Raw genomic sequence first — 72089 nt, forward strand, 5'->3', positions numbered from 1 at the left:
TTCGAAGATTATCATTGTTGTTAGCGTTTTTGGTAGTGGCATTAACAAGTGCTGTTAAATATCGGGCAACATGGGAGAGCATAGATTCGCGCCCATTACCAAAGTGGTACGATGAAGCTAAATTTGGCATTTTCATACACTGGGGTGTATATTCCGTCCCTTCCTTTGGCACGGAATGGTTTTGGTCAAACCTTAACTGTAATAATAACCCAATTAGCGTAAATTCTACCTGTAGGTAACATTTCAGCTGGTGCTTCCCAGTATGTACAATTTATGAAAAATAACTACCCTCCAGGTCATACGTACCAAGAGTTTGCGCACGATTTCAAAACGGAGTTTTTTCAACCCAAAGAATGGGCTAAGCTGTTCCAAAAATCAGGAGCGAGGTATAGTAAATTGGTCCATCCTAAAACATCAAATTCTGTTACAGATATGTTGTTCTCACAAGCAAACATCACGAAGGGTACACCATGTGGCCTTCCACCTATTCGTTTAGTTGGAACTCCAAAGATGTAGGACCCCACCGCGATCTTGTAGGCGAACTTGCCAACGCTATAAGAAATACCACAGATTTAAGATTTGGACTGTACCATTCGCTTTACGAATGGTTTAATCCGATGTTTCTAAGCGATAAAGCTAGCAACTTCGAGTCTGATGAATTTGTGCAGAAAAAAGTGCTGCCAGAGCTGCACGAAATTGTCAACAAGTATCGTCCGGAGATAGTTTGGTCTGATGGCGAATGGGAAGCAAATGACACCTACTGGAAATCCAAAGAATTTTTGGCATGGTTGTACAATGAAAGTCCAGTTAAGGACACGGTCGTGACGAATGATCGGTGGGGCAGTGGGCCGGTTATTTGTCAGCATGGGGGTTTTTACACTTGTGCTGACCGCTACAATCCTGGTTTGTTGGGTGATGTATTAAATTGACCAGCAATGCTAATCCAAATGATTGTAGGAGTTTTACAAGCACATAAATGGGAGAATGCCATGACCATCGATGCCCACTCGTGGGGTTATCGACGAAATGCAAACATAGGCGATTATCTCACTACACACCAGCTTATTGCTACGTTGACAAAGACGGTCAGTTGCGGAGGCAATTTACTCATGAATGTTGGGCCAACCAGTGAAGGTACGATATCACCAATTTTCCAAGAAAGACTTTTAGATATGGGTAAATGGTTAAACATTAACGGCGAAGCTATCTACAATACCCAACCGTGGATACACCAAAATGAGACCTTAACAAATGTATGGTACACGTCAAACACAAATAGCGTATACGCAATTGTACTCAACTGGCCCAAAGATAATTTGCTACGTTTGGAAAAAATTACCAAATTGTTCGAAAATGAACATGTATCAGCTTATATTTTAGGACAAAACGAAAACGTGGAGGTAAACAGGCCGCCAATGCGAAAGCTAAAAATAAAAACTATTTTCTTCAGATGAATCTTTTAAATAACGCGCTGCAAGTAACATTCCCGGATAAATCAACAGTCCAGAGCGAATGGGCGTGGGTTATTAAATTTAAAACCTCATCAAGCGCAAATAATCTGTTGTAAGTTAAGTATCTACTCATTTTATATTGAGTCAATGGTGTAGAGGTCTTCAGAGAATAAGTAATTGTTATTTATGTGTAATATAAACTTTGTTAAACATTGTTAACCACATTTTGAACTATAACAATATAAGCATTCATCGTTGAAAATGAAAAATTTCTTTGTGAAATCATTTGTTTTAATTGTATTTTTGACATTCGGTATAAGTTCATATATATCGTGTTTCAGTAATGTCTGGCATTCTTTTTTTGTTGTTGTTGTGATTGGAATTAATAAAACAATTGAGCACTATTAAGTAAATATTATTAAGTATGTTCCTTAACCTACGGATCACGTTCGTGTACAGTACAATTATCACTTGATGCGACACTGACGTTGTCTTTTCGCAGCTTGAACGAAACGCATAACTTTGTACCCATATACAAAAAAAAACTCGTGAAAGCATAAACATTTCCAATGTTAACAATTGTTCACCTTCAACGCACTCCCGAACAATTGCACCAACAACAAATATCTCACATTTCATATTACAATAATTCAAAATTGAGATCCACCGACAGTTGTTTAGTCGCCTCTTACGACCCGCAGTGTCCTCTGCGGTAGGGGTATTCTGTCCCGCCCCTACACGGGATCGATCGCATCACAATAAACATGCAAGAGCATGTAGGTACATAAGGAATTACTAATTGAACCAAAAGAAATTCATTAATATATATTGAAATTAGGGGCAGTGAACTCTTGACAGCGGGCTTAGCCGTCTCCAATGAGTCTACTAAAAAAACCTATCAATAACGCGAATAAAATAGGTAGGTCCCATATAAACTTTCGAAAGCTATAAAATGGTTTCTCTTTTATAGCGAAGTTGTGATACCAACGACCCAAGGGCGTTAGCACTGTAACAAATGTAATTGTTTTTTTCTATAAGTAACTTTTTGTACAAAGTGACCTAGAAAGAATTGCTTCCTTGGTGCAACGTGGAGTCAAATAAAAAAACCGCTTTTTTACTTTAGGACAGAGTTTTATTGTATTTGAATTTGTATCCGAGTGTTTTTTTCCCGTTTAGAATGTACTTGTTGCGTAATTTTTTTGTTTAGATTTCATCGCATTTGTAAATTGTTTATGCAGATTTGCTTATTTAATTGTAAAACGTGAAATTGCATATTAACAATAATATTAATAAATTATTATTATTATTATTAAAAATGTAGGGACATTATTGGTTATTTGCGATAAGATTTTATCGGGCGAAATTTAATTAACGCACGTGTTCTTACCGATGTTAGAAGAGATAAGGCGTTTCAAAGAATTCCACGTAAGTATGGAGGCGTGTTCCTTCGAAGCTGGGGTTATCAAGTCTGGTGATTGGCGGTGTTTTTAAAAATCCTGAAGGAGACAAGTGTGGTATTCCCTTAAATACTGGAATTGGATGCAACGTAAAAACGAGGCTGCTGCTAGTTGCGACGATAAAAAGAGCGTAAAATTATTTACACTATTTCTGGTAGTGCTCTTCTTCTTCCTGTTGGGACATTTCCACTACTCCACTTCCAGCTGCCTCTGTATACCACTGTCACTTTCAGTGTCCAATTTAAACAGTGGGGCTAAGTATTGGGGCTCCTCCTTTTTGTCTGTTTTTCAAGGGTCTCAGATTGTGGTATATACTCCTACTATATTTTGCCAGCCGTGTTATGGTCTTCAATCGGTTCCTTTTCTTAAAGTGGACATTTCCCCACACAGACCACGTTGCTGGTATCAAATCTTTCGTATTGCTAGAACTCATACAAAGCCACGTACAGGAAGTAGTTTTCCACCATATACAATTTGCGTAAACGATTCTATTTATCGACCGCTTGCATGTGGGGTATTATGTCCAAACAAGTCTTGTATGCTCTTCTTTCTTGCGAGGATTTTGTTCTTATTGTTTCAATCAATGAACTGGGTGTTTATTCAAATCCTTTTTGCGACAGATAAAGTCTTCATGTCAGATTATTCTATTAGTGCCCAAGATTTATTTCAGATGTTAATCAAAACTTGTGTAATAAATACATTGGGGTTTTTGGAAGTCGATCGAGGCCACCTCTGAAATTGAAAAAATTTAAGTCAATATTACGAGTGTTCTTCTAGCAGACGCCGGATGTGTATGAGGAGATTATAAAATCTAAGTTTCAATTTTGATTTGTTTCGAGCTAGCTGGACAGGTGCTTTTTGTGGGTGGTATAGTGACTACATGTCATTGCACACAGCAGTATCTGTTGCGACAAAAAATGCAAGTGTGGAACAGGTGTTGAACGACAGCCACTCAAAAATTCTCGAATCAAAATTTAAAATTTTGGCAGGATTAACAATTAAAATACGTACAGTACTGGAATGTATGGTTTGGTCCTGTTAAACGAAAATCGCTCATTGCATAATAATTCAATTATTGTAAATTACATCACCTCCTTAAAGTGAAAGAGCATTATATTTTGAAGCCACCACTGCTGTATATTTTTGCTGCAGGAAACTGCTTCATCACTTTCTGCAGTAAGATCCCAAGCCCATATGGCAACCAACCACTTATCCAAAGATAGTGAAGACATTACTTTCGTCGTACATACTTTACAGAAAGCAAAAGCAAAATAAAAAATAAATTTACACAAATGTACTACAAAATATATTAGAACTATAATATATAACGAAATGTGGAAACATAATACCCTGGTTACAATTTGGAAGATGACAATATTTACAAGTTTAATATTTTAATAGAAAAGGGAAAGGTTTTTATTGCACTACTACAAAACAACAAATCTTAGTATCTATATATCGATTGCATGATCAAGTATATAAAAAGCCTTCATTAGGAGATCATTTTTAGTGTTTCAGTATGTCAAAGCATAATGACAAATTTCACGTTCGGTCACTAACAAGTCTATACTTAAACAATTGTACTCGCCTCGCTACGATTGGAACGATATGTGCTTACATGAGAAATTCGTTAGTAATTGTCGAAATACAATACGGTTAACATAATTTACAAATAAACTATATAGAAATAAATATGTACAGAAAATATAATCTCGATGTATAAATTCAACAATAACACCACAGGTATTTAATAAATCACGTGAGACTAAAATTAAGCAAATCTATCACAAATATTTACGTCGAAATAAATAATAGGCACTCGTTTTAAAAGAAAACCTTTCGCATACACGACTTTCGCCTTTTCGGCTTTAGCACTTTACAATACCACTTAGCTAAAACGTATAGAATAAACCCTATCACGATAACTAATACGATATTTGTGACGTACAGAGAGCTTTCGGATTCTAAAATCGCCGCCGCCGCCGGCTGTTTGTTACGCCATCCGAACGCGTCGTCAAAATTCGAATCCAAATAGTTCGTATCTGCAATTAATCTATTGTTACATTGTAGTACAGTTCATGCCCGAGAAGTGGGCGTGATCCATTTTGAGTGTGTAGCAAACAAAATGCCTCAGGCTAACTTCAAAGACATGTAAAGTTCTAGCTAGTGGATTAGTAAATAATTACTACAAGTGGTCACCTTTCAACTCATTTTCGATATGGAGTATAGGAACGATCTCGTCACTTATTGCTAGCAGTTTCTGAGGTTGATATAAGTTGGTGGTGGCGGATACGTTCAAAGGCACTGGCTGGGACCAGATTAGATGCGGACATTGAGGCAGTTCGCGAGCTTGGTCACCGCCGAAGTGTTTTTCCAACACCTTCGAGTACCGATACAAACGATTGCCTTCCATGCGCTGAGGAACCTCTGTTCGAACTTGCATGGAACGGTCCAAAATTTCGTTCTGCTTAAAGATCGAGGGTAAATGCGAGGTGGACGTGTACTCCAAAATCGCATCGAGCATCCAATAGCAAGCCTTCTCCAAGTGATTCATGTCTAAACAGTTGGAGTCACCGTAAACGACAATTCGACCGCCTTTATCGTTCGATTTCGTCTGTAAAAATCCTAAAATCGGCACCAGAAATTTTTCGTTTGCACCACTCGTTATACCCATAACCTATAAGGAAAATTTATTATTTTCCACAGTTATACCAGAAACTGTAGATTTAAATTTTTGAGAAAACTTGTCTGTTTATTGAGTTAGTCCAAAATTTATATCAACTAACTTGATATGCTTGGTCCCTTAAATCGCGTCCGATCAACAAACCATTCTCTGGAAACTTGGCGATGTTCGTTCCCGAAGCGTAGTACATCTCGTGATCGCCCAACTTAAATTCGCCCTCGAACACCCGATCGCCGAATTCTATCCCCCAAGAGGCTAGAAGGTCGTTAAGCGCGGGAACGTTGGCGCCTCCGGTATCGGGCATCCACCACTGGCGCGTGTTCTCGTCGTAGAATTTCGCTTTCTTCATCACAGTCACGTTAAACCAGTCGGCGAAGATTATGACAGATAGACCGGCATCAACATCGCGCTTCAGCTTGGCCACCTCCTCTGGGAAAAACTCTTCTTCAGAGTCGACGATTAATAGGGTTCCATAGTGGGAGGCGTCGAAACAGGTGAAAGGGGTGCCTGGATTTGACTTATTTTTCAATAGGAAAATGTGAGGTAAGTATTACCTAAAACTTCAATGTAGTAACCTGCGTTTCGTAAGTTTTGGTACATATCCTTGAAGTTTGTGTGAATGTGGTCACCGTTCCAATCCAGAGGGTTCGTTTTTATTTTCAAATTGTCCCGTGGGAAATAGCCTGGTGGATAGCGGAGGTTATGGTATTGATCCCATAAAATTCGTTTGTGACGAGGTGGAGTTGGAATAATTTTCGCTCTAAAACAATTCCCTGATCACAATTCAAAAACACGCAACAGACCAAATATTGAAGCACAGAAATGGTGGAGATACTGTGAAGATATCGGAATAATGACAAAAGGATTTTCAAAAAAGATGAAGTTGCACGTGAAACACGCCCAAGATTTTATTCCAACTATGCGTCTCAGTGGTAGAGCGTTGGGTTACATGGGCGGAAGTTCGAAACTGAGCTGAGGCAAGAATGATTCCTCTTATGCGGGTCACTCTGTAACTGGGCACAAGCCTGTTGAGAACCCAGAACAAGAGAGGGACAATAAATAAATAACAAATTCCAATTTCGTTCCCTCCAGGTTGTAGCATCCTTTCTCTAGAAAGTATTTTGGCAATTACAGCATTTGAAATGAAGCCATAAAAGGTATATACAGTATGTCCGAGAGGAGGTTCACTATACAATCGATTTTACATTTTTCGAGAAAAAGTCCTGCTTGTTCCCAATGTTTAAGACTGCTTTACACAGCGATACAGTCGCCCGCAGACCGGTATCTCGGATACACCTGTAACATTGCGTCTTACGAAGCCGGTCACACACGCATACTTCTCATACTCTCAGTCCTCAACAGTAAAAAGATCTGCGTAAAGCATACCCACAAAGTTGTACTTTTGTTAATAATCAAGGCTGACCTGATTTTATATGTGAATATTTGGTGGTGCTATCCACCCCGTACTTTAAAGGAAAAATAAAAGGTGAATTTAGCTTTTGGAACAAAAAGGATTTCTTTTTCAAAAATGAAAAATCTCAGGAAATGTGCCTATATATACAGGGTGTTTTTTTGGGAGCTTTAGTTAAACGTTTCTGGGAAAGTAAAATACGTAGGTTTTTGAAAATTTGTACTTAGGAGTTACTCTGAAGCCGAATCTATGTAAAATATTTTCAAAATGTCCGCACTTCCGGAAACACCGGAAGTAGATAGTAATTCCGTTATTTTAAATGGCAACCCCTATTTTTTATTGCATTTTTGGATTCTACGTGAAATTTCAGTTCTTTTGATACCCATATGTCGATATCTGCCATTTATGATTTTTAAGTTATTTTGACTTTAAGAAAAAAAATGGCGGATGCAGATGGTACCTTGATAATTGATTACTTGAAAACGGTTATAGTCATGGCAACCCATTTTTATCAGTGCATAGAGAATGAATAGCGCTTTCTTTTAGTGTACTTAAAAAAAAGTTAAGTTGCGTACAACCGCACCTATGGAGATCCAAATTGAAGAAACTTCAAAGTCCATAAACTCAGTTTTTTTAAATGGAATGACCATGTTCTTAATATTGCATGAGATAGAGAATCGAAATTGGCATATTTTGATATTACATGTTCCTATAGCTATCTTTAACAGTTTCTGATTTATTCCCATTTCATTGGATTGATCTCGGAATTGATGCCATTTTTTTTCGCATTTTCTTTTTAGTAGTTGGCCATGATTTTATAACAATCGAATTTTAAACAAATCAAGGAATGGAGTCTTTAATACCATTGATTCTAGTTCTAGTCTAAATAATTCATTAATAAATAACTCATTTATTAAGGATATAGGACGGAAAATTTTTGAAAAATTTGTTAATCTTGCATTTGCAATTCAATTCATTTTCTTAAATATTCTCTTGTAGAGCTTTGTATCACTTGTGCTTCAACCGTTTGTAGTGCATTAGGGGTACAAAATTTCCAAAATTCATACAATTTCGTTCCAGTTTTAGAATGAATGTACGGAAAGCACGCGCCGCGATTCTGCCCATTTCACCATAAATAACAATTAAATTCCAAAATAGGTGAAACCACTGCGAGTCATTTTTCGATTTTTCAAAAACTTATGTTAACCTATAACAGTGGGTGATGGATTAGTGTCACTAGATTTGTTTAAAATTCAATTATTATAGAATCATGGCCGACTACTAAAAAGAAAATCCGAAAAAAATAGTGTCAATTCAATAAAATGGGAATAAGTCAGAAACTGTTAAAGATAGCTATAGGAACATGTATTGTCAAAATATGCCCATTTCGATTCTCTATCTCATGGAATAGTAAGAACATGGTCATTCCATTTAAAAAAACTGAGTTTTTAGTCTTTGAAGTTTCATAAATTTGGATATCCATAGGGGCGGTCGTATGCAACCGGTGTTTCCGGAAGTGCGGCCATTTTGAAAATATTTTACATAGATTCGGCCTTCAGAGTAACTCCTAAGTACACATTTTCAAAAACCTACTTATTTTACTTTCCCAGAACCTTTTAACTAAAGCTCCCAAAAAAACACCCTGTACAGTATGGTCTACAGTCTAAAGGGTGTAGAATTGGTATACGCTAAGGAATGAAGATGGTTATAAAATAAAAACCGAAATCGATAGCCTAAAACCGAAAAACAAAAACTTTATTAGTTACCTTACAACAGCCCATAAATAAGAAACTAATATTAATGGAGCTCTTCATCAATAGAAGTAGGCACTATCCCAATGTTAAAACATATATTCGTGGGGCAGATGATGATACAAGTATGAAATTTGGTATGAATGTTCCTATCAGGTTTCTGTTTTATATAAAAACGATGGTCACTTACAACATTTAATATGGACGCGTTTACTAAAACGGCGGCGCGTATTAACTATATTAATGGTACATATCTTTCAAATGATGATACTACTATAACTCTCGCCAGGAAAGATTGCCGGTCACAGCGCACCTTGTGTTGATCTGCAATCTGTTTTTCTTAAAATGCGAGCGACTTCCGGAATGTTGAACGAAAAGTCTTTTTGTTCAACATTGACATGATACTATCCCGGAAGTCGCTCACATCTTTAGAAAAACATAGATTGTAGACCAGGATCAAGTGTTCTGTGACTGGCAATCTTTGCTGGCGAGAGGTTTATGAAATTTAGTATGAATGCTTATGGTTATTGATTTATATGAAAACGCTGGCTATTAACAAATTCAAAATGGCTGCCGTTTTCAAAAATGGCGGCACCAGCTAATGCAAATATTAACTGTAGTATTATTAAAATAACTACTTACTGTCAAGGTATTGCAGTACACCGCATAACTTCAAGCAAAAAAATATCACTTTCTTCTAAGCTCCTGTATAGTAGGAACTGGCGGTTGCGTAATATCTAGGTTATCTCTCTTTAATACCCGTAAGTTGGACGTGACAGAAAATGGATGTCAATAAGATATGTCGAGGTGCATGACATGGGGCGTTTGTCATTCATAAACCTAACTACGATCAAATACCTTAATACCTATATTAATACAGGAAACTGACATTGAAAACCGGTCGTAAAGTCACTCTATCTGTACAAAGTGGCGCAATTCGGCCGTCATTTTGATTCCAAAATTACACGATAAGTTTCATATGTTGGAGTGATGTAATTTAGTAAAAAAAATGGCATTCACAGCCAAATATGTAAAATTCAAGGCAAAAATGCATCCTAATGAAATACTAAGTGTTTAGTATGTATCACTGGTTATTAAATCCAATATGGCGCCCATAAGATATAAGAATGTAGATGTGATTTACTCAAAACCACAAGTGATAAAGAATTTTATTTTAGCAGCACCATCAGAAAGTTACGAGATCCCCTAAACATCGGAAGAACTCACCCTGTATATTGTTTTACAATGCTATTGTAGCGGCACATAAATAAGAAATACACAATCTGCTGTTCCTGATCTTACACGACAGTATTACCAACTGCTATGTAGATTTTCGTATAAAACATCCAGAACACTGCATATAGTGCACATGCGAAAGAAACGTCAAAGTGTTTGAGGGCGTGATACAGGGTGCCACATATAATCTCTACCAATCACGTGCCGAGTTTGATACAATTTCTTGGACAAAACACTTGCATAATGTCACACGTAACAAACTTGCATGAGAGAAACAACACAAGAAAACGGAAGACATTTTTCATACACATCAGTAATAATATTAGAAATTAATGATGTAAGAAAATACATATTGTCATACAGTAATTTTGCAAAACTGTTTACATAGATTTCAAGGCCATCTACCAGTTTAAATTGTTCAATAAAATGGAAACTTGCAACCTGCCATCATATCAAGCTCATTAATCTATTGTAGCCCTGTGTACTTCAGCCTTGACTTCAGCTTTGCAATCGAGCCACAACATGCAATTTTTTCAACAGTTTTTTGTACAAGATAGACATAAAACTGATCTGCTTTGTCCATAAATCATACCTACCTAATGGGTAACGTAACAGTACTCTGTCTTGGTTCTTCCTCCCCACTGGCCGGTGGCGATTCTATTGTTAAAGTAATATGACCTTGCGCAAAACCGTCATAAGTGGCACCTTCTGTGCTTACAGAAAAACTGACCGCAAGCCATCCCGACCACGGCCACAGAAACTCAGAGTACGATATTGCGACATCCAGCAGCTGGCCCTGCTGTGGGCTGTACGGGTGCCATTGCGGTTTTCCCACCACATGCCCCGACACATCAAGTCCATTCAGAATGGTCACATTGACGATCACGGGTAACCCACCGTAGTATAATGGCTGTGTACAGTAAGGCCACATATACGGACACTCACTTAAGTCTATATAGCTCGGACTTAAACTGGCCTAGAAGTTGAAGTTCAAGATGTTAGAGGCACAAATCTTAGTTTCATACCTGAGGTTTGTAACTGCTTAGAATCTGATACGCTTTGATGAGATTAAGCTTGCCATGACCCTGCTCAAACATATTCACACCTGGAAGGCGCCGAGCTGAAGCCATTAATGCCTGTTTCATACTTGCCGGATTAATTACTTCACTTCTATGCAACACCCCGCTAGCCAAAAGAGTAACAGCTCCGGCAACTACAGGTGAAGCAACACTTGTGCCCGACAACGAGCGACAGCCGTTATTAATGTTAGAGCCACGAACTGCCGCTCCGTATGTGACAATATCTGGCTTCACTCTACCGTATCCTGAAATTTACATTTAAAACCCGATTACAACGACCGTGCGAGGTTCACCTTGAGGCAACTCCCAGGTGGTCATACCGCGCGATGAAAATTTTGCAATTTGATCTTCAAAATTAATCCCGCCAACACCGATCACGTCCATCTGGTCCGCCGGGTTATTTAACGTGCCATACAAAGGACCGTCATTTCCAATTGCAGACACCATTATCACCCGATTGGCGGTAAGCTCCCAAACTTTGTCTACAAAGGGATGGTCTTTAAAGTCGGGTCCACCTATACTCAAATTAAGTACGTTAATCTTCTTCAAAATCGCATAATTAAACGCGTCCAGAAACCAGGAGGTGTAGGAAACTTGATTATTTGTAAACACGCGAAAAATGTGCAGCTCCGAATCGGGGGCGAAACCCAAACAATCCTTACTGGACGCGATTATTCCGGCAACGAAAGTCCCGTGGCCCAAACCGTCATCCAATGTCTTTTCGTTGGTCCAATTCGTGCGCTCCTTTACCTTTCGAAAGTGTGGGTGATTCTTTGATAGGCCTGTATCGAACACGGCGACCTTAATCCCCTTTCCAGTGATCCCCATGTTCCACAATGCGTCCGCTTGCAACACAGAAGTAATCTGCCTCGGAATCGCTCTTAACAGTCGCCTACTGGTATGCCTACCAGTTGCTTGCCAAAACTGACTGTTCTGAATGCGACGAAGCCTCCACCCGGTGCAACCGGCGCCCACGCAATTCACAGGCTGAACTTGTTCGTGCGTATCAATCAGCTTTAAAGTGCGTAAAACCATTCGTTGCGCTGTTACACCTTTCACACTAGGATGCCGGCGCAGTGCCTCGACTCCGGCTGCAATGTCGACATCCCCCAGGGCAACCACATCAAAATCGCTGGGATAATCGCTCGCCGGATTTTCACGCGCTAAAATGCGCCAGTGGCTGACGCCCGATGAATTTAGGGCAGCGTTAACGTAGCTGGCTCGTGCATTATTCTTGTAATACCCATTAAACGTAACGATGTACTCATTCTCTACTATCTTCGATTGGTAATTCACCTCGACACTCTTCGACGACGTTAAGTTACAGCAGACGGGAGATTCCAAATTGTCCCTCGCATTGTCGCAAGCAATTAAGAGAATGTAACAACTTACAAAGAGAAATAAATAATTAAACATCGTTAATTTCGTACGGATTTTCGTTTTTTGCGATACATTTTGAGCTTTACTTGAGGCGGATAATAAGCGGCGTGCCGTAAGACGACTTTATGACATTTTTTATATAAAAAACTCACAAATTGGAGCAATTATTAAATAAAAGGAAGTTAATTAATTCCATTTTGACATTCTACTTGTCAAAACACTAAACTGAAGTTGGCAACACAATAAAACACTTTAGAATAGCCACAACCATTTCTGCACATTGACGTAACATGCAAAGGGGGCACGGGATTAAGTTATATACATGGGAGTGGAACAAGAAAAACAATAAATACTGATTTACTAAATATAACTTATTATAGATAGCATTTAAAATACTGTACATCATAATTAAATATACAGGGTCTCTCAGATCGAGTAAAATAAGCTGGGGCGGGTGATGTAATTATTGCTATTTTTTACAGCTGAGATCTAACATTTACGTTTAATAGTGTGGGTGCGAATCAGAATTAGTACTTTTAATGCAGTTGCCTGGTATACAATTTTAAACAATAGATGAAGTAGGTTCTGTACCATAAAATATGGGACGATTGTACCTGATGGGAACGTTTCAATTATGTTGCAGTAATTTACTACTTCGATTAAAAATAGTGTTAGTAGAAGACTTGCACTACGACAAAGAATTATGGCCGAATGACGGAGAATATCTCTTGAGATCTTGAGAAATGTAAGATCTGGGTTTGAATTATTGTATAGAAGTTAGTGGCCCTCATTTCCAGTAATACATTTTGAGCGATATTTTTAAACTTTAAAGTACGATTTCACGGTAACTAATCGGTAGACTTTAAGAAAATCCCTTCCAAATGATGAGTCGTTTGGTCCATCGTTATATTTTACATTTGTGGGTTGCTACAACCCCTAGGACGGGGGTCGATCGGTTTTTAGATTTTTGTAAAAATATTAATAGCATTCATGTCTTGTCTATATTAATATTAAGTATTAGGTAACTACTTTACCTATTATCAAGTCTAGTTGTGCTCGCTTTAATAAATGATGAGTAATCTTGGCGCCACATTCTATTAGGCGTCATTTGTCACTTTGTAACGCTACCCTAACAATGACATAAAAACTCTGGAAATTGTAAAACAGGGGTTAGGCTTCGAAGATTAAAAAGTATTTCCAATACCTTTTAAATACCCCTTAGGGCCTTTTAAATACCCCTTAGGGCTCTTCCATCGCTAGACGAGCCTATAAAGTTCTGAAAAGATAGCGCTAGAAAATGCCTCCTTGGAAAGATACTACAAAACTACGGCAATAACAAAGCTTTGAACAAGACCTTTCACTGGAAGCACTCCCTTCATTTTTTCTGTCGTCTTGGGGTTGTTCTTTAAAGCCTTCAGAGATTAAAAAGTATTTCCATCGCTAGAAAAGCCTATGAAGTTCTGGAAAGATATAGCTAGAAAATGCCTCCCTGGAAGCTGATACTACAAAACTATGGCAATAACAAAGCTTTGAACAAGACCTTTCACTGAAAGCACTTCCTTCATTTTTCTGTAGGTACGGCACTAGTAAAGTTTATCGCATCTTTTATGGGTAAGTACAGTTTGACTTAATTGCGGAAATTGCTTTTATGCAAAAATGATAAGATAAACTAAATATTTAATTCTGTTTTACTAATCTAAAAAAATACCATATAGCTATAGGTCTTTATACCACAAGTGGAGTAGAAGGATTAGTACACCATCGAGTGTAGTCGAGACTGCAGATGACGAGGTCGATTGAGCCATCTGTAACGCACAAGTGGTCTAGGTAGTCAGAATTGGGGGACTGGTGGAGATTTTTGGTACACGAATCCGATAAAATTAATTTGGTCCACTTATAATAATGATACCAAAAACGTATAAAAAGTTGATATCCTGTGGATGTACAATAAGCATCATATGTCCTCATATTCGATGGTGACCATATTGGGATCTCGGAACCATAAGAGATTCTATGCGGTTAAATAGAGGCAAAGTGTCGCAGTTTGAGGACCAATCTAATGACATCTTAGGAATTAAGTGATGACATTCCAAATACTTTCGAAACTGCGAAAGAAACAACAATTCTTTTTTTGTAACTTTTAATTAGAGAGATCTTTTAAAACAAATGTTACCTTCTCAGAAGTCAAATGCAACCGAGGATTTAGATTCTTCTAAAATCTCAGAGCTATCACTCATTGTTCTCCTCAAAATTGAAATTTATACTATAGGTACACCTACTACAAATTGTTCTAGGTTCACTGCAGGATTTTAGATCCTTCAAAAGCTTCCTACACCTTTCTAAACTTTCCTATACGCTCATTTAAAAGAGTTTCAAGCTCCAGTGCTTACATCAGCCCCATTTCGTTTCATTTTATTACCTATATCTTCTTTTTTTACAAGAGAGAACGTTTGTACCGATGGATGATATATCTAATCTACTGATACCTTACCTTAGTTATATTAAACAAAAAAAAAAGTTGTCATCATTTATTGATTACTACAATATACCTCATGACGTGATATTTGCCACTCGCAGAACGTATTTTTTGGGAAACTGTTCTATAAGAAATCTTAATTAGAACGATGGATATTAGAATGTAATGTGAAAGTATCTTACCATTGATGTTGGTTAGGCTTTACATAGATCGACCCGCTTAAAACCATGAACCCTAAAATCGACGGTGCAACTAAAACGGAAATAGATATAACATGTAAAAACGAGAGTAATGCATTCCCAAAAACGGAACGAAGGATTCTTTTGCAAAATATTCCTTAAAAATGTGCATTGAGGATTGAGGATATATTGTTAGCTTAATAACATGTGATTAAGTTACAGTTACAGTCATTATACCTACAAAAATGTGTACCCTCTAGGGGTAGGTATTGCTATGGACCTCAATTTGGAGGCGGAGGGACAAAAAATGTTTTGTTCATAAATTGTTCATTACCATTCTTGCGAAATAAAGAAATATAAAAATCGCCAAAAAGAGATTGTCGCAGATACTCGAGGTTCACCACTAGCTGTGCAGAATGTACGAGTACCAGCCCATCATCCTAAATAAAAGATGGATCCAGCACTAGGTGTAGATTTTTTGTATTTCGTGCCCTGTTAATTGTAACTGAACTACGTAAATAATAAATAACAAAATTAAAAAATGGAGCCCTTGGTAAAATTTTTGATTTGCAAAGTTACTCAGTTTCGGTGAATAATTTGAGTATTACCTACTGAATAAGCCCAAAGTAATATGAATTAAACTTTATTAGAGGTAAACTATGTGATACAGTTATTTGTTACAGTAACAGGATGGGGCAAATTTAAAAATTTTGATTTTTCAAATTGATTGTTTTTCTTTGTTGCTGTACGATGTATGCAGGTAACAAGTTTATTGGAAGAAATGGAGTTCTCTACATATTTCTCTTTAAGTAAGTAAGTATATAAAATTTATCCAATTTTTTTTGGAATTTCGAATAACAAAATTTATAAACAGGGCGTTCTCTAAATTTCTTCTTTTATACAAATCGTTATATTATATACCATTTCATAACTGAAATATATTTTGATTTTTTTTCTCAAATAATTTAACAAAAACCTTAAAAAGTTTTGATTATTATCTAAAACCACAGTTTACACTGCAATAGAATAGTCTGACGGCTGCCCAGATCCAGCTGGTCGTGACCATAGCGAAGATCGCAGTCCCAGTTTGAGCTTTTTAAGCGTATCGATATCGCACTCGGCCTCACTTAGCTCTGGTCTATCTGGTGTATGTGTTTCTGACTGTGACGCCGTGCGCTCTGTAAATGCTGTTTCGGCCACAGAGAGTGTGGGTAGTAGATGTCGCGAAGTTGCTCTACCTTGTGATAACCACCTGGAGTTAATCTTTATATAAAAATAATAAGTACGTGTGCGCCTTGCTTTATTTACCTAGATCTGCTACGCCGTGGCAGTGATTTTTGTTCCGACATTGGCGATATGTCTGAAGAAGTGCTGGATTGAGCACCATGATATATAAAATCTGCAAAAGAACTAATTGGTTACGCCCCAAAACAAACACTAGACAGCTACTATGCTTAAGTTTCATATCTAATTGGTTGGAAGACTCCGTTCTACTGGAAGTGATTTGATCGGGATCTGAATCAGATTCGTCACTATCTACATCTGTTTTCCGACTAGTTCTTCTCCTACCGTGGCCTTTAGCACTTTGAAATTTTTGCTAAAAACCTTTTGTATGAATTAAGTCGAATGAGAGGCGAGAGGCGAACTTACGATATTGTAATAGGGGGAATTTCGTTGAATTGACGATGCGGCTGGAGGAGGAGACGCACATCCTTCAGTAATTGCATGTTCATGATACATGAAACTATGTAGCATTGTGTTTTGTGGCAGTGTACTTGGTTCAGACAACTGAAAGGTTGCATACGGCGAAATATCTTCTGAGGTTTCTACGAAACGAAAAAGTTACTGGAACAAATTTGTTGTTATAAGGCGCAAACCTGGTATTTTTTCGCCGGCTTGTAGAGCTACTTTGTGTATTGTAGCATAATACCGTTCTCTTTGTGCTTCAGCGTTTTGTTGATTATCTAATTGTTCTTTCGCATCCTCTTCTTGATCTACAAAATTTCAATGAGCCAGATTCAGAACGTCGACTTACTCACTATTCCTTAAACAAGCAACCGCAGTCACCCCAGCTGCTAACAGCAGAATCATTATAATAACAACAGGTACCATAATTTTGAGATCGGCGTAGAAAGGCGTTGAATTACCCTCTCGTTTCATCAGATCAGGAGGTGGCGCATCTAAATGGTACAATTAAATTTTGCATTCACAAACGTAGGCCATTTACCTCCGTCTTTTGCTAAGGTGGTGAAGGCAAATTCTTCAGTTGCAAAGCCGGCGATATTGTGCGCTTCTACTTTTACGATGTACTGAGTTGAAGACGTCAAACCGGTGATTGAGGTTCGTCTTTGTGGCTTCAACGCATTCGAAACTGAAAATGGGAACTCTACGACACCAAGTGACCAAGACAAGTTCATACCTAACGTCCACTGGGAATCGCTGGCTTTTCTATATTGTAAAATAAAATACAGCAAAGGACAGCCGTTGTCAGGCCAAACGTGCAGTCGTAGTATCACAGCGGTAGTGTTTGGAAAAACAAATGTGTTCGCAGATGGGACTCCAGGTGGGTGTCCCTGTGTTCGCGCTTGTAGAGGGTGACTCGGCGGTGAACTACCAATTTTGTTGATTGCCGTTAGGTGTAGATGGTACGATGTGCCGCACAGTAATCCCTAAAGATTAAACTGAGCACTTTGACCTAAAAACTAATTTACTTACTTTCAGTTCGTAACTAGTGGCATGTCTGGACAGTGACAACTCGCTAATGTCCCCGTGCTCCTTTTTGTAACTCAGAGTAAATCCGCTAACGGGCGCTCTACCATTGCTCCCAGCTTTCCAATGTAAAAGAACGCTACTACTGGTGGCACTACTGACATACAATAAAGGTGCGTCTGGTGGAACTTGCACAACTAAGTTGTACGTCACTTTATCCGACCCCTGACCGTTATCAACTTGGCACGTGTAATTTCCGGAGTCGCTCAAGTGAACGTTACCTAGAATTAGCTCTCCTGAGTCTAGAACTTGCTGTTTTTGCTCATCCAAGCTCTTTAATACGTGGTCGCCACGGTACCATTCTCGCCTAGGTGAACCTACTGCAGCACAAGGTAGGGAGACCGCACTCCGCCATGCGCGAACGATTTGGCCACCGAATGAAATTATTCGAGCCGGCACTAAAAACTGATATTAACAGAAAGCTGTGAGTATCTTCAATGAAACCTCGAGCCGTGGGCATCTGCGACACCGTTCTGGAACTTTGACCTTCTCCAATACGCGTAGACGCCGTTATCCAAAATTGATACTCAATGTGAGACTGTAGACCTTTCGCTTCGTAGCTATTTTGTTGACTGGAGACGGTTTGCTTTGCATGATCCACCTCTTTACGCCCGTCCATGCTACGTTTGTACAAATAATACTTGGTAACAATCCCATTGGGCTCAAAGGGCGGAAGCCATGACACTAGCAGTGACTGAGGGGAACTTACAATTACTTTTATATCGGCTGGTGGAGCTGGAACTAAGGTACATGTTTTTAAAAGTCGAGAAAACTGTAAGCCTACCATCCTCCTCGGTTTGACAAAAAGTCACAGACGTTAAAACACCATCTCCGATCTTGGTGAACGCCAAAACTTGCATGGTGTAATTAGTGTACTTTCTTAGACCGGTAATTACGGTCGTCAACGCCGTAGTTTTTCGTGTTTCAATTTCGTCACTCCCTCGCCAGTTGTCATCGATGACCGGTTCATACGTCAGCTTGTATCCTTGCAAAAGACCGTTGCAGTGTTCAGTGGCTGGTGGTTGCCAACTAACTTGTAGGGATTGGGAGGTAAGGGCGGTGCAACGCATGTCTTCGGGTGGGGCGCTGGGTACTAAAAGAAGACAGTCAGGCGCAGCTTTCAAAGTACGGGTACTAACCATCCTCCATAGTTTGCGTAGTGAAGGGTTCGGTCAGCGGGCCAGGACCTACCTCGTTAAACGCCTGCACCACGATGCTATACGCCATGTATTTAGAAAGGCCACCCAGTAACAATTCTCCACCACCATCCTCCCCATCGCCCGTCATCGAAGTATAGTTATACGCGCCCATAGTCGCAGATCTATATCCGACGTTAAAACCCTGAATGTCTCCGTGCCTCAAATCGAAGAGCGGAGGGGACCACGTGACCAACAGTTCCGTAGACGATACAGGCCTAACCGACAAGTTTAAAGGCGGACCGGCTGGACGCTGTGGCTCAGTCCGCACCAGCAGTTCGAAACTCGGCTTGCTTCTACCGGCGGGACCTTCGGCTATCACGCGGAATATGTATTTGGTGGCGGGCTTTAGATCTTCAATCAGCGCGCCGTATTGTAAAGGAGGTTCGATCAGATCCAAGTGCTGCCAGGGTCCTAAGAGGATAATTATTGTAAATAGAAAGACTAAAAAGTAAATAATGACTTCTATTAAGCGGACAGGAAGCTGTCATCATCTCAAGATTAAACCAAAGAGTACCCCATTTAATAAGATACGCCGTCAGTACTGTAAACATGGGCTATCCTTTCATGGATGAGTGAGAAACTCTACAATCGCGCGATGCTGTAAAAGTGAAGTTCACCCATTTTTCGAAACAAAAACCGCTCGCAAGTGAAATGTTTTGGAGGTCGAAGTACCTTAACGCAAGTACCAGGTATATAGGATCTGTTAGTTTTCAGTTTGGTGCGTTGATGATGATAGCTTCGCAGTCGAAACGCGTTCGATGGGTTTCTTATTCACCCTTTATTAACAGGATGAATTTAATTTGGCGGCTAACGATACTTACGATCCATCTCCTTGTATTCGACTATAAATTTGAACACCTCGTTTGAATCGCCAGATTTGTGCTGCCACTTTAAATTGATCGATCTACTACTGATCATTGCCGCTTCAAGGTGTTGCGGACTGAGCGGAGGTTCCTGCACTAGCAGTTGCACCAACTGCTGATCTCTACCGTACATATTGCTGGCCTGGCAGAAGTACGACCCGGTATCTGAGGCGTCCGCGTTGGTAATTTGGAGCTGGGCCGCGACACCGTCCGGGGTGACATCTTGTTTGACATGCACCCTGTAGTTGGTGGAAGGGTTCAACTCCGTCTTTCCACTACGTAACCATACGACGCTTATAGGTTTATCTCCGTTCACGTCGCAGTGTAAAGTTGCCGTGTCTCCCTTCTTCACTGTAACCAATCTTGAAGGAGCGGCAAAGTAGGGGGAAGCTAGAACAGCCCCCATTATCATAATGTAGGCCACAGTAACAACTTACAGTTAACCCTCAACTGAATTACCTTACCAATCCCAGTGCCAATACCATTATCTGCTTGACAAAGATAAAAACCTTCCCGGTCCTCCTTTACGTGTTGTAATAACAACGTGCCGTTTCCCAACAGTTTAGTTTGTATTTGATCTCTTACTTCCTCATAGTCACCGGACTTGCTGCCTAAACACATTAATTTCTGAGATAGTGAAAATTCATTTAGCAGAAAGAGATAAAAAGTTAAAGACCTGTTGCTTTCTTCCACATAACAGTAGGGGTAGGTACGCCTTGAGCTTGGCAATGGAGGGAGACGTGGTGATTTCTTTCTACACTTATATCAACTGGTTCGACCAACCATCTAGGTGGTACTGTAACAAATTGCGGTTATCTTAGTGCGTCTATAGCTACAATTCTACACATTTATTGTTGCATTGTGCCGTGAGTGGATACATTGATGACACTCTACACGGTTTGGATAGGTGGCTAATTTACTGGTATTTTGCTGCAATAAGCAAGTACTTGTGAGGAAAAATCAACATATCTTCTGGTACGGCTCAGTGTATGTGAGAGTAAGGCGATGGACTCAGTAGTCCATTACTACATCATCATTCTACATACATAACCAAAGTGCATGCAAAGTGATCGAACAAATATCAAAGTCTACGAGTGATCGAGAATTAAAATAAAAATGTGCAACAGTACCTTGACCTGGGGATTCCGGTCGTCGCGTGTGCCAAAGCAACGAAATGTGTGGGTAGGAGTTGGTTAAAGGAGACAGGCTGGGTGGTTACCTTTTACCAGCAGCTTGGCGGTGTACCTGACCTCGGCGGCTGGGTTGCTTGCAACGCACGTGAAGTCTCCCGAATGTCTCGAGTCAAGGCTAGAAATGCTGAGGAGACTAGAATAGGGATCAAGGGCCGTCACGTTAACGCCTAGTGCGGGGGTGAGTGGCAATCCGTCCTTTAGCCAGGAGACCACGAGCGGTGGGTCCCCAGAACTCACTCCGCACACTGTTCTCGTTCGCATGCCTTCGGACAGCCCGTCTTGGAAGGAAAAGGGCTCAATAATAGGAGGAACTGAGAGAGAAGAGAAACAAACATCAGAGATAGAAAAGAAGTATTAAAAAGTGCGTCACGGCGCACCTGATTACCATTAACTACTAAGTGCTGTGTGTGGGATACCTCCGCTGCCAAGTTACGCACAACGCACGAATAGTTGCCGTTGTGCTCGGGCGTTAAACTCTCTATCAATAGTATGCTAGTATACTGATCCACTTGCGTGACGGACACCATTTGGGCTGGCTCCACGATACGGCCATCTTTGTGCCACGATATCGTCAGCGGAAGATCGCCTTTGGTCACGGAACACGTAAGGCTCGCACGATCTCCTACGTGTAGCGTCTCCTCTGCATAGAACGGGCTAACCTTTGGCGGCACTGTAATGACATGGTAAAGCAACATGTAAAGTATGTCAGGAACAACGCAATTATCCTGATCTAAAATTACTGCGAATGGAGAAACAACATTTTAAATGAAATAAACCTGTAAAGAATAACAAATTAGTGTCATTGGTCATAGGTATACAGGATCACAACAGGACCAGTCGAAGTTATTCGCAATGGAAGAAAAGAGGATTTGATGGAATCTGACCCTAACATCAGTCACCGCTCAATACATGTGATTGCAAAAAAAGTATTTCCATTTTTTTTTGTATTGCAATATTTATGTTGTGCACTTAAATAAAGTGAACATAAATAAAAAAGAGTAATCTGAAAAACTCACTTGTAAACGAGAGCGTGAACACTCTTTTTGAAAATCTACCCTGATAAAATTGCAACATGCAGTTGGTACGAAAGTGCTTAGGTATTTAATTTGAAATTTTTAGTACCTATTCCTAGATAATTCAATATTCTTTCAGATGTGAACTTGTAAAAATGAAAACGGCTAATTAATGTGTAGAACGCATTAGGATTAAGTTAGCACCCCTAAATGGGCATCCCAATTTGTTACATCGCTAAAATATTGTGCCCATTTTGTGCTCACGTTTATGAGAAAATCGAAATTTTCCATTGGGGGTCCACCTTAATGCTGGAACATGTCTTTCCTTTGTGAGTCATTCACAATTTCTAAAGGATATGCCAATTAAAAGTAGCACCTCTTACAATCGGAGCGACTTGAAACTTATGTCATAATTTTGTACCTCTTTTGTGCAAATGTTTGCGCCAATCCTGAAGTTTTGTGCGCCTTTCGTTTCGGAAAAAAGTTTTCCGTTTGTATAGTCCAACATAATGCTAAAAATGACTTCCACAAGAAAAAAGAAAAATGCAACCCAAATATAGAGATTAGGTACATCTCAAATGCTATTTAAGTTTAAATGTATAATGATACACGACACAAAATTCTGATTACTTCCGAAAATATGCGAGAAAAGCGAAATTTGCAGATTTTTAAAATTTTTCTCATTGCCACTATTTCGTTTCTGAGAAATCATCATATCAACTCCTTTTTATATGACCCGTAAGAAAGGTACATACTGTATTTGAGTAGCATTTTTTATTACGAATACAAAAATTTACGGCACAAATAAAAACTAAAGTTGGAAACTGTTGGTTTCAACAGGATGGTGGGCCCCCACATAATGTCCTAGTCGTGCAATGCGCATCGGATAAATTTTCCATTTTCCAGGAAATTTGTAATTGGGATTCAAACCTAGAACTCTTGGGCCGCGTGTCGTATACCGGTTGACTTAAGGTTCGGGAATTTAAAGCCAAATGCCAGCGTGTACTTATGGACAGATGAACGGAAAAACTAGTCAGTATTGTTCATTCAATATTATTCCAGACGAAGAGTCAGTGTACTGCAAGACATGTTTAGGATATTTTAAATTTTTTTCGATTTTATAGATAGGTATAGATTTTATATTATTTAAGTTGGCACCCCCTTTTTTAAATAGGAAAGGCGCACAAAACCTGAGTATTGGCGCATATTAGTGTCATGTGGATCGAGAATGATGGTGTTCCAGCATTAGGTTGGACCCCCAAAGGAAAATTTTGATTTTCTCGTAAACGAGAAGAGAACAAAGTTTTGGGATTGGCGCACAAAGATCACAATATTTTTGCGATATAACACATGAATGAGCCGATTTAAGGGTGCTAATTTAAGCCAGCGGGATTACTGTGGTTGTCAGAGTAAAACTATTGGCTTCTTTTCCTTTTTTTTCCAGAAAATATACTGGCGTAATGCACTCAAGGACGGATGGTATACGCTTCATCGGCACTGGTCTTATAATCCTAGGGACCCTCAAATTGTTATCACAATGAGCGGACTTCATTAGCGTAAAGTACTTGAGAATAGGTGGGTACAGAAATAGGAAATTCTCCTAAATATACACATAACCTAACCTATCCTTAGGAAAATAGTGCCTGAAAACATTTAAAAACAGGCATATGATTAGTTTTTAGGCCCCCTCCCATCTCCAAATGACGAATGTAGTTTGAGCTGATTTGCTCCAGTTATTTTATAAAAGCGAACTATCAGGTACATTACAAGAATACCCACGAAACCAAATAATTGGAGATCTCAAGGCCATAGAGTAAGTCAATGAGGTAGTCAAATTGTAGGAAAATATGCACCAAAACGAACATGTTCATAGGATAATCAAATGCTGTAGTCAACGTGAAAACATAAAGACACTCACAGGTACACGTAGAAAGAGACGAGGGCATAAACCTTTTTTTAAATCTGGAATCTGCAAGAGAGAAAAGAGAGAGCCTCCCTCCCCGTGCAAAAATCATGGAATGAAGTAGTTTAAAGAAAGATCAATCAATCAATCATTTTATTTTCCATGTAGACTACATATAGGAGTATAGGAACGTCACAAAATAAATAAATAAGATAACAAACAAATACGTGCAATAGCGGAATGCTGAAGTACATAAGGCGTCTTATGAATTGGCGAGATATTCTTTGATACTGTAAAATGGGTGGTCAATGAGGAACTTTTTTAAATATCTTTTATAAACAAGATACGAAGAATCGCATACGATTTTCAGTATCGAAATTTTTACCACTCAGCTCGCATTCGGAAACCATACTTCTAATCCGGCTCATATTCAATAGCACTGATCTTTGAACTCGTAGAAATCGATTGGAGAAGGTCTGATTCGTTCTAGAGTTAGACGAGGAGCAGACGGACAGTCGAGCACCATTATATAAAGATTTTTTTTTCTTTCGAAAAATTTCCCTAAAAAAGATAGATCTCTGTCTCTGGGCCACCTAGAGACGTCGGGTTTTCGCTAATTGATTGCTGCTATGGTTTATATTTGCCACTCACTCTTCATTTATAGTTGTGTTACGCGGACAGCACCCATAGTGCACAAATAAAGTATATTCAATTTGTGTAGGCTTCAAACCAAATTATTTAAAAAATACGACACGGGTATTTGTACAAAATATGAAATTTTAATGCAGGTGCGAGGAAGGGGTTCAATTTTTTTTATGCTTTCCGCGACAAATTCTTACATAAACTTCCTCACCCACTTTTTCTCGGTTCCTTTTCCGCCCGTTGAAAAGCATTTTCCATTCATGTGGCAGTGCTGCCAACATGTCGAAAATCCTTACCCACGTCCGTGAGAGTCCCAGTACACTTAATTTCTTGACCTACCTCGTACTATCATAGCAAGAAATGTTAGTTTATTAAAATAACCAGATTTTGATTGTCCGATAAACCTTTCATCTTGCCGGGCAGGGATTAATTTTAAGGTCAGAGATAATCCGGTTTCATTTGGTCAAAATAACATTTGAAAATAATTTATGAAACGATTCCACTTTTTTAGAAACAAGTGGGTTTTTCCATTTCCTGTAATGAAACTGCACCTACCAAAGATCGCTCACCTTATCCTAGGGGAATTTTCTGCTACATAGTAATCTCGTACATTTTTTTTAGTACCTTACCCCAAATTATTGGTGGATAGAGCAAACAACGAAATTCGTACAGACTTTAATAGTTACCAATAGTACAGAATTGAATCCTCTGATATCTGCAACGAAGGAGTACTTTGAATAACGTAGACGAAGTCCGAAGTGAGCACGGAAAACTAAGAAGGCGGGAAAATATAAAATACCTAATAGCCCTAAAAAGTTCCACGTAGAACAATGAGAGATGATCCAGTAAAATGACCAAAAAATTACTCCCCGGTTACGTTCTCAACGGAAAACCTACAATATAGAAACATAAACATCAAATGAAAGGCAGCTAATTTACATCCAACCCAAATTAAACTTCCCTTTATATTTTGTAGGGCATGGCTAATGAAAACTGAGAAAATTTCGAATAAAATGGATGATATAAGATCGCATTGTCTTCTTCGTGGGAGATCAAATAAATTACTGCAGGATAGATGACACGGACAAATTAAGCAATTATTTTCTGTTTCAGGTAACAATAGTCTCGCTTTTAATTGTATTTTCGCGCGATGTAAATAATGTAAGTTCGATAAGGAGTCAATTTCCCTGAAAAAGTCTTTTCATTATAGTACAAAGTAAATAAAAGTAGGTATAGAAAGAAACCTTACCTATAACAGCAACTTCACCGCTTCGTCGAGCACTGTGACCCTGCTTATTTCTAGCCCAGCAAGTGTAAACACCAGAGTCGGCCTTTTTCTCAACGGGGTTGATTTGAAGCGTGCCATCAGGCAATACCTTCTGTCTAAGATCGTCTGGTAGCTCTCTTCCGCCTCGTTCCCAGTGGATCTCCTCGATTGGAAATCCAGCCACAGGACACTTCAGTTGTAAAGTTTCTCCCGCCACCGCTGTTACTTTGGGAATTAACCGAATATACGGCATTCCTACGGGCATGCAATGAATATCAGCGCCAGTTCACGGTTGACGTGAGACATTAGGTCGGGAGATCAAATAAATTTGCATACCGTATACATTCAGCCGTGCGGAATGAGACGTTTTCCCTGCCCGATTTTCCGCCGTACACGTGTATTCGCCGCCGTCTTCCACCATAACGTGGCTTATGTTTACGTGACTTATAACATCTCCGTGAACTGTCACGTACTGTCCAATTACAAATCTGTAAATGAAAAATGGGAACTTGAACGTAAATTACCTACTGCACCATTATTTCCCCAACAACTTTTTCAACATTGATAAAGTTAAACAAAATTCAAAGTTTCCCAATTTAAGTCGGAGAATAAATTTTTGTTTACTTGTTGCTTTAATATGAAAAGTTGAATAAGCTGCCAATTTCAAAATTTCATTTCGAAAGTTTTGTTTTAATAATTTCAAGTAAAAATGCCGTAGTACATCGCGGTTATTTCGTATTTTCTATTACAAAGTGATATAAGACACTCCGCGTCTCGGTGTAGTTGCCACGGAGGGATGAAATGCAAATTTAAATCCAAACTTTTTATGTTTAAAACACGCTGAAGAAAGGAATATCGTCGTTAATTTAAATGCCTTGCACATGTTTTGCAGACGACCAGCTTTCGTTTTTCTGTAAATGCCAATGCTGACTGAAAAGTAGCCCTAAAAGATGATTTTTTGGTAAAATGAGTATTTCTTGAGAGATCCCCAAGCTTCTTCCGCTTGTTTCATACGTTAGCGCCCTCAGAAGTGTCCGAGTGACAGTAACTCATAAATGCACGCTCAAGAAATTTAAGATAAATTTAATTCACATGTGGAAAACACCGCAAAACCAACTCACCGAAAAACTGAAAATGCGAAATTTTGCTTTCAATTTCCCTATTTTTTTATTACTTATTGACGCCGTATTGAAGTTTTACGGAATGAGATAGAGGACAGAGAGAAAGAGAAATAAGGATGTGTCACACTATACTTTTACAAAATTTTAAATCATAGCCAAGCCATGTTGATTCCGCAAGATCCAAGATCTAGCTCCCCGAGGATGTTTGATTGAGAAATGAATAATTTTGAAATTTTTCTTGTAAATTTATGTAAAAGTGTGAGACGTAATTGTTTTTCTTTAGAGATTTAGATTCTCCGAATTTTAAAGGGAAATCTGGAGGGAGATAGGAAGGGGCAATTCACATACATGGGGAAGAGGGAGGTCGGTAATTGAAGAAATAGATGAATTTAAGGAACAATGATAGAATTGTATCAGCAACCGATGGAATTGTGTCTAAAGGGGAAGATAAAAAGATCAAGAAATGAAAAGACGCAAAGACCAAGGGAGATACACTTACTGATAAGATACATGGTGGAGCTGTATAGAAGGAGGCACAAGAAGCAGAAATAGGAGTGCGAGGAGGAGTGGAATAATATAAAGGAGAATATTAAACAAAAGCAATAACGTGGAAACAAATAACTGAAGGGGATTGGAGAGAAAAAAGAAACCAGTGGTGGCAAAGAGAGTGTAAAAAAGTGAAATAGATACAGAGAAATGATGGAGACCGAAAGAAGATGGAAAATAGAAGCGGAAGAGGCGAGAGAACAGGAAAAAAAGTACAAAAGCAAATATAAAGAAAAAAAGGTGGAGAAACAGAAAGAATATGAAGAGCCAATCAAGAAAAGAGGCACCTCTAAATAGCATTATGCGGGTCACTCTGTAATTGGGCGCATGCCTGTTGAGGGCCCAAAACTAAGAGAGGGATAATAAATAAATAAATAAATAAATAAATAAATAAATAAATAAATAAATAAATAAATAAATAAATAAATAAATAAATAAATAAATAAATAAATAAAAAAATAAATAAATAAATAAATAAATAAATAAATAAATAAATAAATAAATAAATAAATAAATAAATAAATAAATAAATAAATAAAATAAAAACAGAAAAGAATTTTTGGAGGGTAATATACAGAGGAAAAAAGAAAAATAGAACAAGCAGAAAAGAAATACAATTAGAGGAACGGAAACAATATTTTGCCAAGCTACAACTAAAGAAGTAGAAAGAGGGGGCTATGCAAGAGAGGAGGTTGCCGGAGATGAAATAACATGAGAGGAATCGAGCAGCAATTAAAAAAGACTGAAGAAAAGGAAAACTTAATTTAATTCACATATTGATGTTTATTGGAAAACATTTTGAAACATATGAAACTAGGTAAGATTGCTTGCATGTCTTAGGTGAGGGGTATTTCACTTGTACATTTAAGAATTGAACATAGGAAACTTTTGTATGAGTTGAACTTTATTCACTGTATGTATTACACAGATTGGTGGAAAACGAATGCGAAAAAAGGGGCGTAAAGGTGTTCGCGTTTTTCATGGACTTGAAGGGAGTGTTTCACAGAGTAGAAAGGGAAAAACTATTGAAGATAATGGAAGATGGGAAAATTGACAAGAAGTTAAGGGATGACTCAAGGAACTATAAGAGAAACTAGATCGAGGGAAAAAATAGAACGGAAGGAGTCTGAAGTGTTTTGGCCATGTAAAGAACTAAGACAGAATGGAAAGGTATTGGTATAGGAAAGGAAAAGAGCTAAATGTACCAAATGAAATGCAAAGAAACAATGGGGCAAATACGCAGATAAGAGAATTAAGGAAAAAGGGCGGTAAGACAGGTGTGGGCAATTGGAGAGAGGGAGTTCAAGAATGATTTTAGAACAGGAAAGTATTTGTTCGATGCAATGGTGAGAGGGGTGCTCATGTACGGAACGGAGATATGGGGTGGAAGGAATGGGAGGAACTGGAAGAAGTACAACGCTGATATTATAATGGGTATTGCGGTTAACCGGAAAGATACCAAATTATATATTAAATGAGGAAACAAAAGCGGAAAAGATACGGATAACGATGGAAACGACAGAGAAAGCGAATTGGTGAAAAAATGCTTGACAACGAGGATAAACGTAAAAGAAAGGTGGGAAGAACAACGGAATAAATAAAGAGGGGTTTCAACCAGGGGTGGGAAGAACAATTGTTTATACGTCTCGATAACCGCTGACTGTAGGCGACTAGGCGTATTGTATGCTATAGGAAAAGTACTCAGAATGTATGGTAAAGTTGTAGATTATTTTTTGAACTTTTAAACATTTTTGAAAACTTAGCAACCTCACTTTGAAGGATTCATTCTTACTCTATTAAGACACAGAAAGCTAGCCAATATCATTGAAAGCGCATTTTTCATTGACGACATGGAAAAGTGTAAGAAAGTGTTGTTTGCATCGTAAAGTTTCAAGAAAAGCGTTTCTCCACTACGTTGTAAAAAATGTGTCTTTTCCGGGACGTCGTTAAATAAGGATTATTCATTTGCGGAGTCGTTCAATAAGGACAATAATTAATGAGCCACATTTTTCGGGATGTCTTTTCTGCAACACATTGAATGTGGAGGGTTGCGAAACATTCTACGAGTATTATGAAAAAGTGACCATTTAAATCAATTAACAAAACGTTATGGGAGCTAAAATAAGAAAAATTAGGTGCGCGTATAAGCAAATATAGTTCCTATCTGGAAGCCAGGATTATAAACGTACAAGATGCAGTAAATTTAATTAGCAGATAGAACTAGCTAGCTGAATTTCTCGTGAGAACAATTTTTTTCTGTTAAAAGGTAGAGAAAGGATAATTTGATTTATAACACTTTTTGGAGAAACTTATCAGAATAATGATCTGACCTCTGCCTGACCTGTTTCTGACAGAATCTTTCTGATTTCAGAAAACAGACCTGTTTCCGTCGACAAACATGACCCAGATTGTTTTTTTGTTAAATATTCTGATTTACCAACTTTGATTATCAATGAAACTCAAACACAATTTCCACACGTTACATGGATCCCACCGAAATATTTTTACCATCTTTCGTACTTCTTCTCCTAGACTTTTATCACAAACATCAGCCCCTTGATCAAGCGAACTTTATACCTCTAATACTAAAACATAATCCAAACTCTTTGGGCCTTTGGATAATCAGCCACTGTATTTGTTAACTGCTTTGCTTTCAGAATGGATCTAGCACAATTTTGAAGCATGTTTTTTTAGTTATTATTTTGACACAATTGGACAAAAACAGGTACAGTAAGATATACATCCTTTGTTCACGCTAATCCAATGAGAGAAATGGAAATTTTACCGTAAAGAATATCCCTTCAAACCCCAGGCTGCTATGAATTGAACATTTTGTGAACAGTAACAAATAATTTCGTTTCGTTTTCATTGTTGCATCCTGTATTTCGGATTCACTATGCCAAGAAGATCCCAAAAGGGAATAAGGAACACTTTACATAGCCAAAAGACAAATAGTTCGCCCTAATGCAGTACGATTGGAAAAAATTGAAAACCTTACACCATATCGCTCCTATTTTCCCAATTATTGGCCTTACAAAATTTTAAATAACGTGACAGTTATCGTTGCAAAAGACTTGCCACCCGTTTTGTTACCCGTTATCTATACTTTTTCTCATTGATTCTAAATTACCCCGTATTATGTCTAAAATGACAGGTTTCAACGTCTGGTTTTCCCGAGTATAATAAAGATAGCACTTTAAGAAAGTGATTTTAAAAATACCCTGGAAATTATTTTTCGTTTCCTACGATAACGGCAAAGAAGGGAGGGGGGCAAGTTTAGACTAGCAGCCCTGACCGCCGTAGACCTGTTAAAACCAGGTGTTCTTTCCTACTGATTTTAGAGCATGAAATTATAAATATGAAAAGGGAATTTCTCTAAATGTTTTATGGAATAATATAGTGAAATTTTAGAGAAATTCCGGTTTTTTGTCTTTGAATGCTTGTTTCGCCACCGGGTGGTTATGGTAGAAAACTAAAAATATCTCCAGCATGAAGGTTCTATTAAAGATTTTAAAAGTGCTTCATTCTTTGACGCTTCCCAAGTATATTGAAGGCTTTTTTTATCCCTATAGCACAATATACTATTTTTACAAAAATTTATTAAAAGTTCATTTAAAATCATAAATCTTGTTTCCAATTAGCTAAGGGAGAAATAGGTAAGTGGATCAGAGCTGTTTCGATTTGAATAGATGACTCTTATTAAAAAGTAAGTTGCAACTGCAGGAAAAAACGATTGTAAAAGGCCAGAGGAAAAATTATAATAAGGAAGCTCATGAAGGTTGTAAAAAAAGAAAGCAAGTACAATTTTCGGAAAAAGGTACAATAGTACCTTATCATTGTCATAGATTGTAAGAAAAAGTGACCACTATAGAAAAAAAAGTTGTAAAAAGAAGTTTTAAGAAAGTATTCCCTATGGCTTACCTGTAGGTACAACAAATCAAACTGATCGATCATAATAGTATTGAAAGTTATTTATTGTTATACTCGCAGCGCTCTATTAATTTCCAATTCACAAGGAATTTATAGAGATTCAATTGAGGTTACCCCCTCATTGTTCGAGTTCATTCCTTGACATTTTCGTTCGTTAGGGTAGAAATAATCCAATTATGCACATAATTTTGGTTTACGTTTAAGAATTAGGCAGTTCCCCAAACTAAATTCCCACGTACCTATAAATTACTTACGCCAATTTATTAAACAACGCACCAGACGTGCGAAAATTATGGATCGTTATAATATTATTATCAAAATGTTTAAATTTATTTCGCCCTACGGTTGCAGCTACTGTTTTCATCGCGCAAATTTTAATGGTCGCCCGTTTAACTATTACTGTCAATTTATATCGTCTAAAACCTTTACGCTTGCCTAAAATGAAAAAGAAAGTTTTTATTGCAAGGTTATGCAACAAGTTTCCAAAACAACTACGATAATGTGGAAAAGTTCGAATAGTCTAAACACTTTTTATTTCTTTCAAAGTTAACGTTGGAAAAGCTCCAATGCCATTTTGGTTACGATAAGGAATTTTATGGCCTTTTTTTATAACTACTCGCATTAACAAGCATACTTTCGCACTATCCGTGCCTAATTTATAAATATTATGCGAAATTACATTTTCGCCGAAAACGTTGCTGCTGTTGTTTATTTCTGCAAAGTTTACGGGGACAGTAAAATATACACCCCAAAAAACGTCATTAGTCATAATTAAGCCTTCGTACCTACATTAACGTTGTGAGGGTGTACATAAAAATGTTAATTAAGACGTAATAAATTACGTCTTCTGATGTAATAAAGAGGAGGACGTTACCACTAATTGATTTCTTTAATATGTTTACTAGAAAAAGAGCAATAGAGCTTCGGTCAAATAAACACGACGAAATGAAGATACAGGGTCTCATATGGTGTGTGTGTGTAGAATAACGTGGAATGTGATGCCCTAAGGGTCTAACACACTATATTATCATTAGCTTCGGAATTTTCTCTCCCAATCCCTTTAGAAGTGCAAAAATGAATTTTCCCTGGCTATAAGACTTTAGTTTGTTTAGTTTGTGGACATTTCATAAGATTTATAAATACTTTTGTCAATTCCCTTCGTTTCGATGGTTCGCGAAAACACTTTATACGGTATAATAGGGCTTAGAGTTTGTCCTTAATCGCATCAATTCCTTTCTATCGCATTTGAATGAAAGAAAGTTATTGTTGCTACGATCTTTAAGTTGCCAATGGTAAATCATTCGAAAGTGTCGCAGATAAAATACCTAAAGCTGTGCGATATTTACATAGTAGAAAAATCTAAAAAGTGATAAGTTGGCTCAACGTATTTTGGTACATAAAACCACCCTAAATAACAGTCCGGGCGCTGGTAAAAACATTTTTAAGCTGTATATTATTTACTTCATCAGCTTTTGTTATTTTAAGGTCAAATATCACAAAACCTTCATAATAATTAACAATTGATTTCTGAACATGATCGGTACTCCATCGAAACGTCTTCCTTTTATTCATTTGTTTTACACTGTTGGTGTTTCCACCGCGATAAGTGCCCATTGGGTACAATCCAGTAGAATTCGAAGAATTGCGATTTTCAGGAGAGTAATTTTTTTGACTTTTGCTCCTGGGTAGGTGGCAGGTGGTCTATAAATAAATTTTATTCACTACAATTTATTTTTTGTAATGAAATAGTGAATACCACGGGTAGCTCTGTAACTAATAAATGGCCCTTTATCACTTATAATCTGAAAATTACAATTTGACGCGCTGCTATGACCATTGACCACTCTCAAAAAAGTACTCTTATAAACTGAATTGATTGAATATGTTGAAAATAATCTCGTTCTTTTCACATTTGTAGATTGATATACTTCATGAAATTAATAAGCAATAAAGTTTAAATCCTGTCTCGTGATTGCGTCCAAATCTAATTAATTAAATAATGAAACACCTGGTGCAAATTCTATTGAAATAAATTTACACGCCTCTGGATGCTAAATGAGAAAATTAACCCACGCAAAAAAAAATGGTATTAATGACCTTAAAATTCACTTTCCCAATTACTAAAAAAAACTGTACGAATATCTTTAGTTTGGTTTCCGTTTTCATCCATAAAAACATACAAAAATTTTTTGTTCCCGGGGCAAATCTCTGTAAATCGACCTCTTCAGGAATATTAGAATGACTTTAAGTGAAAATTTCGTATACAAAATCCCAAAAAACGGTCGATACCCCATTGACAACTGATTTCTCCTTTGGAAGGCGGCAGCTATTTGGAAAATTGGGTGGTGGAACGCCTTTATGTGGTTACTCGTTGATTGACGAATTTGAAATCTGTACCCTATATTAGTTTCAATTTGGTTTATTGATGCGAACAATTACCAATGTTCCGCAGTATGGGAATGTCTAAAATTACCTTACATAGGGTTTGCAGCTACCGAAAGCACAAATTAATTTTCTTTAACCTCTTTACCTGTTGTTATTTTATTTATAATGGTACTAATAACTCGTTTTTCAGCGTAACTAGCCACTCCAAAACAATAACAAAACGTAATACGGTAATACGGTTCATCGGAGGAAATTCCGTTGTTGCTTACAAACCACTTCCTATTATTTGTCTTGTTGGAAAGGTCAGGTCCCAATGAATATATAAAGTACGCACGACAATAAATTCGTAGTGGCAAAAATCTTCGGTTGCGAGGCCCACGATTCTCCCACACACTGCGGTTATCCGGATTTCGATTCGAACTTTTAATTAACAATGAAATTTTACGCGATCTCCAAGATGGCATACCGTTTTACCGTTCGAAGACAATTGTTTGTATTTCTTTAGTGTTATTTTTCCTTTATATGTTTATTTAATTGTATAAGCGTGAAACTGGGTGTTGAAATGTAGGCACATCTCGTCATTTGCGATTAGAACTTTTGAAATCAGGCGAAAGTTAATTAATTTCAACGAAAATGCACATCTGCTGCAGATAAAATTGAAAGAAAGAAGAGAGAACTTCAAGCACGTTTCTTCGCAGCCGGAGTTATCTACTCTAATTGTAATTGGTGCATTTTTTCTAAACACTGGAAGAAGGAGTTTTTTGTTTGATGGAAGTGGTGTTCCCTTAAATAAGTGAGATAAGGAAAAAAGGGAGCGAGCTGGTTCGCGACGGTTGGAAAAGAGTGTACGTCTCTTTACGCTAATTATTTATTCGGGTTGTCCGCCCGATTTAATTGATTGAAGACGCAGTTCGTAATTTTCATAATATTTCTGTGCAGAAGAAAGTTAAGTGAAGTTGTTTCAAAGTTCAAGCGCGTTGTTCGTTTTACGGTAACAGTTAGTAAAGGTGAACTAAAGGAAGCAGTCTGCGTGAACAGCGACGCCTTCTTTTAAAAATGTTCTCTTGTATTAAAAAAACTAAAGATTTTATTATTTTTAATATCAACCGTCTGCGCACGGGGTACTACATGTAAAACAAGCTTTGAAAACTCCTCTTTACTTCAGAAATTTTGTTTTTATTTAATGTGTTTCAGAATAAATTGTCATTGTTAATCAAGTTCACCACTGTGGTCTTCTCCAAAAGTTCTCCTTCAAAATATTTTCGGTTAATTGATGGTTCCCGTAGTAAATGATTTAGTCGTAATAAGATAGGTAAGAATCAAAACACAAAATTATGAAAACGAATGAAAATGAGACCGAATTCACTTCGAAACAACCATTTTTCCTTTGATCGTACTCATCAATTACGGCCACTTTTATGCATCGTTAACGTTACAACGAACGACAAGAAATTCTAAATATTTCACGTAGAAAAAAAGCAAAGGATCGCTTTCGAAATTCGTTCGTTACTAACGAGAGTATTTAACATCGTCTTTATTTAAAAGTTTTAAGGGCTCTAAAAGTAAGCGAACTGACCTGCCGTTGCTAGGCAGCGGGAAACCATCAAGAGTCCATGAGATTTGCGGTGTGGGGTTTCCAGCCGCACTGCATTTTAGAGAAACGGCGGGACCGGGTTGTAACGTTTGCTCTATAAAGCTATAAAGGAGCACAGGCGGAGCATCTGAAACAACAGAACAAAAGTTTCGCTTTAACATTAAGTTTCCAAATTAACTTCGACTTTTGTAATAAGTTGTAATGTTCACCAGTCTTGTATTTACACAGATTGTCAAAATCTTTCCAACTTTGTTTTGTGGTTGTTACCATTTCATATTGGAAATTCTTTTCCGCAAATCTATATTGAGCAGGAAGCGCTTGTCGCGTCGCGTCGTTTCAAAGCAGAAGCAGCAATCATTGAGGAAAATTAAAAACGGCATGCGGTAATTGTTCAGAAAGTAATCCTTTGAAGTTTTAATTTGCGCTCCAGCTGCTACTGACGTTTCCTGGATTATTTTCAGAAAAATTGTTAAGAAAACGCTACATTGTAATTACTACGTTTATGCTTAGCAAATTTACAATGGACGTCCACAGCACATACCTCCCAGTTGTAACTCAGCAGATGCTTGCGCAGTATCTCCCTCCGATCTTCGTACAATGCACTGGTACATGCCGCGGTCTTCCCTTCCAACATTATTGACGACCAGAGTTTCGCTGGTTCCACGTCCCGTACTGGGCAACTGTCGGCCATCTTTAAACCAAGTCACCAAGTGGGGACCTCCTTGTGCAGAAACCATGCATCTGAACTCCGCGCTTCCCCCCATATGAATACTCAATAAGGGCGGCGTAACCTCCACGTGCACGGTTGTCGCCACCACCAGCCTCAATTCGGCGCTAGCCTCACCTCCGGCGTTCGACGCGGTGCAGCGATAAATACCACCATCCTCAGACGTTACCGACTCGATCGCCAAAACCGGCCCCAACTGTCTCACTCTCGGCCCTGGTATCACAAGAGTCGGTTCAACTCCCGTGTGCGAGTACCACCTGAAAAACGTAGCAAACTAAAAAAAACTACGAGAAACAAAACGTAGAATTAAAAAAACGGAATACGGACGGAGGGTTGTCATGGTTACGCATTTTCATCGGGACTTTAAAATTCAATTTCCTCGCGAGTGTATAAATGGCGTTGCATGTTTCCTTTGTAAGGTACGCGCAGTGATGATTGTCGTCGCATTTCAAGCGGTGAATAAATAAATACCTGTATTCTGGGGCCGGACATCCCTGAGCAATGCACAACAGAGCCGCCCCTTCGTCCTGAGGCACCGTTATTGTGCCGGAGTGTTCCACTATTACGGGAGCGACAATTCCCCGATGTTCTGTAAATAACAAAGAATTTTTAATTTTCATTCTCTGCAATGAGGTTTATTAATTTTTTATGCGAGTATCTTTGTGCAATCAACGTCGAGTTTCCAGCAGACGTGGGGTCTAAATTATGAAACTTCCGCGAATTTTAGAGTAACAGTAGGTAACTGTGCTATAACCGGGAAGAATAGGTCATATAACTAATAAATTCGATTAATTTGTAATTATATATCACAAAAATAAATTGTGATGCAAATGAAAGTTGGTTATTGCTATTGAACTGGCACTCGTAGTTCATAATAGCGTAATTACGTGGAATTACATGCCAATTGCTTATTATTTTTATTCCCCTTAGGTCGGCGATACATCATGCATAGGTATTTCGATTATTACAATCGTTCGCCTATCTACCTGTGGCGTAATTATATTCGGGATTAAGGAGATTCATTGGAACAGTTCAGGTTCGTCAGAATCTTCAGTTTTTTACATTTCTTGTGTCTTTCCGGCCCTATAATTTTTGATTTTTCAGACTGATAATCTTAAAACTGCTGAATTCTATAGATTTCTCTGATTCTGATCTTTCAGCGTCTTCAAGTTCTTCAGAAACAGAAACATACTTGTTTGGATTGTACCCATTCCGTCGTTGATTCTGCGAATTCTTCAATTTCCACCCAAATTCCGCAGTTCCCCATGTTTGTTTGAGCCTTTTGTATTATCGCATGGTCCGGAAACACCTATTTTCCGCTTTGAGGGTTCATACCCGAAGTTATGACCACCATTTGTGGAGTCGACCAGCGTTTTTAAGCTGGGCGTTTCGCTACGAGAGATGTGTTACTGAAAGTATTTAGGGGTTGCAGATAGGAGGTAAAGGTATCCCGTCAAGATATTTGAATTATTTTTGTTGCTTCCGAAAGCTATTGTTATTTAAAAAAACGAAGGCAAATTAATATTTTAGAATTTCAGCTCCGTTAAGTCATTATTAGCAAGTTTTTGTTTCCTTAAAACGAGCATTGCTGTTATCACGTTGATAGGAGACATTTATGCCGACCTGAGAAATTGCAATTAGCAATATAGGTATTAATTGCACTACGGATTTTAGGAAGTTTTCAAACAGTTAATTGTTTCTAATCGGTTTTGGCATCTAGATAGTGGGCGTGGGGATTAGGTCCGTTTTATAAGAGACATAGTAGTACAGTCTGAGCTTATCATGAGGTACATGCATTTTTAGAAACAATACGCCATGGTGGACGTTCAAAATTATGAAGAAACTAAGGAGGGATTGGTCCTATCTAAAAAATTAATTAAGGTATGAGCATCACAGCGTGAAGTAGGTATCATAGCTTTATCTCGCAAAATGTGCATAAAGAAATTTTGGGTGTGCATCTACTTATAATTTAGGAATTTTTTCCTAATTATAAAGAAATGGCCATTTCAATTTAGATTACGTAAATTGTTTTAGCAAAATATACCTATTTGTACAAAATTCATGTACCTACCTACAAGAGCATATATGGAATTCATTTAAAGTTTGGATTGAATGATTTTCAACATACAGTTTATTGATCAGCAAACAAAATCAATGAATTTTGTAGTCACGTTTCAGATCGCATTAAGATTTCACCTAAAAAGGTAACATTTTGGCTTTTGCGAAAGATTTGAGCTAGTCGATGGCAAAAAGTACCTAATTTATTTTGTTTTGTCCAGATTTAGTTTAAGTTAAACGAAGGAAAGTTTCAATCCGCTTTTATGAAATAGGAATATATACATTTTTTACCGTATTTCAGTCCTTAGTAAAAGCTTCGTTATTAAATACTGGTTTTCTGGACCCAAATGATATAATGCGCAAGCACATTTATCTTTTGTTTTATAGCCATTAGTATGCACAATTGTTCTTTCTGGAATAGTCCCCAAGAGACTCAAATGAAGACGTTGGTCATTCTTTATTAATTCTTTTATTAAGGTCCACTGTGTACATATTAAATAGTATTGGAATCAAGACAGAGCCCTGAGGTAAACCCTTACATGTAATCCTCGGACCTAGTTTTTCACTGGAACTATTTCTAATGCATGCCAACGTATGAGTGCGTGAAGTTAGCACAGGGATTGGGAGCACTAACGAAATACTACGTGCCAGTGGTTAGTGCTTCTTTAGTGCCTGATTGTGCACGAAAAAGTAATCCAGCCCGTCTGCCCCTTTTGCGGTATAGGGGTACCCGTTTTCCGTGCCAACTACTATCTGTATGATGCAACAAAAAAATAGGCGAGCTTCCTGCATGGATCACGATAAGAGACCGTAGCTTTGTAAAAAATTTCCCGAAGGACTTTTGGGTCGAAACCAACCTTAACGTTGGCGGATATCCACAATACAGGAAAATGGGCCAACGGGGGAAGCTTTACAGTAAACGGTACAATATTGGATAGTCGATGGGTAATTTGTTCAAGATCACTTCACTTAAAGTTTTGAGTTTTTATGACCCGGACATTGATGTAAATAGTATTGTTTATGAAACAAAAGTTCATGTAGTATTACATAGTTTACTTTGCTAACAAAAGTAGAATTTATAAACTTAAAAACTGTAGTAAGTGTAACTGTTAAGTGTATCAATTGTGCACAACCCTTGTGCAGATAAAGCGCAATTTTTTGGCAAGTGTCGACTTGCGGCACAATTTTATTGTGTAAAAACCAGCGGGGTATCTTGATCACCCCAGTTATAAAACGCTTAATTACAACAACTCTAAATTATAGATGAATTTACCGTTGCAATGTAAATATGCCTTGCTAAGGATAAGGATTGGCTAAAGCATTGTACGTGAAAATAAATCTTTTACGAAATTATGCTAAAAAAAGACCTTTGTGGTAATTCAGTTAGCCCGCTTGGTCAAGCGAGGGTTAAAAACGCATACGAAAATTCCGATATAATCGATGTCAAAAGGGAGGATGAACACAGAACAAAGAGCAGCTTTCGATAGAGTCGTAGATGTATAGTGAATGAAGAAAGTTCAGACAAATTCTTCTTTCTTTCCGGTGCTGAAACATTTGTGTATAAAGCGATTTCATCAAAAATTTTGGGAGGTCGTGGCTCCAACACGGTTGGCTACGAAGCCGTACACGGGCCATACACACACTTGGTGTTCTTATTCCAAAAATAAGTGGAAATTTCGACAAAAAAAGTGGAAACTTCGACAAAAAAAAGTGGAAATTTTCACAAAAAAGTGAAAATTTCTACAAAAAAGTGGAAATTCCCACAAAAAAGTAGAAATTTCAACAAAAAAGTGGAAATTTCGACAAAAAAGTGAAAATTTCGAAAAAAAGTGAAAGCGGCGACAACAAAGCAGAAATTTGACCTTCCCCCGCCGCCCCATCGAGTGACCCATCATTTTAAAGGCCATCAAATATTTTTGTCGAAATTTCCACTTTTTTATGGGAATTTCCACTTTTTTGTAGAAATTTCCACTTTTTTGTAGAAATGTTCACTTTTTTGGCGAAATTTTAACTTTTTTGTAGAAGAAGAACACCAAGTGTATATGTGGCCCGTGTACGGCTTCGTAGTTGGCTGCACCTTTACCTAAAGAAAGGAAATATTCACGGTTACTGCAAGTAGGTTCTAGAATCACAGAAGGGAAAGCTCAATCCACAACTGTTGTTATAGATACGGCTGTATTCTACGAAGCCGTACACGGGCCACATATACACTTGGTGTTCTTCTTCTACAAAAAAGTAAAAATTTCGCCAAAAAAGTGAACATTTCTACAAAAAAGTGGAAATTTCTACAAAAAAGTGGAAATTCCCATAAAAAAGTGGAAATTTCGACAAAAATATTTGATGGCCTTTAAAATGATGGGTCACTCGATGGGCGGCGGGGGAAGGTCAAATTTCTGCTTTGTTGTCGCCGCTTTCACTTTTTTTCGAAATTTTCACTTTTTTGTCGAAATTTCCACTTTTTTGTTGAAATTTCTACTTTTTTGTGGGAATTTCCACTTTTTTGTAGAAATTTTCACTTTTTTGTGAAAATTTCCACTTTTTTGTCGAAGTTTCCACTTATTTTTGGAATAAGAACACCAAGTGTGTGTATGGCCCGTGTACGGCTTCGTAGTATTCGATGAAAACATACATACATACATGAAATGACTCCTGACGATCTTGCCTCGAAAGCCATTCTCTGCCAAGAGAACCCAGAAATATTACTTGTAAGCGAAAGAGTATTAAATATAATTACGTCAATGTCCATTTGGCTATTACTCCAGTAGAATAATATTAGGTAATTCGTTGAATGCAATCATTTAGTCCTCAGACGAAAAGGTTATCTAACGACACCCCTAAAACTATAGATTTCGTTTGACTTATTTTCTTAAAGGCAAATGTTACACGTCACCTTTAAAATATTTATTTATTAGTATTGGAATAGATTATTATCGAGTTATTTGTCTAAGGGGAGAGGTTAGTTAGCAACATCTTCACCCTTAACATGTTTATTAGAATTAGATTGAATTATCATTGTGTTATTTGTCTAAGAGCAGAAGTTAGTTAGCAATATCTTTTAACTTTATTTCTGTATCAATTAAGGGATTTAACCCCAGGGTAGATTAAGGTAGTCATAAATAGGAATGCGCATGGGAAACAAAACACAAGTACTACTATAGACGTCGGTCTGGTAACTACTAGCATCGTAATATTATTCTAAGTTTAATCTCTTTCAATTAATGTGATTGTGCAATAATAATAATAAAAGTTATTTTAAGTTTAATCTTTTGTTCCTCAAACGTAATTACCTATATTATGTTGAAATATTATAGCGTTGACAAGATCGCTGAATATGAAAGTGATGAAGAATTGGCGAAGTTATCCGGTGGAATTCCTTAACTCTTTAACGCCAATGGGTTTACCGTCTCATTCAATAAATTGGAAAAAATAAAAAATAATAAAATTGTACTTTTGCTGGCCAGAAACGGTATTTACACATGGGCACTGCACTGCATTTTCCAGAGTTACGAGGGATAAGAGTCTCTCTATTCAGACCAGAATGTTCCAGCCAACGCTACTATGTCCGAAAATAATAGTCTTAACACTTATAATTGTGTATACCGGGTCACGGGTGGTGTAAGTAGGAACATAGGGATTTAACATGGGAAATTAGTTTTATGCAATATCCTGCCCTCCTGTATATTTTACAGAAAAAAACTGTAGAGCTTAAAGTTGTTCAGAATTAAAAGGTGCTTACAAAATTGTTTTTACATGTTTTATTAAGCTTTTGGTATACCCGCAAATTTAAAAATAAATTTCAACGTTCTTGTTATTAGACGCAATAGCCGTGACTTTTGTTGTTTTATGAATTGCTACTAATAACAGAAATGTTGAAATTTATTTTTAAATTTGCGGGTATACCAAAAGCTTAATAAAACATGTAAAAACTGTTTTGTATGCACCTTTTAATTCTGAACAACTTTAAGCGCTACAGGAGGGCAGGATATTGCAAAAAACTAATTTCCCATGTTAAATCCCTATGTTCCTACTTACCGTGCACCACCCGGTATAAAGAAATTATCAAATAAAATGTAGTACTTATGTAAGTTATTAAAGACAATTTAAACATTTCATTTTATATAACGCTGACATCTCTAAATCAACCTTATTTACACATTGTTGTTAGTAATAACACTTGCAAGTTGCAAGTCATTATATATCAAGATACTTAGCTAAAATATTAAAATGATAGATTGTATAACGATGAAGATTTAAAACTTCTATTTCTGTTTAATACGTAAAACTGCATATAAGTGCGTCAAAATTTGGTGATACTTGGGCGTATTGTAAATTACGAGTTTATGGCACTTTGTGTTTGTCCCCCAGGCCGGCCGGTAACCAGAATAATGTAACAGTGGCGGCAGACATTTTTCTAGATTGGGCTTAAGAAGTTTTTGATAAGACTTCCTCTTACATAACGATTTGTCTATTGTGAGTGCTTCCAATTTTTCTCTACAAAAATCCTAAATAAAAACCAATAATCAGAAATGAAAAAATTACTATTGAAATTCTTATGGTGCGTTGTTCAAGTCACCGCCCAGTATAAGGGATGAATAGTTTAATTTAATTCATGTTTTCTCTCTTTTTTGCATCTTTGTAACTTTATATCGAAATCACTTAATTTAGTTACTTTTTTCAATCTTATTTTTCTCTCTCTCGCTCTGTCTTAATAACCTTTGAATTTTCTAATTTTTTAGTTTTAGTTAACATTTATGTACACTACTATAATTTGTTTGTCCTATAATTGAATTGTAGTCTGTAGAACAATTATTATTAATTATTATTATTATTAATAATAATAATTTCGTTTATTGATTTGTATAATTATTACATTAATTGACTATAATATTTTATAATTGAGTGTCATGTATACTTCGTAATATCATTTCGGCATTCCCTCTTATTATTATTTAAAAAAAAATTATTAATAATACATACAACCTGAATAGGGACTGCTCAATGAAAAAAACGTGGCGTAGGATAAGATTAATGCCCCTTGTAAATTCTGGTTGTTCCTGGACTGGCGATATGCAGGTCTCTTTTCTTAAGGATCCCTTTTCTCTACATGAAATGGAAACCGTCATTGTTTTCATGGTTAGATTACATTAAAATGTCCCCTCGTAAGATTTCAAACCGATCAATGCAATTTTTCATATAGTTATGCCCCTTGCGTTTGCTTGTCGTGTCGGAGTGATTTATAACAAACACAGTGGCGTTATTACAACGCGTAAAGCATTTCTGAAATTTCTAGGTTTTCTCGCCCTGAGTATAGAATTCTACACTTTTTGTGCTTTCGACGCACAGAACAACAAGAATATAGGGCAATATCTTAAAGAAGAGCCATGAAGGACATCTAAAGAATGAACGGGGTTTAAGTTTCACAATAAAGGTTTCCTTCAGGTCGAGTTACAGAAGCTAAGCTGCAGGACGTGGGATTAATCCCTCACTCCCGGCTACGCTAAACTCTCATGGGTACGTCGTTACATCACTTTTTCATTTTTTCCAATTTCAAATTATGACAGATTACTGGCAAAGTATTAGGCGAGTAACTTTTTTCCCTATAAATTTCAATTTTATTTTTATCGTACGGTAAATCTCTACTTCCTCCTTATCGATTTTGTTATATTGATACAGCTATGAATTTGTTTTCGGAGATTTCTCATTTCTTCTTTCAACTTACCCGCAATTCGAACATTCGCCGGGCTACTGGAAACGATCTGTCGACTAAGGCGATGCATTGTCCTACACCTATAGCTGGGGAATTGATCGCTGAATTCGAGATTGTGTATTAGAAGATCGCCCGACGGAAGCTGATGGAACTTCCCATCTGAAAAGACAAAGTTAACATCCTTTAAATTGCGTGTAAGTTTCTTTAACGAGATGGAATGTAACCGCGGAAAATAAATAAATAAGGTCAAGTGCACTCGCTGAACGGCATCATTAATAAAATACGCTGCTTGTTTCATTCAAAACATCAAAAGCAAAGCTCGAGTCAACTCAACTTTCTTAATTTCCTTATTCTTTTAAAGTTGGAAGGCTTTTTTTAATTTTTCGCGCACTTGACGCGAATTCTAGCTAGAATAAAAATATTTCGCTAACAAAGCGAATCTGGTCGTGAACGTACTTCTGATTATCTCCATGCAAATTATATTAAAACATTAATTATGCATGCAATCCGTTTGCGTAAATAGTTTGTATTACATCCTCATTGGGATTCATCGAAAGCGGCAGTTCGAGAAAACGAAAATAGCAAACGCCAACGGTGTGCGAAACCGATCATTAAAAAATCGTAAAGGCAAGGGCCGTCAATATCTGTCGATAATGGCAGAATTAGTGCTGACCGAAATGGTAGGATAAAGAAAGCCACAAATAGAACAAACTCGTGTATAGAAATTTCACGGTAGAACGGAAGTGCCAGAACTATTTGGAAATCCGTCGAGCGTAATTCAACGAGTGAAGCTTTTTGCACAAAGCGAAAGCGGCGAAGTGTATCGTCCTCGGGCGGATTATAAAGCTTTGCTGGCGGATATAGCGTTCCTTGATTTTAAAATCTAAATGACCATTGGAAGTTCGTTTAATTAAATTCGTTGTATCCACTGAGATTTTGTGGTCGTTTATTAATAAAGCACGCACGCTTTATGCTCTTAAAGCCTGAAATCAGGAAATTAGGAATTTCGCAATAAGAGAATCCCAATTCATTTTGCAAAGTATTTAGTTGTACGTACAGAAGTATAGTTAATGAAATCTTTGCTGCACGAGTCCAGAGCAAAAGAAAGATTTTGGATTTAAACAGTTTCCATTATACAATCCTGCGTCCCAAAGGAAAACTAATGTTCTGGAAAGGGGATTTGGTGCATTAAAGTACCTTGAACTTTAAAGTAAGTAGAATAATCCATCCGGTACTTCTATGACTTCTGATGAAACACAACTTTCTCAAAATAGAAAGGTAAAAGAGTCTAAATTGGTGGTGACAGAATTTGAAGGTTTATTGTGGTGCTTTCTTTAGGATTGGGAAACTGAAATAATTTAATAGAAATAAATGTTGGTAAACTATGGTCCATGAATATTCCTTTACCACAGAGTCTTCAATTTTGCTTATCCAACTTCACGACGAAGGCATGCCGTACAAACATTTTTGAGTTCCCTCTTGACAACCACACAAAATCTCCCTACGTCAAAGAGATGATCATTTGATTTTTTTCCGGTCCATATAAAAATATGAAGATGATGGTGTTTCAAAGACGAAACGACATAATGAAAATCTGTGGGCACCATCTTGTAGAGCTTAACAAGTGTCTAAAAGTGTTATTTGTTTTTTGATATCTTTTTAAACAGGTCCAGAAAAAAATAAAAACGAATATGTATTCTTTTGTTTAAAAACACATTTTTATGACATTCAAAAATTATTTATTTTTTTGAAATTTATTATGCTTCTTGGAAAAATTCTTTTATTAATGAACACAATTTCAGACATTTTGATTTTGATTAAATGTAAACTATTTAAAATTAGAGAGTTAATTCTAATAATAATAGATATAACTAAATAATGAATGAATAATAAACAAAAACCGAAAGAAGTTTTACTTCTTCGTATTTTGGTCTTTAACGTGGTAATTATTTTTCTTCGTAAGACCTGAATTGCTGAACATCATCGGGTACTGTTTTATAATAGTTATTTGTTTCATTAGTACAAAAAATGTCAGTTTTCGGGACGAGGAAGATAGTTGCTGGACGACGCGTTAGCGGAGTCCAGCAACCTTCCGAGTCCCGAAAACGCATTTTTTGTACGAATAAAACATAAAATTTTTTCTCCAACCCCCTTTACTTCAAATTATATTCGAATTTAGATTCAGTCACAGTTTCACTACTATAGTATAAGAACTTCTGCTTTCTTGTCCTCACGTGTCATGCCACTCTAGTTTTTAGGTTAACTTATAACCTATTCGTTCTTACTTCTTACTTCTCACCTCTCGCAACTTTGTAGGAAGCAAATCTTGAGGTAGCATGTTCTGCCATTTCTATAATCTCTGGCGGAGTGCAATCCATGTCGCTATCAGTTTCAGTCATTGTATACACAATTAATATTGTTATATTTTGATTTGAAATAAAAAACTTACCATACAGTTTTTTAATTAAAATTAATTGCAATTAACTTTTTCAAATTTTGAATTCAAAATGACAGATAATAGTGCAATGGGTCTGAAGTAGATGGCGTTACGCGCGACGGCGGGTTGTATACGTATTAAAATTACGTTCACTGAATATGTAAATTACGTTACACATGGTTTAAATAAAAATAGCGAGCGTAAATCATTTTCAATACATGTACATACGTATAGGTAACATCATTATTTGCATTGAATATGCAAAAATATTTGATTTGTATGTATATAGAAATATCTTACAACCTGCAATGTAAAACGATGTCAATGTGACATATCTCCGTGATTGTAATTTTTTAATTGGCCAACTTTCAAGGTCAATTTCTTTTTGGTACTAGGACCAAAAGTATCCACTTTTTGTACAGTTGCCATGGTGAAAGCGATTAATCCGCAAAACGTCAATTTTAGGTACCGAACACCGTCACAAAATAGCGTCTTATTCAGGTGGTTGGAGAAAAATAAAATTTTTCATAAATAGTAGTCTAACGGAGAAAGTTCCCGTTAACGTGCCGATCAAATTATGTCTCCATTATAACTTTATGGGGAAATCATTATGACAAACAATCAGTTACCCTTCTAGCTATGTGGTGGAGCACAGTCTTGCTGGAACTTGTTTTTAAAAATACAGGGTGTTAATTAATGTCAGGCAGATATTTCCGAGGATATTTCAGGGGGTGATAGCACTAGTCAAAATAAGAACAAAAAGCAAATATATGTGTGGTCTTAAGGGCTTCATTTTCGTTATACATGGTGGCAGTTTTAATTTTTTTCTCGTATTTTGCATTTTCTCTTTACTGTAATAACTGTTAAAATTTGATACATCAATTATTTTTTAGAATCTCTACAATAAAGTATCAAAATGGTTGGTCGCGGTATACAGGATGTTATATTTTCTTTGCCACCCCGTATAACAAAAACGACGCCCTTTAGACGATGCATATATTTGCATTTTGTTCTTATTTTGACGAGTACTATCACCCTCTGAAATATCTGCATGACATTAATTAACAGCTTGTATAGAGGTTCATATTTAAAACATCTTATTAGCAAACCAGGCGACCTTCGTACCGCTTATCAAGTTAATGTCCCGATCATTTCAATTCAGGGGAGTCGAGCATTAGAATTAGAGTTGAAGAAAAAATTAGTAAGTGAACGGGAAAAAGAATTTGATTATTTGAAGAAGAACTAGAGAAGGAAGGATTTTACCTAAGGCGCTCGAGAGGAAGAGAGATCTCAAAAACTACTTGAGGGGAGCTTTGGAGACAGTACAGTCGCTTAAAAATTTACAAAGTGACACTGTAGCGAATATAAAAGGTGAAGATCTGGGTCTAACTATAAAATGAGGAGATATATGATTACTCCAAAAGACAATGTAGTGGTGTAGTCGGACCCGCATAAGTTATTTCAGTTGTCTCGTCTTACTTTTCTAAACCGGGACAACTTTTTTATTAAATTTTGAAAAAGTGGTTGGAAATGAAAAATTTCAATTTATGAACAAGCCGAAATTTTTGTACGGCAGACTGTATATTTCCAAGATTTGTTTTGAATTTCAAAAAATATCGTTGCAATTTGCAATTCAATAAAAAACTGTTGACAATAAATTAAAAAATAATAAACTAAAAAAAAACACTGAACTTGATGACAAAATCTGGATGTGATGACAAATTTAGTGGCTTTTCGTAAGGTAGAACAGGTTTACTTTTAATAAATGACAAATCTTGTAGAAAGGGTATGTAAAAACTACGTGGTTGACTGCCACTCGTAGTAGCACCTTGCAAAATTTATTATGATCATAACGAATTACGTCTGCAGCCAAATAAATAGGGTAAACTACCCAATGTAACAGCGTAACAAATATAGCCCAACGCTCTCCCACTGTATCACTAATAAGCAAGTAAAACCGTTAAAACGTTGTCTCCAGTATTTAAAGAATCCATCCTCCTTTATGAATTTTCAAATAAATCACAATAGTTAGATGTTTTATTAAACACATAGTTGGATAATCCAGTTTATTATATTTTTCCACCTTAAAGTGTAAACTTTGATCACGGAAAAGTTCTTCAACTAAATAAAACAATAATAATGACGAAATCAATACCTACTTGGAAACATGGATACACATTGATCACATTGTTAGGGCTTTATTATAGCCTTCAACCGTAACAACTAAAATATAACATTTAAAGGAATATTAAACACTAAAAGTAAAAAGGAAACGTTAAAATATAATGACGACAATAAAATTGAGTCGATTTTTTAAATGAATGGGATTGGAATAGATTACACCTTCATTTTCAGTATCAGTTCTTTTATTAAGGAAATTTATTTCTCCAATGTTGTGTAAACTACTAGGAGGTGTCGTTTCCCTTGATTGAAACAGTGGCTGAATAGCGAAAGAGCAAGAGTGAGTTAGATTTTCTTCAATCCTACATCCGTAGGGGAACCCTTGGGAACGTTATATTAAGGAGGATTAGGCTGTATAATGGACCACACACAAATTGTCGTCGGTATGCGAACCTGTTAGAGAATTTTATTAATGAAGTTCCTGCAACCCGTACTGAGAAACCACCGGCTTATGGAATGTTTGGGATTTTTCCAGCAACCCTGGATGAAGTTAGATAGGAGGAGAGAAAATTAAAACAGCAAACGAAAGAGGTTAGGAAAAAGATTAGGGATGATAGGATTTTTTCTCTGGCACGTCTGGTTGCGGTATGGAGTAAGATCTAAGGAATTGTTTTTAGACGATCGTGTACGGCTGATGGAGGCAAATCCCGACCTCAGTAGGTAAATTGATCAAAAACCCATAATTGTAATGGCTTTGTTTTGTTTGGAAGGTGGGTGAATGTAATTATGATTTTGTGTTCAAGTTAAGGGGGGAAGCATATAAGTAATGACTCGCCCTTTATTTAACGAAAATGTCAATTTTATTTCAGTAAATGTGGGTGCAGAGAATTGGTTCATTTTTACCACCCGCCCGTTGGAGGTAAAAAACGACCCCCCACTTTTTAGACGGAAATTACACGTTTTGCATTCATGAATATACTATATAAATATACAAAAACGCCCATTTGAACTCACGAGTATCTTCCATAATATGCTGAGCAGAAAGCTGATACACGTTAAAACTGAAGCATCTAAACTGCAATTATTTAGAATACATACATATCCTTGGAGTGACAGGTACAAATTTCTATACCTATTGCATATAACAGGACGTTACTCCTTTACATTCTTGGCATAGCGTTCAAGAATGATAAAACTTGGCAAGAGTTTCTATGCAAAAGTAATATTTCTATTACCCCAAGGTTTTCCTCTTTCATTTGCCGATGTTACACTTTATTCTACCACTTTATGGTACACCTAATTAGGTTAAACTATATCAATGGACGTATTCTTAACGCATTATTTTTCAGGTCTAAAACTGACGCCAAAGTCAAAGTTGTATATATAACCAAAATATTGGTAACTGCAAGAATTTTCGCTACATTTTTGGCAAGATTGTACCAGAAAGTTTTTTGTTCAATGATAGAAAATGTCGTGCAAATTTAGATTATCTTCAGTCGAGAAAACTGAAAACGCATATGAAAGTCAAGAAATGATCACACCCTGGTGCGTTATCACGCACCCAAAGACAAATTTTCTTCATGACAAATCATCCTTGTCGTACTACGAGCAAGGACCGCATGATGTCTTCTAAGAGCGCTACAATTTGTTCCGTATACCGATTGAGTTGCCCTTTTACATTCAATTGAACAATTCACTTGTTAAATTCCTGTTCATCGAAACGTATAATTAACTCCTCAGGAATTTTCCTTCATTTCCCTTACGTAATAAAGAAACAAAACAAGACTATAATAACATTTACATCGAAGAAATTGCGGTATAAATCGCAATTTAAATTAAATTTTTCTATAAAACTTGTTAATGTTTATATAAACTTGCAAAATGAATTAAAAACTTTTTCTCTGTAATTTACGTCCAACTTCTCTCAGAATTACAGCACGTTTTCTATGCAAATCCCCAAAGACGTCACTTATCAATTAGGATTTACACAAACTTTTATGACCAAAATAGTATAACAAAACTTTAATGGAGCTCTAAGTTTTCAATAGTTGGAAGCAAACTTAGTTTTTGGAGCGCGGATATATTAATTATTCTAATAACAAACTCCATTTAGTCCTGTGTAAAGGCCTTTGATTTCTCAGTTAATATGGGTGCCTTTCCAATCGAATTAGCGTAAACGTATAGTAAAAACTTACCTGTAAGGGACTCGAGCATTAGGCAATAAATTTGCATGTGACAGAAGGGATTTAAACCCCATTGATGGATAAGTTGGGCTCACATACAATTAGTAGGTAAATAAGCTATCGATTACCTCCTTGAAGCGAAGGGTAGATGTAAAGTGAAGGCTCTTGTACCCAGGAAACAATCCGCACGAGGTCCTTAACAAAAGATGGCACGACGCATTTTAGTACAGCTGTACATCCTCTTGCTGCCCCTAATACTTCAACGTCCACCTTGAACGCTTGCGTCACAACTGAAAACAATAAAGAACTCATTAAACTCAAATTACTTGCAGCGGGAGCTTTTAAAGTTTGAATACGCCTAATCGAGAGCTTTGTGCGAAAACAAATCCTCCCCGTATAACGATACTCGAATAATTAAAGATATTTAGGGACAAATTGAAAACATTTATGGTATTATTTAATTATAAGTATGTAAAATTATGCCAATAGCTGAGTAACTAACACAAATACAAGGCGAGTTTCTGTTCCATAAATTTAAATCGTCAACGTCAAAGAACAGAACGAGCTTCTCTTTACTTTGAGATTTTTTATCTAGTATATGCAAATATATACGAGTTTGACAACAACTCTTCGATTTTCGGTTTCTATACAAAGTTGAGTGATAAATAAATATGTAGGTACGGGTTGTTGGACAAAAAGGTCGCACATTGCCATATTTACTTTATTGTAAACATATGCAAGAGAGTAATCAACGTACAGTGCCCAAATTTGGACATCCTATCATCAGCATTGTTTGGCATTTTTTTGTGCATTACAGAAAGAGAACAACTGTGAGGGGTATCATTAAATACTTTTTGATGTTAGTGGGTATTCATTACATAATTATACTTTTGTTGTAGAAACGTATTTCCTCTTTACTTTGCTGTTGCTGGTTTTGTGAGGCCGCTCGTCTGCCTCACCTCAATATCCCTTTTACTTGAGGAGAGACGAAAAATTTGTCAAATGTAATTTTATAACATGTGACATTACATTGCGAATATTCAAACTTCTGGGACCATTTCCGGTGTAACCAGAAATCGATGCAACTTTGGTTTTTGAAATGCAATGTCTATGTTTTTTAAGATATTATACCAATTTTATGTATGACCACTAAAAATATGCATATTATGGTTGATATACAAAAAATGGAAAAATTCCTGATTCAATATTTAGAAAATTTATGAAATCTAGCATGCCGTGTGCTATATCATACAGAAAAGACTTGTTCAATGTTTCGTTTTTAAGTATTATGTTTGCAAGATACCCGATACCCCCCCCCCCCCCCCCCAGTGTAATGCAACAGCCACCGTGCATCCCGACAACTAGTGATGTTAAATTACACTTTTTTTAAAGTGCGTAATATTACGTGTAAAATTACCAATTGTTTATGTTTTTTATGTATTTTATGTAATTTATGTAACTTACCATTCTTTTAAAAAAACCGTAATTTTACAGTAAAATTACCAGTAATTTATGTTTTTTATGTAATTTACATATTTTTGTAAAATTACCCGTCATTTATGTTTTTTATGTTTTTTTTCAATATTGTATAAACCTTTTTGAATTTTGTGAGTGAAAATAAAAACACTTGTCAAATTATATATTTTGGTGTATTAAATAAAATACCCAAGCAGTAGGAATTTCGCCATCACGCGTCGTTTGGAGGAAGAAGCTCCGCAATTAGAGGCTGTATCATCTTCATTAAACCAAACTAAATTCAACGGTGAATCGTTTACGTTGGTAGTACCGTTGATGGTCTGTGGTAGTACCGATCAAAATGTATCAAATAGGTATTACGTTTATGTAACTTACAAAAATTACGGTTTTTTAAATTAAAAACGTAAGTTACGTAAGTTTCATAAAAGACATAAATTACATAAAAAACCGGCCTCTTGTAAGTTACGCGTAATATAACCGTTTTTATGTAACTTATAACGTTATGTTACAATCCACATCACTACTAGAAACCAATTTCGAAAAAAAATTCAAAGGGCTGTACCTTTTGAACTAGTAACCCAATCTTGGAACTGTTTGAAATTATGGATTCTACAGGCCACATTCTATAAGAAAATTTTTTTCCGGGTCGATCTGAGACAATTATTTCTTTCGAGGCTCAAAAAAAGGCAGTGTATAACCTTCCTTTTTTACCAAAAATCGACTACACCAAAATTTCTCGGGAAAACACTTTTTTTTATTAATTTGGGTGCGTAGAATCCAAATCAATTTGTACTTTTTCGATCAGACTTCTCAATCAAAAGAACTGTTTGAAATTATGGATTCTACAGGCCACATTCTATTAGAAATTTTTTTTTCCGGGTCGATCTGAGACAATTTTTATTTCGGGCCTCAAAAAAAGGCAGTGTATAACCTTTCTTTTTTACCAAAAATCGACTACACCAAAATTTCTCGGGAAAACACTTTTTCTTATTAAGTTTGGGGCGTAGAATCTAAAACAATTCGTATTTTTTCGATTAGACTTCTCAATCAAAAGTTATAGACTAGAAACTAGTGATTTTAAATTACACGTTATTACGTGTAAAATTACCAATTGTTTATGTTTTTTATGTATTATATATGTAATTTATGTAACTTACCATTTTTTTTTAAAAACTGTAATTTTACAGTAAAATTACCAGTAATTTATGTTTTTTATGTAATTTTCAAATATTTTTGTAAAATTACCTGTCATTTATGTTTTTTTTCAATATTGTATAAACTTTTTTGAATTTTGTGAGTGTTTGAAAATAAAAACACTTGTTAAATTATATATTTTGGTGTATTAAATAAAATACCCAAGCAGTAGGTATTTCGCCATCGTCGTTTGGAGGAAGAAGCTCCAGATCGCGAATTAGAGGCTGTATCATCTTCATTAAACCAAACTAAATTCAACGGTGAATCGTTTACGTTGGTAGTACCGTTGAGATGGTCTGTGGTAGTACCGATCAAAATGTACCTACAAATAGGTATTACATTTATGTAACTTACAAAAATTACGGCTTTTTAAATTAAAAACGTAAGTTTCATAAAAGACATTAAAAATTACATTAAAAAACCGGCCTCTTGTAAGTTACGAGTAATATAACCGTTTTTTATGTAACTTACAAATCGTTATTTTACAATCCACATCACTACTGACAACACACGACATACTTATGGATTTCATAAATTTTGTAAATATTGAATAACGAATTTATCTCTATTTTTTTTTGTCATACAGCAAAATGATTGCTCTTTTGAAATATCGTAAAACATATAGGCAGTGCATTTGAAAAACAAAAGTTGCATCGACTTCCGGTGTAACCGGAAGTGCTACCGGAAGTTTGAATATGCGGTCAGATATATCGTAATGTCACAATAGGTATTATATTATATAATATTTCGTATCTCAACAAATAAAAGAGATATTTAGGTGACCCACCTATCTCGAACGCACTGTATATATTTTATAAGCGAGTTTGGTGGCGTGATGCATTGAGGCGAGTAGCTACTGATTATTATTATAGGCGTGAAAAGCTATTATAGGAACGAAGTTAACCAAAATAAAAATTCTCGTAAAAGTCTATGGAAAGTCGTTCAATTAACTTAACTTTTATTGTTTCCTGTTGACAATATAATATTGTATTATGACATGTCACAAAATGAAGAAAAAAAAAAGAACAGGGGAAAGAAAACATTGACATAACTTAACATAAAGATAAGATAAGATAAAGATCAATTAGTAATAGTAGTAATAGACGAAGTGAAGAAGACAGGTCCGTTATTACTAAATCAAACAGTGGCAGGGTTTGAAAAATTGCTGGAGAGCGACTATTACAGAAATGAAAAGGGTATCAAACCACTTTGCGATTATTTCGAAAATGTGTGGATAACGACCAGGAAGGATTAGGTATCTTTATTTGCGCATTCATTATAGAATTGCAAAAAGATCTGCCGATAACAAATAATGCAGTTGAAGAATGGCACCGGCATTTTGGATATTGGTAGCTGCGCAACATCCTACTATAAGGAAGTTTTTTAGATAGCCTTCGCAAAGAGCAGCATATGAACAACATAGCGATAGAGCACTATATTCAGGGAGGAAATCCATCGTCCCAGAAAAAGATTTATTGAGATGTTAATACTCGCGTTTAAAATGCCTGACGCTGCTGATAAAATTGCATATTGCATAGAACCTTCATTTAAATTTAACTTTATTCGGGTCTCTGATGTATCAGAAACGTTAAACTTAACGTGCAGTTTTTCTGTCCAAAAACGATATTTTGCGTTATTTAGTATAGGCAAAGTAACTTTTTCTACGTTAAGTTTAACGTTAGTGATAGTACATCACAGGGCTGATTATATGTAGGTATGTTTTCTAGCATAAATCCAATAAAACTTAATTTTGTGCAGTACTTGATCGTATGGTTTATTAATTATTTTTATCGGTGTTCAAAAAATGTTTGACGGGCGGAATTAAGTAGTGAAGAAGGGCAATTAAGCAGCGGACATTTAACTACGAGGACATTTGACCCGCGATCAAATGACCCGCAGCCATTTGACGGCGTGATTTTAACCGTGAACCGTGGGTTAAAATTTTAAATGCACATATCTCTCGAGTGCGAGAAGATGGTTACAATCTCACTATTCTGTACCTCTAGGTGCACTTAAAATTAGCACTGTAGGTACATGGAGGCAGGAGGTGTAACCGGAAGTTGATCCACACTTCGGAATTTTCAATCTACATACATTAACTAAATCTGATATAAATCGCATTAGGCTTGGACCGATAGGTTTATGAATTGTTTGAGTTTCCTGGGGCCTGTAACACAAACCGTACAAGTCCTACAATTGTTAGAATATATTTTTCACTTGTAGCTTTTTCATAACACAACTCATTTGGATATATAGAATTAAGTAGGACGTGTAGTAATCTACAGGCAGATTACTTGTAACTTGTAGACTTGTTACAATTGCATAGTTTGTGTTACACGCCCCAGGTGTCCATTAATAAAAGAAACTGTAGTGGAAATCAAGCTCGGGGTTACGGACAGACGGTGATATTTCACTCATACTCATACAAAAGCAGAAGAGTCGATTTGTTAAAATTAGGAAGGTCAATTGGCCAAATTTAACATTTAAATTTACATATCGCCCTTATTTTTGGCAACAAAAGTTTGCGGCTTTATTTCTATTTTCTACTCGGGCACTACATTAATTAATTAAATAAGAAGGTTTCATTGTAACTGTGAAAAAATTACCTTTGGTATGGTACCTGACTGGGGTCAATACACCCCATATGATTTTCGTTGGGTTTTGTACTGTATTGGATAACATTTGTTGGAACTTACTTTGGTCTCATTGCTCACGCAACGGTTTTGTTTTACCCAACTTTCCATAAATATTGCTTTAAGTTCTTTTATACTTACGACTTGTCATCTACAGTGTGTTCGAGATAAGAGTCACCTCAATATCTCTTTATTTGCTCGGGGCGATTCGAAAAAATGGTCAAAAATAATTTTGTATGCGATATCACGACCTATCCGATTGCACATTGAAACTTCTGGCATAGGTACCTTCCTGTTAAACCGGAAGTCGATGCAACTTTTGTTTCCCTATGGTTCTTTTTTAAAGATCTTTGCAAATGTGTAGTACGACAACATCAAATACGCATACGATTGAAAAACAAAAACAAACAGAGAAATTCGTGATATTTAGAACACTTGAAAAATAGAAATTTTAATATGTGATCGGAGAGATCATAAGGTCACATACAAAATTATATTTTGCAAATACCTCGAACGCACCATATATGGTAAACAAAATAGTTATTTATGTATCCAGGGCATTAAGGCGATATTTATGCCGAGGGCGACAGAGCCCGAGGGCCTCTGGCCCGAGGGATTGTAAGTCGCCCGAGGGTTAAATATCGAGTAATGCCTGAGGTGCACACAACATTTTATTTTTCATCGTTCCAAATAATGCATTTCCAATATACAAATGTAATGATTATTGTTATTGCTTCTACGAATCAAGTAGCATCTTTTTTATTACATAACTCCGTCAATATATTTGACAGGCAGTTTGAGGGCATAATGAGAGGGCATAATGGATTGTCATCTCATTATGCCCTCTCATTATGCCCTCGGGCGTCATAGACTGCTTTATATATCTCATATGACAGATATAATTGACATATAATAGGCAAATGAAAAATAAAATAAATTTTAAGAGATGACAAACATGTAAGTAACGATAATAATTAAAGAGCTTCAATACGTATAATGTAGTACACCATCTAAAAACACCATCGGAAACACAAAGTTCAGTTGAAATACATACAGGACGAATTGACTCCTCGGGGGTCTGTAGGGGGGTATCAAACATTGGGTCTTCTTATGTTAAGCTATGCTTAGTGGAACAGAGTTATATTTTGATAGTCGCCAATTCTCATATAAAATGAGAGATGCGGTAGCAATTCTAAATCGGCTAAATAAGCCAATTAGACCGATATTATTATTCTTTTTCCCACCCGCTTCAATTATGCGACAATAATAACATCAATTTTATTACTCAAAATTTATTTTAATGGCGCTTCATTTGAAAGCAAATTTTCGACCGAATGATGCTTTACAATTTATAATTGGACTATTTTCCATAATTGAAATTGCCGTTAGCTGTGTGAGATTAAACGTGGGTGATTTTGGAATAAATGTAAAATTAAAATGATATCACGGTAAATTCGTTGCTTGACGTATTTGGTCAAATTTTGACAAATATTTATATGTGTTTCATTTACTGTTGACGTTTAATTTGTGATTGATGCACAGTCGTTTGTAGGTCTTTTGGAGTTTTCCTCGCTTCCCTTGTAATTCGCTTATTTCATCATGCTAACTTCGTGATGTGTGTGTTTAGGTACATACAATCGACCACTCACCTGCTCGCACTTGTACGTCTCTGCTGATAATCCTTCCGACACCATTTGAGGCGACGCATCGATAAACCGTGCTGTGAATATCCTGTCTGTAAGCGGCAGCTGCAAATGGAAGCAATACCAAAGTGCCGTTCCTAAGTACCCTCCGTATTCCCGAAACGTCACCAACAGATGTCCCGTCAACTGAAAGCCAGTCGATGGAAGGTTGAGGACTACCCGAAGCCGAACAGTCCAACCATCCACCGCTCGAGTTGGAGAACTCGAGTCGTGTTGGTGGTTCCATGACAAACGTTGGTCCTCTCAGATGTAAATCAAATCCGGTGGACAATTCTGAAAGGAAAACGAAATATTCAGCATTAGCCACTTCTCATCGTGCCATTAAAATTCAGCCTTCGCCGTTTAAAGTATTTTAGGAAACCCAGTCTGCATTTTAATGGCACGTTTTCCCTACGCACGACCAATTCGCCGCAAAGGTTTATGAATGACTCCCCCTATTTGTCAATGATAAATTTGAGACGCGTGGCGGAATGTACGATTTCAAATTTTGAGAATAGACAAAGGAAATTCGTTTTGCACCGAGAACAGTCTCCGATTCGCCTCCGCCTTTCGTATGTTTCAATGGAACTAATCGATCGTGTTCGAAACGTAAAGTTGAAATTTCTAATTGAACATTCTTAAATCAAAATAATCCCCTTTGTCAAACAAGGGAGTAACACCGTTTTAGCAGATTACAAAAGCCACTGCTGCCGTTAGTTATGAACTTGCATCTTTCAGTCTGGATTTGAATTTTTTAGCATAAACCTTTTCAAAGCGAGCTCACTCCTTTGAGCCACCCCTTTTTACAAAATAATGACGACTTGGTTCTGATTCACATTACGAGTGAATAACTTTCCCGGATTAATTCTCGCGAACGAAACGGAAACGAATAATTGCGACGGGAATCTATTGTTCCTGGATGCTACACAAAAAAAACCTAGCGGAAACGTGAGATGTTGAATCAATTTTTCTAAAAGCTGCTGCTGCCACGTATTTTACTAAACCTTCTTTTAGATAAAATTTGTCATTAACGAATGGTTGACACAAAAATATGTTTATTAAATATTAAATATAGCAGACGAGCTTTTCCCTCTTCACATTCAGCGTAATAATTCACGTGAGACTAGAATTTCCAATGAGAATTTCCAACAATGCTCGGAATGCTTCACAATGTTGTTTCGTGCTATTCAACTAGAGATAGCGTGGCTCCTATTAATTAAAAATACACGATGTTTTAAGAAACATCCTTTACTTACACTTCGATAAGTTCTAGTACTTTATAAGCAAAATGCATGCAACTTAATGTGAAACAATGTAATGTCACCTATTGTCGTCTCGTACTGAGAGCCCGAAGAGGTCTCCTGCAACTTTATTTTAATGAACCACACTTGAGCGACGAAAACAAATTTCCCGATCTCCCTTATCTCGGTGAAATTGAAATTTCATTTCAGCGCTACTTTTCAATTAGGTACTTCACAAATCTTAAACTAGCATCTTGCCACTTCAAATTACGTCGGTGAAATAATTGTACCTTTTCGATACAAGCGTAAAACTAAAAAAAGTCACACTTGAATTGGACAGCAATGAATTGACGAAAGAAATTAATTGTAGAGCGAAACCATAAGTCGTCAAACACTCTTAATTGAACAAAATGCTCGAAAAAATTATTAATAACATACGTTATGCGGATGCCATTTCATTAATGGCAGATAATTTGTTGGACATACAATACCATGAAAACATAAATGGCCATAACTTTGAATTTGCAAGGCTTTATAAAATATTGCGCAACGTTTATAAAATAAGTTAACAGTTGAGGACCGTATTTAGGGGTAGGTAGCTTTGTTCATTTGTTAGAGATGTAATACACGTAATGTTTTCTCATGTACGTGGACGTTTCATTGCGAATGTGGCTTTAATAACGTTTATAGGAAGTGTGAGTTATAGTAAAATTCTTTTAGTTTAATTAATTTGAGTTAGGGGACGTTTGAAGGTTAATACAGGGTAAGTAACTTTTCACATGTACTTTATATTTTAACCATTCGCAAGAAGGTGGCTTTAGAATTCAAAATAATACAATTTTTGTTATCAGGCGTTTTGTTTGCTTTATGTGGGGGCGCAATATTGATTGGATTAGTTTGCAATGATATTTTTCCGCCATCTTATTTTACATAAATGCCAAATGTGAAATTGTTCATGAATTCCTGGGTCAACCTGTCAGTTATCCACGTCCTATATTCAGTTTGGGTCTGTTTTTTATGGTTTATGGTAATGCGTTTTACTATTTCAACTCGTGTATTTTGTGTTTGTAGTAATTGTTATTAGTAACTATTACTACGTAAACCATACGGTAATTTGTAAATAATGGTATCAAGAAGCAAACAACAGGTTAATCAAGTAAACGAAACCCACTACTACGTTGGTTTTGCCAGCGGAAACCACTCTCATTGGCAGACGCCTTTAAAGTCGATACGTTTATAGCCTAAGCGTGCATAAATATCGATTTTGACATCTTTTGGATAAAAATATTTTTGTCATTCATATAGGGCATCGAGAAATCGAGTTTGGTGTTTTTCTCAACAAAATTGGTGTCCAAATAACGATTTTGACGTCTTTTCAGTAAAAATATTTTTGTCTTTAAAAATACACATTACACATGGATCACTTCTTGGGCATGGAGTAATCGAGGTTAGTATTTCCCAAGCAAATGGATGCATAAGTAACGGTTTTGATAACTTTAGAATAAAAATCTTTTGGTCGCCAAAAATCACTTCTTGGCCATCAAGGAATAGAGTTGAGTCATTTGGCAAACAAAATGAATGCCTAAATATTGACTTTGACGGATTTTTGGTAACAACGTGAGGGATGCCAAAGTAAATTTTTGATAACAAAAACCCGAAGTCTATATAAGAGGTATAAGGTATAAGAGGTCTGTTTTTTTTACTTATTTAACGTAGATGAATGCATAAACATTAAATTGAAATGAACAGAGGAGAGGCTAAGTGCGGATAGATCTGGTCACCCCAACGATGATATTCATTTGCACTTCTAAAGGAGGGGCTCAAAAATAGTGTTACCCATAAGTGAAAGTGCTTAAAACTCCCAATTCATGGGTAAAAATCAATTTAAAACTAACAACAAAACACAGACCGACGGATAGAAAGTCCAAAATGACCAAAATTTAGTCCCTTAACCATTGTCTATCTATTACGGAAAACAGAATTAAAAAATTCGAAACCATTCGCGAGTCATGACTCATGATGTATACACAAATGGACGAATGGACGCACAGAAAGTCCAAAATCCTGAACGATCTACGTCGCTCGTAAGTAAAAGTAAAGTAAAAGAAAAAGAAGCGTATCTGAATGGACATGGCCGCCCCAACGATTATATCTGAGTGGCGTTCACAAATTAGTTAAATATAGTTCGTAAATCCAGTACACAGTTTAATTTACGAAAGGTAATTTTAATTCGTGGGGGGGGGGGGGGCTAAATTCAAGTATTTTTGGCCACCAAATTTTGCATTCCCAGCGATTTGAACGGGCTCTAAAATTGAGACCCTTGTGATATCAAAGCTCCTAAAGCTCATAACATGACGAATTTTGCTGCTTTTGTTGAAAAACGGTGCTCACAAATTTTACCTGTAGCGTTGAATCTATGAAAACTAAGTAAATTTCAGGTCTAATACTGTCCGGGATTGAGAAGGATAACCTTATTTTGCAAGAATTTTGATGAAATTTTGAAAAATTCAAACATATAGTGATGATAGTTTTCACTACAAATGCGATTATTAAGTGAATGTGGATTCCTAAGGAATTAGGCCGAGTATATTCTTAATATCTCATTGGCGTTTTCCAGAAATGTTGATAGTGGGCTTTTGTAATACAACCAAATAGAACATACATGGGGCACTTGTCTATCAATGCTGTTGGATAAGCGGTGAATCACACTTTTAAACAGGGATAGACTAAGCAGTATTGCATAATTGTAGTTTTGGCCCAGTAGCTGCCGAAAATTTGTTAGTGACCTTAAATTTTGTACTGTTATAACCATGCGAATGTTAACAACCCTTCCGAAAATCATCCCTCATAAACTTACCACGCGTTTTTCATTTTCCCATTGCAAAGTACAGAGCAAGTACCTCGGCAAGTACGAGTACGTTACATTCCGATAATTCCAAAATTAACGCAACTAAGATTTTAATCAAATAGAAAACAAAACTAGGATAACAGAGGAGAACCTTACACACCAAACGCAAGAAACACACTGCGGTGACTATAACGTTATCATGGAACTTTGAACCCTGTTATAGAAAGTGAAAGGATTACATACCTATCGCGATTGTGTCGTAGACGCGAAATTATTAGTCACCACCTAATAGGTGGTCGAAAAATTATCTGGTTTTTAAGAAAATTCGCTTTTACATTCGTTTAACCTTCAATTGCTGGGGTTGAAATTTGTCTAAAACATCAAATCGTTTACAGTATACACCAGCCACCTCTTTGGTTGCATTTAAAAATACACTTCTCAAATTAAAATTACGTAATTTTCCAGAAAATTCGTTCTATATATACTCGGTTAACTTTCATCGCGGGGGGTTGTAACTTTTTTTGGTACTCCGTGTTTTGCCATTCATTTTAGGGACTAAAGTGTCACTTTTGGGAGAAAAACGCGACGAGGGACAAAAAGTGACAGAACACACTGAAATGTCAAGGTGTTTTTCATAAATCTTTTTGAATTTGGGACGTAGTACTTTCCTCATAGCTTGTTCTGAATAGTTTTAAACGATCATTCCTGCGCCGTACTTTTGAACGAGAATCTTCACTCTTTAAATTAAACTAACATTTATTATTATAATGTCACAATTTGACATGACACAGTACGAGTATATTGATCGTACTATCAATCAAAAAATGTTTTCCTTCAAATTTGCACGTTAATATTGAAATTGCTGTAGCTGATTACAGGAGTACATAAAATAGCGTATATTCGGGTGCTTTTTTTTGCAATTTTCACCCTCGGGATTAAAACACACACTTTAGTCCCTCGGTATATCTATATAACATACTATATGACATTATATATTGCTGCTTTTGACATCGACGGGAATTAAAGGGTTCATCAGCAACCCTTTCATTGTCTTTAAACAATCCGATTTCGCCTCATTGTAAAATCATTACTGTGGCATCTGAAGTAGACCTTATAATTTAGTATAATTGAAGGTCATCTGCAAACAGTAAAATTTAGTTTAGAGAAAGACAATTAATAAAAATATTAAACAGTAACGACCAACGAGCCTATATGTAACCCTTGCGGAATTCTGAATTTATTGGTATTGCGTAGAAAGTAAATTGTTTTTGCTGACAAATAATTGCTAAACCAGTTAAAAAGTGGTATTGTTAATTTTTGGATCGGTTGGATTGAAAGGGTCTACCAGCAACCCTCTAATTGCCCTTAAAAAATTTGAAATTATGTAATTTTCCAAATAATCCACTAGTATATACTTGACAATCTTCAATTGCGAGGGTTGTAACTATTTTAGTACAAATATTGTTGCTGCTTTGATTGAGTGGGGTTTGCGCGTACAACAGAAACTGTCCTAGCAATTTTTAAGAGAATTCGCTCTTCGATTCTTGGCAAAGTTGAATAACGGGGGTGTAACTTTTGCAGTAAGTACATCGAATATCGTTGTTTTTTTGATTGATTGGGCTTAAAGAGTTCAGCAGCAAACCCTTAATTGCGTTTAACAAATTAAATCCCTTCTCATTAAAAAATGATATAGTTTTGTGAAAATTCGCTGATGGTACACGCACATTACAATCTTTAATTGTAGGAGCTAAAATTTTTCTGAAATAAGTATAAAAAATTGTTCTTTGTTCCAACGATGTTCTTTAAAGAATCTACACACAACCTTTTAGTGGCCTAAAAAAATCCCTACTCACTTTAAAATTATGTAATTTTCAAGAATTATTATTGCCATTAGGTATATAGTTGGTAAACTTTAATTGCGGGGGCTGTAAAATTTAGTAAACCGCATATTGCTACTTTTGAAATCTGCTGGAAATAACCCTTTCATTGCCTTAATGCCTTTAAAAAATAAAACTTCTTATTGTGAAATCAGATATTAGGTACGTTTTACCAAAATTATTATAATCATCGCCTGGTGGGGGGGATAGATCAAGTACATTGCCTTATTTGATAGACTTTTTTTAAAAAACACAACAGGCAATGTTTTCGTTCCTTTTAAAAAATGAAAACACTTTTCATTTTGAAGTTACGTAACTGTTAAAAACAACCCACCAAGTTTAGTTGCGGAGGTTATGTAACTTTTTTCTTATATATTGTTATTTCTCCGCTCGAAGGGTGCACTAGTAGGTAACCCTCCAATTGCGCTTAAAAAATTAAATCCCTTCTCATTTCACCGTTCTTGGTATACGAAATATTGTTGCACGTTTCACCGACTGGATTTAGAGGATCTACTAGCAACCCTTAAAAATGGCATTCCTTTTCATTTGGAAATTTATTTCAAAAAATCAAGGAACCTTGCCTTGTTTGCACTGCTTCACGTAATGCCAGAGAGGTTACTGCAAACTCCAGGTGTTATGCGATTTCAGTGTTGAACTAAAAATTCACATAAGAACTTACTCTAAAACAAAATAGCGGAAAGCAACGCTTCGCATCAATTTTAATGTTTCGCGTTCTTGCTAACTTCTTAGTGCTTATTTAATAAACCCAAAGTACTAACTTTCATAGGATTTGTAGAGAATATTTTCTTGTAGTTGTGCTTGAAAGATGGGTAGATTTGTTTAGCGAAAAATAAAGCAGAAAGAACCTGTTTCGAGTGGAGAGAGAGCATAAAAGCACCCCTTTAGGGCGTATAACTTTTTGTTTTCCAAGTAATAAAAGGAGAGTTTCTAACGGATCCAAAGCGATGAACGTTCATTGGCATAACAAATAGTAGGTATACAATACGCTTACTGCACATTGTGAATTTGTACATTATAAAATGGAAAGGATGCTAATTAATCTCTCTGAGAAATTTGCAAAGTTGATAGAGGTGATATTGAAATTCTTGGAAAGAGCTTCAGGCTCATATTTTGTTATATAACTGTAGGAATATGTGAAGTTGCTGGAATTTTGCCAGATCACGTCACTTGGGCTGCAAACAAAAACCAACCAGCCCTAACCCGGCAGACTCGCAGATCCCATTGACTGTTAACCAAATTTGACTCACGGATTGAATTTCACTCTCCGACTAGTCTTGAAAATCCAAAAACAGAGTGAGCCAATTCTTCCCCCGAGGAGGTTTTAGTTGACTTTAGAGACTGCTTTAACATATTTTCCAAAACTTTTATGGCTGTTGCGCAAATCTAGCTTTCGCACCTGCATAATTGAGTACGGGAAGTGCTTTTAATGCACTAGATTTCCCTAGAAAATGTCATATTTAATCGTTTTGATATCTATCTTAATATTTAATTCCTTAGATAAGTAGTGGTGTATATTGTTACGAAGCTGTTTCAGCAACGGAGGTTCTCATCATCTTTGGAATTAAACTAGAAAGTAGGATAGAGGCCTGGGGGTCGATTTTTGAAACCAGTCGCATCTATTCGTATACGCTTAGATGCGAAGACTTAAAAACGCGTATACGTTTTCCAAATGCAATTTTTGACTACTGTTCGTAACTGCCAGGGGTGCTATTCTTGACCTCACTCGAATTGGTTCGTATTCGTTTTAAAACGATGTATGAAAATTCGCATACGACTATCATTTGCTATTCATGTGTACCCTTCGTAACCTTTATCATTTCAATTCGAATAATATGTTTGGCAACGTAGAAATTGCTAGTAGTTTCCTTGACAACAGTTTGGGACGACACAACGGAACTGCAACTGCTTTCTCATAGCTGCGTAAATTGCAAAAAGTGCTTACAATGGTTGCGAACAGTGAACTCTATTATAGTTTGTTTTTGGTTGCGAAACAGCTAAATATGATGAATTTCCAACAACTAATTGGTAACTGCTTCACCCTCACGAAAAGAATGAATATGCTATATGATGCGCTGTAAAGCCAGACTCAGATCGAGAGACTCGTCTTAAGATATGCACGTGCGTTAATTACGTAAACGATGGTTCCTGTAAGACGTAGGTACATATCGATAAGTTCGGATAAGAACTCTTTGCTGCAGTTTCTTAAATCTCCCTTGGTAAATGTATAAATTCGAGTGGCTTATTCCGCTCGTTGTAAAAACGAATGATATTTACGAATTCGAAATATTCTCGAACGGTCAAGAATACCATTCGACCAAAGTTCATCGTTTTGGTTGACAAACGAATGACATTGAGTCAAGAATAGGGCCCCAGATTCAGTTTTTGACAATTGGATATAAAATGCATCCAACGGGTAATCCTCCGGCAGCACTTTGGACCACAAAAAAATATATTTTGTGGTCATAAGCATCGCAATTACCGGATGCGTCAACAAACATAATTTCACTTGCTTGAGGTATTTCTATGGAACGTTGCATAAGAGGTGTACATATAGCTACAGCATAATTATCATGTAAGGTTGTTATTTTATAACATAGACCTGACTTCTCTTTATGAAAAGCCAGCATTTCTTCTAACTTAAGCAGCATATTGGAACCAGTACGATCACCAAAGTCTTCTTTAAATTTCTTTTTCCACAAATTAGATACATCCGTTTTTGTTGGAATATAATGCCTATCATATAATATATCTTCATATTCATCACCCAGTTCCTCCATTTTATCCATACAATAGGTGTGATAAGCTGTGGCTGCAGAATGGCCTCTGTTAAAAAGTTCGCCTATCTTTTGCTTAGCCTCTGGGCCTAGAGGCCTCTCACGAAGGGCCTCAATGACGTTTAACCGATGATTATGTGTTGATTTAAATTCTATCAGACACGGATATTCTTCTGTTGTTATAGATGGTTTAGTAGACTTAGACAATTTAAAACTTTTTTTGATAGTTATAAAAACCTTTGCAGAACAATCAATATTTCTTGATTTTTTTTTTCTTTTCTGTCGTTGTTCTGTTCTGTTGTTTTGTAGAAGTATTTAAATGACATCGATAAATACGTTTAAAAATATTTCTGGGTGCCGTCGTCGGAATTTTAAAAGTTTTTTCGATGGTCCAGGTTTCTTTTGTTAACGCCTCAAGAAGAGAGACCCATTTCTAAGGAAAAAAATATGTTTTAGGCATCTAATAAAAAGTACATATTGGTATATGTCAAAAATTCCGACCCCGAGGTCAATTATTGTCAAAATAAAATACATATGTATATATATTAAAACATTAAACCCTCTTAAATTAGAGCACCCCGTTAAAAACACTTTTAGTTTAACAAAATTTCAGACGTTTCAAGTTTAAAATGAACAATAAGAAATTAAACGACAATTCTAAGAAAATATTATTTTAATACCTTAATAGTATTATAAAATTAACTAGCATGTTACCCGCGGCTTCGCCCGCGGTAGACGTATACGTTATAAAAGACGCATAAGATGAAAGATTTTGGTAGCATATCTATCGTCACTCTCACAATAAACAAAATAAATAAGGATGCAAGAAAATGACCTCACTGCACCCATCAAAAACTTTCACTATACCTATAGGTTATAAAAACATTAAATACGTAACATTATACAACTTACCTCTACATCTTCTTTGGTAAACAGTCTACAAACTATTATATTATTGTCTTTAAGTATATATTCATAACCCTCAGGTAATGCACGCATTTTTTTAAATTATTAGCACACTAATAAACAAACACCAATCTACTTGTACAACACCACCGTAAACTAGGTTATTTTATCACCCAGATAACACAAAGACATCCTAAAGATATCTTAAAGATGTACATTCCAAGATGTAACACACATCTTTAAGATATCTTGTATTTCCATAAAGACATCTATAAGATATCTTAAAGATATCTTTTGTTACAAATATTGATATCTTACAGATATCTTTCAAAGACATCTCTAAAACGTCTTTTAAAGACATGTTTTTAGTATTCGTATTGTTGGGTACACCACAAAAAATTGATACTTTATATACAGACAAAATTTATTTTAAGTTTAAACATTTGGTTTACAAAAACACAATGTGCCATAAATGAGGCAGTAAACGTACAAAAAAACACTATATAATTCATCGAAAACAGTTAAAAAGATTTATTCAGTGCATGTTTTTTTCGATCAAACGCCCTCCGGACCCACAACTGTATACATTTTTCTATCTCTTGTTTAGTGACATCTTTTATGGCCACAGTAGCAGATTCTGAAAAATGTTAAATTAGTTAGATGTACATAAAGGTAAAAGTTTTTGCTGTTTTCAATATTTTTAGAGCTTTTAAAAAGTTATTTATCATGAAAACTTTTTCTAGCACACAAAACAATAGAAATAATAAGAGAGTAAATTATAATTAGACGATCAAACTAACTTACCTGTGAAGTTCGATCGTAATTATATGAGACATCCAATCCGAAGACATTGTATAGAATACCATGTAGTTCGCTTGCTCGAACTCATATCACGAGTATTTAAAGAAAGGTTTCACAAAAAGGAAACAAAAATAGAAGTTCGACCCTGCCGCCGAGCCGCCACTGAGTTAACCTTGCGTTTCGTTCCTCGCGCCAGGCGTCAGGTGATTCATTCCGTTTAAAGATTAATAGTGATGCTGAAAAACCTAGGGCCTGGGAGAGTGGGTTTTGAATGTCTTCGGATTGGATGTCTCATATAATTACGATCGAACTTCACAGGTAAGTTAGTTTGATCGTCTAATTATATTTCGACATCCAATCCGAAGACATTGTATATAATACCATGTAGTTGTTTAAAGATGCTTTGTTTTTCAGCATTCAACTAAAAATTCCACACAAAGAAATAATGCACATTTAATCCCCCTTAATATAAAAGAAATGTTACGTCTACTTAGAACTAAGAATGGTTGTCGCAAAAGTATTTGATTGTGATAGTGGTCGATTGTAAAAATTACAGAACACTTTTGAATTTTCTGTCCAGCCCGCAGTTTGTTGAATTACTTCTATTGGTACTCCTAACTGCCAAGCTTTAGATGTTGAGGCATGGCGTGTAGAATGGGCTTTGAAAATGAGAGTGTTCACACCCGCTGCATCTAAAGTGTCTTTCACCCATCTACTTAAAGTTTGCCTGCTGGCAGTTCTGTGTGGCTTCTTAAAAGTAATAAATAAAAAGTCCATATTCGATGTGCGATGTTCTTTTGTGGCCGCTAAATACCTCTTCAAAGTTGTCGCAACACAGAGTCTGGGGTTTTCGACGAAGAAGGGCAAGTTTAAGCAAGGTTGCTTTCTTCCTGGGCCTGAAGTCTTAATTTGGTCCTCGATCAAAATTTGGAATCCAGTACTTGATTCTAAAATATTACGTAGGCGTATCAGCGAAAACGTTTGCATCCTGTGTGCGGTGGAGAGAGCTAATAAGGTGATTAGCTTCTCTGACAAAGCTTGAAGCGTGGATGACTCTCTCTGTTCTAAAAAATTTAGAACTAATTGCGGATCCCAGGTGACATTGTATCTCGGTTTTTGAGGCCGAAGCTTAGATATCCCTTTCAAAAACCGAGACAAAACGGGATGGCCCGCTAAGTCCGTTGACAAAATCAGAGCCAAGGCGGAGCGGTGTGAATTAAATGACCCGTAAGAATTTTTCCCTATGTCAAACAGGTGTTGTAAAAAATCCATTACGAGAGCTGGAGTCCCATCATACGGAGAGATACTTTTCTTCTCACAGAAAGGCCACCAGAGCTTGTATGTTACTCCATACTGCCGAATTGTTGCCGCTGATAAGGAACTGAGAATTGTTTGAACAACTTTCGCTGGTAAGTGTTTTAATTTGAACGCTTCCCTGATAGCTTCGCTGCTAGAAGTGTAAGCCTGTCCGCCAGTGGGTGTGGATCGGTGCTGTAAGGATTAAACAAAGAAAATTTAGTAGGTTTAAAAAAGATAGGTCCTTCAATAATTAAATTAGAAAAAAGTGGGAACCAAGCTTGGTTTTGCCATTTAGGGACTATAACGATCCCTTCCGCCTCATCATCTACTATTTTTTGTAAGACTCTTAAAATTAAAGCAAAGGGTGGGAAGGCGTAGAAAAACATTTTTTCCCACGAAAAAGTAAAACTGTCAATCTTAAAAGCAAAAGGGTCTTTCTGCCAGGAGACATACCGATCACATTTGTTATTAACTCTGGAGGCAAATAAATCTATTTCTGGCACTCCAAACTGGCGAGTTACCAAATCGAATGCCTCCTTAGAGAGACTCCATTCCGTTTCAGGGGGTAAGCTTCTAGATTCTCGGTCCGCAATCCAATTATCCGAAGAACTAATGTAGGAGGCGAGAATCCACAAGTTGCGTACCTCGCACCAATCCCAAATTTCCCTTGCAAGAGCCGAAAACTTTGGGTGATGGACACTACCCATTTTATTTACATAGGACAAAGCAGTAGTGTTGTCGCATCTTATTAATATGTTACAATTGGTGGCCGAAGAAGCAAAGCTTTTAAGGCCCAAAAAAAAATTGCCAAAAGTTCTAAATAATTAATATGTCTTATTCTTTCCTCTGGGCTCCACCACCCTCGAATCTTATCTGACCCACAGCACGCGCCCCACCCTGTAAGCGAAGCATCAGTAAAAATTTCGAGAACGAACTGATCTTTTCTAATATCATTATATGAGGAATCAATTGAATTGATCCACCACGAAAAATCCTGTTGCAAATCCATATGCAGTACCATTAGACCTGAAAAATCCCCATTAATTTTTGCTAGTGCTAGACACTTGTGGCGTTCAAAGAGCTTAACATGAGCCCACCCGTACTTGACGCCTTGGCAAACAGAGACCAGGTATCCTATATACTGCGCCAGATCACGAATTTTGCATTGAGACTTAGACCGGAGAGTTTTACTCCAAATCTTTATTTTTTCCCTCTTTTCTGCAGGTAAAGAGATTTTCAATAGTTCTGAGTCTAATAAAAACCCCAGAAATCTAATGGTTTGACTGGGGTTCAAATGACTTTTCATAACGTTTATAGAAAACCCTAAAGACTTCAAAAAATTTACGGTTACCTTAGTGTCATGTAAGGAGCCTTCATACGAAGAATTGAATAACAGAAAGTCATCCAGATAACACACACAAATAATGTTTTTAGATCGAAGCCATTGTGTAACAGGTCTCATTAGTTTTGTGAACACATAAGGGGCTGAAGCCAACCCAAAAGGCAAACATGCAAATTCATACAGATCGTGATTAAATTGAAACCTCAAGAACTTTCTAAATTTTGGGTCAATGGCTATATGGAAGTAGGCATCTTTAATATCAATAGTTGTGAACCAACACCCTTTTTTGACAAGCCTTAAGGCCGTTCGAATGTCTTCCATTTTAAAATGAGATGTTTGTAAAAAGGAATTAAGATGTTTTAAATTAAGTATGAATCGTTTACCGCCATCAGATTTATCAGCCAAAAAGATATTAGAAATAAAATGCCCTGGACAAGGACTGCACTTGCTTATCGCATTTAAATTGAGTAAAGACTTAATTGCCTCATGCATAGCAGTGTCTTTAGTCGTCCAGGTCTTTGTTGGGGGTACTTGCTCTAGACTAGGTGAACTACAAAATGGCAAGGCATAGCCTTTAATCCATTTCAGTATTACGGGATTTGAAGTAATCAAACACCATTTGTCATAGAAAAGTGAGAGCCTACCACCAATTGGGCTTACCTGCTCTATCGTCTGTATTTCCCCTGCTTCTGATGGGACTGCTGGCCTCGGAATGATCTCGACTGTCCCTTTTGACGAGTCGGGCCGTAACGGTTTAAAGAACGCTGGTCTTTCGCTGATGTGAACACAGGCTTCAAACGAATTCGCCCAGAGTTCCTACCACCTCTGTATGAAGCTGAGAATTGCAAAGGAGTAGCCGCCTTTAATTCCTTTCCTGCGTTCTGTAGAGACTTAGCTTCCCTGACGCTCTCTGAAACATCTGATCCAAAAAGGAAATCTCCTGGTTTAGTTCTCCCTAGAACCTCCCTAATGTTTTTGTTAAGGGTTGGTAAAATCAAATTACGCCTAGAGTCAGAGATGTCGTGAAAGGTGTGCGCCAGTAAACGACTAGCATCACCCAAAGGGGCTACAATTTCATCACGTAACTTTTTTGGAATAGGATTGTCATTCAGCAAAGCTGTCAAAGACTTTCCCATAGCTCCCAAAACCGTTGCGAGTTTCGTTTGGATACTTTTATTAAAATTGTCCCGAGCCACCCGATCGTTGGCCAAAATTGCTAAAACTTCGGGATTTA

At 36.7% G+C, this 72089-nt stretch overlaps 4 protein-coding genes across 7 annotated transcripts in view; 1 reads left to right on the forward strand and 3 right to left on the reverse strand.

The window, feature by feature from the left end:
* LOC116175204 (alpha-L-fucosidase-like) overlaps positions 1–1593 on the forward strand; it is a 1607-nt gene extending 14 nt beyond the window's left edge. The window contains exons 1-5 of the mRNA XM_031493340.1: positions 1–198; positions 248–386; positions 431–903; positions 958–1400; positions 1451–1593. The exon at positions 1–198 is cut by the window's left edge and continues 14 nt beyond it. Of these exons, the coding sequence (XP_031349200.1) occupies positions 1–198; positions 248–386; positions 431–903; positions 958–1400; positions 1451–1567 (1370 nt within the window). The 3' untranslated portion in view covers positions 1568–1593. The remainder of the gene's footprint in view (positions 199–247; positions 387–430; positions 904–957; positions 1401–1450) is intronic.
* A 2757-nt stretch (positions 1594–4350) lies between these two features.
* On the reverse strand, positions 4351–12667 carry LOC116173441 (membrane-bound transcription factor site-1 protease). 2 transcript variants are annotated; one of them, XM_031490923.1, is made up of 7 exons: positions 11362–12667; positions 11015–11313; positions 10586–10965; positions 6146–6351; positions 5695–6098; positions 5108–5585; positions 4351–4950 (listed from the first exon to the last, which is right to left on the reverse strand). In XM_031490923.1, exons 1-7 carry the CDS (start codon positions 12482–12484, stop codon positions 4733–4735), a joined length of 3108 nt encoding a protein of 1035 aa, XP_031346783.1. In that variant the 5' UTR covers positions 12485–12667; the 3' UTR covers positions 4351–4732. The 2 variants fall into 2 exon arrangements, with proteins under 2 accessions (XP_031346783.1, XP_031346784.1); XM_031490924.1 differs by having other exon boundaries at positions 4809–4961.
* Positions 12668–15730: 3063 nt separating this feature from the next.
* Positions 15731–58037, reverse strand: LOC116173655 (Down syndrome cell adhesion molecule-like protein Dscam2). The gene is given in 24 exon segments (XM_031491284.1): positions 15731–16410; positions 16413–16502; positions 16553–16700; positions 16754–16929; positions 16981–17097; positions 17143–17283; positions 17331–17474; positions 17523–17772; positions 17819–18270; positions 18317–18613; positions 18657–18965; positions 19012–19482; positions 19893–20324; positions 20372–20545; positions 20611–20730; positions 21513–21797; positions 25935–26207; positions 26289–26440; positions 35511–35655; positions 36070–36512; positions 36727–36844; positions 44033–44179; positions 50890–51051; positions 57714–58037. Coding segments are annotated over 24 exon segments (5622 nt in total). The 5' UTR covers positions 57994–58037; the 3' UTR covers positions 15731–16114.
* A 10612-nt stretch (positions 58038–68649) lies between these two features.
* Positions 68650–72089, reverse strand: part of LOC116173523 — a 4385-nt gene continuing 945 nt past the window's right edge. For all 3 annotated transcript variants that reach the window (XM_031491031.1, XM_031491033.1, XM_031491034.1), the window contains 2 exons: positions 71516–72089; positions 68650–69705 (listed from right to left, as the gene is read on the reverse strand). The exon at positions 71516–72089 is cut by the window's right edge. In XM_031491031.1, the coding sequence (XP_031346891.1) occupies positions 71521–72089 (569 nt within the window). In that variant the 3' untranslated portion in view covers positions 68650–69705; positions 71516–71520. The remainder of the gene's footprint in view (positions 69706–71515) is intronic.

The sequence above is a fragment of the Photinus pyralis genome, unplaced genomic scaffold (assembly GCF_008802855.1).
Source record: "Photinus pyralis isolate 1611_PpyrPB1 unplaced genomic scaffold, Ppyr1.3 Ppyr1.4_LG6, whole genome shotgun sequence".
Classification (NCBI taxonomy): domain Eukaryota; kingdom Metazoa; phylum Arthropoda; class Insecta; order Coleoptera; family Lampyridae; genus Photinus; species Photinus pyralis.

Bases quoted from the DNA above. Each gene is read 5' to 3' on its own strand.
- LOC116173441 (XM_031490923.1), bottom strand. From the start codon at position 12,484: ATGTTTAATTATTTATTTCTCTTTGTAAGTTGTTACATTCTCTTAATT. The intron at 11,314-11,361 runs GTGAACCTCGCA...TGTAAATTTCAG, and splicing joins CACCTGGGAGTTGCCTCAAG to GATACGGTAGAGTGAAGCCA. The intron at 6,099-6,145 runs GTAATACTTACC...AGTCAAATCCAG, and splicing joins TTACTACATTGAAGTTTTAG to GCACCCCTTTCACCTGTTTC.